This window comes from Wolffia australiana, chromosome 13, assembly GCF_029677425.1.
Source record: "Wolffia australiana isolate 7733 chromosome 13, ASM2967742v1".
NCBI classification, from domain to species: Eukaryota; Viridiplantae; Streptophyta; class Magnoliopsida; order Alismatales; family Araceae; genus Wolffia; species Wolffia australiana.
In genome coordinates, this window is record NC_135847.1 from 11,443,573 (window position 1) to 11,515,661 (window position 72,089).

Genomic DNA, 72,089 nt, shown 5'->3' on the forward strand with positions numbered 1-72,089 from the left:
AGGTGGAGCCCACGGTGGAAAATGACATAATAGTTTATGCTATCACTGCATAAATAGTGAACCTCAAGCATCCCTTTCGATATTTTGACTCTTTAGAGGACTGGTATTATGTTCCTAACATTATAATAACATCATTTATGCTTCATTTTTCAATAGTCTCTGGTATACTGTGAGCGTCATGAATACAGCTTATTCTGTTTATTTTCATGATAAGTTGGTTGCTTAGGCATCATTTTCAAAAGATTATATATGATGGATGTTTCTTGATCTAATTTCTAAGTAGATGTTGATCTTTACAACATTAAACAATGCGTGAACATGACTCACTTATGACATTGTCATCTCATGCATGTTGGGAATGGAGGGTTACTAAAGTTGCATAAAGATACATACTTGTCCGTATTTGATTTTGAATCATATGTACCTTCTTAATCTCATATTATGGGTTAAATGACTAAATCACCATTCTCAAAGAATCTAAAACATACCAAGGGAAGTCAGAAAATGATATGTTCTAATGTAGAGGTCCAATGCTTATTCAAGAAAGAGATATTTTATTACTTCATTACCTTGACCGATGGTTTCTCTAGAAAGGGGTGGTAAAATTGATGAAGGATATGTGTCAAGAATTTGAGAAATTCAGGAAGTTGAATGAAGTATAGAAAAAACATAGAAAATATTATAAAGACACTTTGATCAGATCGAGGAGCAAAATACTTGAGTATGAAGTTCATATAGTTGATGAAATATATTGGTACCTTAACTTAACTAACTCCTCCCTATACACCAGAAATGAATGATGTGCTAGAGAGGAAAAATCACATAGTGTTTCACATGGTGAAATCAATGATGAGATTCTCAAAGTTATTTCTTCCATTGAAGACATGTACTTGAAACGATGCCGCAGATGCTAAACATGTTACCTATAAAGTCTGTGACTTCCATTTTGTATGAGATACAAAATGTGATAAAACCAAAATTTATGTACATTAAAGTATGGGGTACCTATGTGAAGAGCCATGACTCAGATAATCTAAAACCAAGGACATGGTTTTATAGATGTGTAGGGAATCTAAACGAATTACATATATACTACTTTCATTGCTCTCAAGAACAAACAGTACAAATACTGCACTATCAGATGAAAGGCTTGATTCCATAATATGTTCAAGTACATATAGAACCCATGTAAGTCAAGAAGAGTAGTGAGATAATCTGATCGATATGTTGGGCATAGTTCTATAGGTGCAGTCAAGACACTAGACTTGAAGGATGATCTGCTGACATATAATGTGGCAAGAAACGGTGAATTCTCAAAATTTAGTCCAAGCACCGAAACCAAGCTTGGTACGTGGTTGACCCTCCCAAAGGCATTGTACCTATTTGGGTTAAGTGGATCTTTAAGATAAAGATCTATGCACATAGACAAGTTGGCACGTGAAAAGCAAGATTAGTTATGAAAGGTAATTGCCAAAGAGAAGGATTTGATTATAATGAAACTTTCTGACTAGTTTTCATGATTAAGTCAATCAGAATCCTTATTTGTATAACTGCAATGTATGATTATGAGACCCATCATATGGATGGATGTCAATGTTACTTTTCTCAATAAAAACTTTGAATATTAGGTGTGTGATGTGACCCAAGGGTATGCAAAGACCAGTGGGAGCCCAATCACTTCCATTATTATATTTGTTGATGACATTCTACTCACTGGGAGTTATGTAGGAATGTTGTCATAGCAAAGGCTAAACTGTGGAAGAACTTCTCCATCATGGATTTAAGAGAAAAGAACCTACATATTGAGAATACATATCTATGTAGGTATAAATGAGAAGGTTTTTAGGATTTTTATGATTCATGTACATAAATAACATTATCAAAATGTTTGTGATGAACCCTAGATAAGCCATGAAATTATACATATTTTAAGGCCATTTTGGAATCATTTTATGTGTGTGACCTTCATCTTTATAAGAATTTTCATCTCATGCATTAAATTGAGCATTTTGTAAAACAATGCATTTTAATGTAACTTTTACATATTATACATGTCCAATTATTTCTTAGTAAAAATGTGTTTAAAATATTGTTAATTTTGATGAGATTAATGCTCCCTCTAGTATGTCAGTTTATGCTTTTGCAGGAGGAAGTCAAAGTTGAAGAAAGAAATAAAATGAGAGAGATAGTATATATATATTAAAATTTTGTGTTTTAAGTTGGTAGCAAGGGCTGAGCCAGGGCATAGCATCCACATGCAGACAATCACAGGGCACTCAAGCCTACCTGCAGCCAGCAAGCAATGGCGTCTGGCACAAGCCCTAGCAAGCTGAGAAGGAGCCCACCAAGGAACCTATAGGGAGCCCAACGAGGCCCACAAATGTGAAGCCAGGGCACGCATGCAGAAGATGTAAGTAGTTATTTCATTCATCATTCTAAAGTGGAATTGATAAAGCTATTGCTTTTCTAATAATTTCTGGTATGGGGTTGGATTTGCCTATTTCTTTCAGCTCCGCACCGAGCCAGGCCGCGAAGCAACAAGGGAGCACGATATTTAGGAAACTAAAAGGAATTATTACTGGGCTTCAGACCAAGCTGGTCCGAAGCCCGTATCAAAGGGTCGACTTAAGTATACGGATATAATCTCAATTGTATGATTATCTTACGGAAGATAATATGGCGAGATATTCTTATTAATTATGATGAGATTGATGAGGGTGGCGGGGCCCTTGAAGGGGGAATCAGAATTGCAAAAAGGGCTAGAGGGGGACTACCAGGGCAATCTCACTGCCAAGGAGGACCCCCAAGGCGGTCCCATTACATCAACGGCCATGAGATGTCCTTCCCAAGACATTAACAGGGTTTGATGACCCCTAATTTGCTATCTTCCGATCAGGATCAATTCTGGTGGTGGGAGACCCTTCCAACGGTGAGACCAGCCAGGGGAGAGGAGTGACTTCCCCCACTACTTGGAATGCATAGGACGAGACCTTAGGAGTGTAAGAGAGCCCTGGATTTGCGCCAACACAGAGGAAGGCGGGAGGAGATGTACACCAATGCTAGGGGGTGACGACCGACACCTCTTTCTACATGGGTAGATTGCTACTTGATTAACTGATTTGGACACTAGAGTATGATTGAAGTCAAGGTTGGAGGTGTTTTCATCAAGTTTCATAGAGCTGTTTTGGTCGGAGTTTTTGTCGAGCACCTGATGTGCATTCAAAATAGATCTATTATCTCTACATATTTTAATCTATCAAATCGATTAAGCTATTAAGATATCTGTAAATATATATGTATATATATGCTAAGCTATATCTATATCTAATTCAATAACATTTTCTTCTCCTTATCTATCATAATACTTCCTTCTTCTTCATTCTTTTTCTTACCTCTTACTAAATTAACATAAAATCTTATTCACTATCTAATTAAATCTTAATATCCATCATTATGATATCCGTATCCTATTTACATGTAACTTACTATTAATTAAATAAATAAACCTCCTATCTCCTATTAATAGTATTTTATTATTCTATATATCTCACTAAACTTCTATCCTTCTCCCACTACCTACATTAACATCATCCTTAGTCATAATACCATTATTTCATTTTAATATCCTACTTTATTATCAATAATATCTATAAAAAAGATATAAATAATATAGTATCTTATCCCTCTATTTTACTAGTTTTCTCTTTCACATCATTTACTATTCATTACTATCATATATTCTCTTAATTCTCTTAATTCTCTCATTCATTAAATACTTTCTCCCACCTACTACTTACTTACCTTCTACTATATTTACTACAGTTACTATTATTATTACTTCTCCTTAAATATACCTCAACCATTAAATTAACTTCGAAATGTCAGTCCTTGTAGAGATGTCAGCGCTCATACTATACATTTGAGTGAGTTTTCTATTTTAACAAATTTATTTGATTGAGGAAAATTAATCTAGAGCGACATTACAATTAACATATGTAATTGGCCTTCATCAATTTGACACAAAATTTCCAAGCTAGGTCTCATAAAAATAAGACATGGATTTCAAGTGTAATAGGGCCATTGAATAAACACTCCGAAAAATTGATTAATGATGGAGAAAGTGGCATATGCTTCATAAGAAAATCCACCATGTACACGATTGTATGTGTTGATCTTCAGGTGTTGAGCTTCAGACGCTTCTCTTTTGCCCTACCTGTATAACTCTAAATGCCAGAAGGAAAACAAGAAAATACCTCGAGGACCCAGTACAAGGGATCCGATAAGACTATGTTTCATGAGGGCATTATTACAATATAAGGAGTAAAAGGGGATTAACCTTAATAACAGAAATATATATAAACATTGACATCCCCCCTCAAGCTGGTAGACGAACGTTACGAATTCTCAACTTACCAACAAATCCTAAATACCCGATAATCCTTTTATCAGAATATCACTCACTTGAAGGATGATGGAAAACACTACATCTTCACAATGCCCTTATAAATCTTCTCTCGGATAAAGTGTTTTGTGTGTCTTAACTTGTTTGGTATGATTATGTTGAACATAATTGTGGGAAAGGTCAATGGAAGACTTGATGTTACAATAAAGTATAAAAGGTTTAATTTGGGGTAATTTTAAATCTAGAATGATCCCCCTGATCTACAAAGTTTCACAAATTCCTTTTTGTCAACAACCTCAAATTATGCTTCGAAGCTCGACCTACTAACCACATCTTGATTTTTACTTCTCTAAGTTACCAGGCTCCCTCCAATGAATGAGAAATATCTTGGTGTTGCTTTCGAGTCCACAATAGACCCTCCATGGTGATGGAGAGCATCAAGACGATGCCAACGAGTCATCAGCGGAGCCGTCATCGCCATCATCAACATCGTCACCAGTCCGAGTCCAGCCCGACCGCACGCCAAAGCGTCTGTGAAGACGCACGGGTTTAAATACCCCATGTAGCGCACGTCCGTAGGCACATCGTTATGTTTTTCGCTGTTATGTTTTTGTCTTCGTCCGTATCGATTTCTTTTCGTCATCATTTTTGTCCATCTCGTCATTTCATTTCCTATGTCATTTAATTATGTTGTAAAAGGGGGTCCCTTATTGGACTCCCCTTGTTGGACCCTCTGTATGGCAGTTACTCCCCTTGTCTTTCAGATCTGGAATTTCTTGTTGGCAGTTACTCCATGTCCAGACTTCACCAAGAAGAACAGGAGAGGGAGAAGAAGAGGAAGAGGAAGAGAAAGAGAAGAAGAGAAGGAGGAAGAAGGGCAGGGTGGGGAAGATCGGCGTTCTATATCCGCGCCACCACGCCCATTCAAAGAACCCTTCCGCGTGGAAGACTTCAACAGAACGATCGGCATCTAACCGCGGCATCGCGCAGTCATCGTCACTGATTTGATCACCGTGCATTGTCGATAGTTGCACCATCAGGTCTCCATCGCGCGTTGATCTACACCAGATTCTAGCGTCGTGGTTTGCCCAATGTACTGTGACTCCACATGCATGCCATTCCCGCCTACCAGGACGACCTTTCACACTGCCTCCTATGGCCAAGAGATTGCTGCTACGAGTGTGCAGACGCTAGGCACGGTCATTTACCTACTAGAGGACCATTCATACCGTTGGCCACATACACGTGACGTCCACCGAGCCTCTAGTCAAACACGAACCGTGGGTGTTCACGTCCTGCCACCATCGTTACAAAGTGCCCCTCCTCTCGTGTTGTTGCATACGACGTGAGCGGGATGATTGCAGAGGGGGTTTGACCGAGTGCACCTGTCAGACGAGTAACCCAACAGAACGGTGCCCGCCCTTGGGTTGAACCTGTCGCCGACGAGACTTTGTCGTTGCTCAAATCATTGGTTGTTTGCCTGGGCCTTGGTGATCCTGCTCGAGTTGTAGTGCCGTTCACCCTCCAACGAACCACCGGTCGATTGGCTGTCTGTTTGTGACTGTGTTGTCGCGTTCGACCGTAACAAGTGGTCCAGTTTGGTCATGCTCGCATGGCCTGTGATCAAGTTGCCACCCACTGTTCACTCGGACTAACACAAGTGCGCACTCGGTCACGTGGGATTACATGCCCAACCCTACGAGACAAGGTGTAATGCCAAGATGCTCTTGCAATCTTGTCCCGTCGTGGTCGCAAGTGCCATTTGAACGAAGTACGTCCATCGACACACTTGCGTGTGCACCAATCCTTCGCCCGCGAGCTACCTGTTATCGTCTCGTCTCTGCCACCTCCATCGTACTCCTCCCTCGACTCAGCTCCGGCTACAGCTCCTGCACCGCTACATCACTATTGTTCAATCCTCGTTGTGCCTTCCGGCAACGGTACACATCCACCGGCCTGCCCGCATCAGCCGTTGCACCGACGAAGATGCCGACGACGGACGCTTCCCCCGACGAGGTACGCCGTTCCCTTGCTCATCAGTTACATTACGTCTTTCAGTAAATTTTCAATTGCACTCCACCGCGCTCGAGTTAGATTTGGTGAGAGAATTATTTTCAAGAAAACTACTTGCGAGCGACTTCCAAGGTATGGGCCGAGTTCGTCCGTTACGTGCGAGCCCCTACGGAAATATTCCGTTCGGAGCCGTAGTCGCCGTCGTCGCTTCGACGAGGATCAGAAGGTCACCGTCATTGTCACCGGTCGACCATTTTGGAGCTCGGAGTTTAGCGAATCCTACAAGTTGGATCCTGCATGTACATCCGCCTAGGTTCATTCGCAGCACGTAGTTACATTCACTTAGCGATTTAACCAGTCGGATGACGCCATCGACAACGTCTTGCATCACATAGTCTGCATCGATGTACACTACAATAGAAAAGTCAACTCTGATGCGAAACAAAAAGGTCAAGATCGAACGATCATTCCAGCGTCAATTGGGTGAGTTAAATGCGAGTGGATGCCGATGCTAATGCGATAATAAAATTAAGGAGGCGTACGGAACCGGTGTTGATGAACACTATCTGCTAGTAAATCACGATATTAGGGACCCAGGAATGCCACTAGGCTCCTGATGACCTAGTCGTGAGGTGGAAGGCCGATGGTGCAAGCACGATAATTGCCGCTAGTGTGTAGACCTTTGACACGTCCAACCAGGGACATACCAATAGAAATCCTAGCTCTTAAAGTGATTCCCCTATCTTCGGAAGTCTAACCCCAGCAATGAGGACGAGTTCGTAAGGCACTGAAAGAAATAACGAACACTTAAACAGGGAGATGTGCAAGCATACCAGAATAAATTTGACCCATCAATGGCGTAGATATCGAAGGAGATGGTGGTGCGACAATGGTGACGACAGCGAGGTCCATTGGCAAATGATGGCAGAAGCCCATGAGCGCTCATGGCGGTGGCATTCTCCCACTAGTGGGAAATGGTGTGCAGAGCACGCACTGCGAGAGGCAATGGCGCATGGAGCGCATTAGCAGCAAGTGAAGGCGCGTGGTCATGGCAACGATGGTGCGTGGGTGGGCAGGCGAGGGTGGTGCACGGGCATGTGGTGGCGTGCGTGAACACAAGCGGGCACAAGGTGGCGTGCGAGTGCGTGGGTGGGTGTGCAAGGTGACAAGGAGGCCCTGGGTAGTGACATGCAATGGTGCATGGAGTGTGGTGACAATGGGCAGTGGTGCACCGAATGCAGGTTACAATGACAACAGCTTGAAGAGAGAGGACGACATGTGGCATAGGCAGGAGTGGTCAGACAATGCACGGCACTATGGCGGCAGTGGCACTCGGTGCAAGCCTTTGTGAGCGGCAGAGGCAATGGGTGTGACAACAACTGATGGGTCGGGTCTGCATCGTCGGGTATGCACAAGGGTGGCATAGTGAGTCCCCCTGTGTTTGGGCGGTGATGGAAGTCCCAACAACGACAACAAGGTCGATCGGGTCGGAAGCATCGATGAGCTCGATGGTGAGCTTAGCAATGAGCACGACAAAGAACTCAACGACATGTTGGTGGCACGTGGTGAGATTGCTCGACAATGACCTAGAAGGCTGACACTCGGCGATGGCTTCATCTTTGTAGCGAGTGGTGGCAGGCGGTGAGCTCGATCAGCAAGGGTGGGCTTCCCTTGGCGGTGAGCACGATGTATTGATGTCAAGGGTGCAACGGCACATACGGCAAAGGCACAACGGCGTGCTGGGGTGTTTGCTGCAACCCAGATGGCAGAACACTAGAGCACGGCACATGGCGGCATTGTGCGGTGGAGCACAGCTAGGAACGAGCAGCTGAGATGGGCTGGAGCGACAACGTGCGGAGAGGTGGTGGCATGTAGCAGCAGTAGTCAATGTGCTGGTGGGGCATTTGGGAATATCATGGCAACGACACTACGGCACGGCCGTGTCCGAAGGTGACACAGCAACACCAGTGGCGGTGGCAGCGCAGTGGCACAATAGTGCTTGTGATCTGGAGGTGACGGCTGAAGTGGTGGCGAGGCAGGTGATAGTGGCAACAGCAAATGACAATGGCCGGTTAGGGTTTCACAAGGAGTGTCCAAATTTGTAGTGGCAATATGGTAATTACAATGAATAATAAAATAAATTAAAATAAACTTGTTATGTTTCTCTTTTTTCTCAAGCTAATGAGGAATCCCCCCCCCCCCCCCTTTTTACATAGGGGATAAATATGCCCCCCCCAGATGGGAAGACCCACACTTGGGCTCAAACACGTCGGCCCGAATACGTAAACACGTGTGCCCTATTACATAGGCCCAACACATAGACAAATACTTTGGCCAGCATACAAGGCCTACAAATGAAAAGAAGCCATAAAAGCATGAACAAAGATAACTTCAACATCTAGGGGCCCGTTGACTAGGCTGAATACTTGAGGCCAGGTATTTACTTTATCCGATGCACCTCGAGCCAGCTGAGACTGGTCTTTGGTGCTAGATGGTCCCCATCAAACTCATTTATTTACTAGTACATATTTTCTGATTGTACCTTTCAAAGTGGCTAGCACTCGATGAGCGTTATTCATATGTACTTCTTTGGGGCTTTCATGAATTGGTTTTAGGTTCCCACCACAAAGGAGATATACAACCTTTTATGACTTACATATATGAATTTTCCTACCAACCTTTGATATTGATATCCGTTTATAGGAATGACATCATCACTACTTCCACGCCTTATGTTTGGGTCAATTGGAATAGTGGATGGTTTGTAGCCTAGCATATTGGTCTCTGTTATAAGATCAAGTGTATACTCTCTAAGAGATAAAGAACCCTTCATCAGAGGAAGCAACTGTGATACCGAGAAAATATCTAAGAAAGTCAAGGGACTTGATATCAAACATCTTAGATAATATAGTGCTCCATTGATGGATCTCCACTTCATCATTGTGTGTGATGATTATATCGTCAACATACACTATCAGTGCAACCAGCCCTTCCCCTGAAGTGGCAGCCTAATTAGTTTGTCTATATATGAGATCTTTCAAAGAAAGACAGAATCTGTCGAACCATGCACATAGAGACTACTTTAGAACATGTAGTGCTCTTCAACTGGCATACCATATTCTCCTTTGTTTGAGGAGAATACCCATTAGGTTAAGGATTTTCTCAGTAGAGCAATGTACTTATGTTGTTTTCTTTGAAGGCATATCTTAACATGATGATTTTTGGCTGAAGATCAAGCTGCCTCTTCATAGGTCCATAGTTATTTTAGCACGAAGCATAATACATCTCTTCTTCATTATATTTCACATCAGAAGAGATAAAGAGATTACAGAGACCCAGTTGATAACACTTGGACCTTTTCTGGGTTGGAGAATAATCGAGAAAGATACACTTAAGAGATTTCGGAGAAAATTAGCTTAATGAGCTATGAACATGTACATTATGTGAATACCCAAACACCTTGAGAGGAAGGGAAGAGTGCACATTGAGTTTTGGAAAATGTTTAGCCATCAGCTCCATTGGGTTTTGGAATCCCAATATCTTTTAAGGTAGCTGATTGATCAAATATATACAAGTGAGTAAAGATTATAAACAGAAATGAGTAGGAACATGTCCATGAAATAATGAAGTCCTTGTAAAAGCCACTATATGAATGATATTTCTATCTACAACTCCATTTTTCTGGGAGATATTTTAACAATATGACCCATGTATAATTCCATGGTCTATGAAAATTCTAGCCAATACATCGTTGAAATAGTCCTAGAAGTTATCAAAGTGAACTTTCTTGATAGAAACTCCATATCGGCGCAAGATCATGAGGACAAATTCCTGAATTAACTAGGCACTTCTGACTTATTTTTAAACAAATTAACCCAGGTGGTATTTGTAGAGTCATCAACCAAAGTTAATGACCATCCTTTTTTGGTGATAGCTACAAGGCCCCCATACATCATTATGGACAAGAATAAAGGGTGAGTTTCTACAATTGTTGAACTCAGAAAAGGAATCTCTTCTATACTTTTTAATTGGCCTGCATTAGAAAATATCTTAGTAACATCATATTGCTGAACAATAGATACAAATATTATTCCCAAAATTTCAAAGGATGCATATCAAAAACCAAAATGCAGCAACTTGTCCAGTTCCAACTTTGGAAAGACTTTTTAATCTAGTTTTATGTTTCTCGCCAACATGGTTCCCTCAAGGTCATCTTCAATTTGGAGAAGCCCATTATTCAGCTAAAGTGATTCAATAATTTTGTTGGTGACCTTTTAAAATATAAAACACCGATCAGTAGAGTATAAATGAGCATTTAATACTTTTATCAATCGTTGATGATATAAGTTGTGATTTAAGATTTTGCCCATGTTGAACATCATGTAGAAATCCCACAGATCTGAAGAAGACAGACAATTCCAGAAAGGAGTATGTTTACCCGTATAGTAATCAACTTTCATATGGAATCACATAGTGAATAATGGGAGAAGATTGAACATTATGAATCATATGGTCAATTGCCCCAATGTCAGCTATCCAGTCCATCCTCAAATGAGACAATGATAATAAGATAGAAAAGGTAAAAATGTTCACTTGATTTAACGTTTGATGTAGAGCCAAGCATATTCATGATCCTTTCAACTTCCTCCCTCAGACTTCCTATTTCATATTGAAGGTTCATCACACATGGTTTCTTCTTGTAAGAGCAATTAGCGTCAAAGTCATCTTTTATTGCATCTTGGGAAGTTGTTGCTTTTGTTTGGATTGGACGAGAGGGCCTACCATGGAACTTCCATCACTGGTTAATATTGTGGTTCCTCTCATTTAAAATTTTCAGCGATGTAAATTTCTTTAGACCATTATCCCTTGTGGCTGATTCAAACACCACTCCTAATTTGTCTTCTTCTTCATGCAAATGTTTGATAGCCTCATCTATATTTAGTACCTTCTCCCTATTCAGTAGTTGGGTTTCACTGCCTCATATTCCATATTGAGAACCATCATAAATTCGTAGAGCCTGTCTTTCATGACATGTTCTCTCTAATCTAAATTTGGATTTCTAATTGGACAGTAGCGATTAATCTCTCCAAATGGCTTGTGGTTGGTTGACATATGCAAGAACAGTCCTCTCTCCCTGCACCTAGTTGGACTCTTCATTTGGAACTCCCTTTATGACAGTGATCCCAGATGTCTTTACCGCCAAACCTTTATGAGAAGGTCATATACTCCTCTCCAGCCATGCATCCTAAGAGCTAAACTTGAGTTAGGGCATATTACTTCTTCCAAACTTTGTGGCCATCTTCCATTAGATAAAACACAATATAAACATGGTCTAAATTTTATTTTCCTTCCACAATAACTCTGATATATTGGCCCCAATGTATAACATTAAGGCCACTATACCTCAATAGGTCTGTAATACCTGCAAAAATGATCTGGATTGTTTTTTCGTACACCTGGTGGACCTCTTGACTTCTATGACTACTTTGAGTTTTTCCTGATCCGGTTCCTTCTTCTCTGTCATCCATTGTAGGCCTTGATGCTCCACATGCAATACAATTCTTGATGTTGAGCTTTCTAGAGATGATAATAAGCATTCTAGAGATGTTGTGCTGGGCTGGCTAGGGACAATAGGTGAACATCACTCTAAGAACTGCTTTGATACCATGTTGATCATTAGATATTGAGCTTCAGACGCTCACCCCTTGGTCCATTTGTGTAATTCTGACCACCAGAAAGAAAACAATAAAATAACTGAGCTATCTATTCCAATTCGAATCCTCAATACATAAATGTATTGGGTAACAAGATAATTGGGTCTTGAAGAACCAATAAGATGGATCCAATAAGACTATGTCTCAGGAGGGAAATATCAAAATATAAGGACTTACAAGGGTTTAACAGAAATATATAGATAGAAACAAAGTATCACAAGGATCTCATAAGGGAATTCTTCTGAAACTATGTACTAAACCTGATGTCGTGGTTGCTATAAGCATTACAAGAAGATTTTACGCACACCTAGAAGACAAACATTAGATAAGTAAAAAATGCATACTTGAGTACTTGAGAAGGACTAAAGTTGAATTTTCAATTTATCAAGGAGAGGACGTAAAGCTTCAATTTACACTAACTTGAATTTTCAATCAGACTTAGATGATAACAAATCTACATCTTGATTCATGTTCACACTAAATGGATGCACATTATCTTAGCAGATTTCCAAATAGAGAACTACTACAGACTTGGCGATAGAAGCTTAATCTGTTGCAAAAGCCCATGCCACAAAGGAAGTAGAATGGTTGAAGAAACTCATAAGCAAACATGTCATTCTTCCTTCAATATCATACCATATTGATTCATCATGTGCCAACAATGGTGTGATAGCACAAGGGAAAGATCCACAATCTCATCAGAAGTCAAAACATGTTCTGTGGTGTTTTCATTTGACTAGGAAGATCATTGCTAGAGAAGAGATATTATGAAAGAAAGGGTTAATTGTTTGAAAACAATCACACTTCAATATCATGTTTAAGTTTATTGAAACAAATTTTCATTCATTATTCTTGTGTGGTGTTTATAAACAAGTGCTTGAATAAATGCAATGACTTAGTGAATTATGATGGGATTGTAATACGTAGATTCACATCTAAAGTATGCTCAAGATGGACATCAAATTGTAGGAAAATAATAACATTACCCATTCCCACTAATATGATGCATAAGGAAGATCTTCAAAGCTATTGGTGTGGAGATATAATATATAGAAATTGGGTGCTCTTTAGGAAAATATTTCCCTGAACTGATCCGTATGAATTTCTGAATGATGTTATGCCTAAATGTCATGGTAGTATAGATAGTACATTTAACTGAGATTGCAAGGGCATATTATGGATGGATGAATATGCTTTGACTAAGATGTGTGAGTCTCTAATCATGGAATTCAATCAAGTCTTAGTTCAGATATTGTACGGAGTATGATATCTGCCCTTGGTATAGGAGGAGATTGAGTTGAGAAAAAAAGATGTTGTTGCAATAGTGGACATATTGGAGAAGATGTTCTCCAATAGTCTGTGATACACATCAGTATTACCTTATTAGGGCTTGACAACTAACGATATCCTTAGTCATTCAAGAGTCTCAAACGGATCAAGTATTATACATACGTTGTAACCAATGCCAAAAAAAGGTTCCACGAGGCAGTTCAGTTACTACGATTTATCTTCAAGATCACCAAGCATAGCTTGGCACCACTTGGTCTGCAAATTGAACCTTCCAATTTGGTTAAAGTTATCATTGATTAGTTGATTTATTTTTTTATACTGTTTAATAAGGTTGGCCAATAAATTTTCTTGGTCCATTAAAGTTATTAATTAAAATGATTTAAGGCTTAGAGAGGCCGCACACACAAAATTATGTAATATCTCTAAAATAGAGAAAAATCATAATAGCTCAGGGAAAATAGATGCATTGTTTCATTAATCAGATGCATAATTAAAGGTTGAGAGTGCTACATAAATATATAATAAATATGATTATTATTAGTACCATCCTTGAGCTTGTGGGTTAGTGTTAGATTAAGTACTATCAAATGATGACAATGATCATCAAAATTTTACATCACGGTATGTGGGATATCAAGCATAGTATTAAATATGGCAGTATCACCACCAGAAAAATATGTCATGCAATGTCGCTCCAATTTTACTTCACGAATTCTCAAAATTTTGTGTCACAAACTGAAAATCATATTAATGAGATGATATTTTTTACAATACAATATATGAATATCAGATAATTTTGTCACGATATTAATGAGGTGAGATTAGTCTGAGAAATCCAAAAAAATTAAATATGAACTCAAAATTGATTTTTGACATGAATTCTTTTGTTATACCTGTTGTATCTCCTTCCATCTCATAAATCTGCATCTTTCTCTCTTTTTTACTTCCTCACCCTTCTCTCTAATACATTGGTTTATCAGCCTTGTCTCCAACTTCATGATCTAAGATTTTTTGCAAGAAGAATAATCCTTGGAGAGTCTTACCAAGCTTCTTTAGCATTTTTCTTGCCAAAAAAAGATTAACAAATATTATGAAAAAATATGACATAATTAAGGACATGATACATGTTTATCAGTTCCCTTTCAAGCATCATATTGATGACTGATCTTTATTTTTTCTGACTCATCGATACCTCAAAGGATATAATCGGTCAATCCATGGGGATTGAACATCAAAGGAAATTGTCTTATGTAAAGTAAAAATATAGCTTTAGTTTTCAGGAGGCAAACAAGCCCGATGTTGTGATAGTTGATGGTAATGATGCTCTTGACTATAATAAACTTTGCAGAAGACAATCTCTGGCAAGATCCATCATTAACTAGGATACCATGTGTAAGAAAAAACAAAGAAGATAGATATAAAGAACATTAAAATTATCTTTACTTTTAATGTGGGAAACATACCAGATGTTGTGCTAGTAGACGGGGATGATGCTCTTGAGTATACTAAACTTTTAGAGAGAACAACCACCATCAATATCCATTATTAACAAGGATATGATGTGTAAGAAAAAAAAAGAATATAGATATAAAGAGACCCAGTAAAAATATATTTTCAAACTTTAATTTGGGAAACATACCAGATGTTGTGATAGTAGATGGGGATGATGCTCTTGAGTATACTAAACTTTTAGAGAGGACAACCACCGGCAAAATCCATCATTAACTAGGATATCATGTGTAAGAAAAAATGAAGAAGACAGATATAAAGAGACCCAGTAAAAATGTATTTACAAATTTAATTTGGGAAACATACCAGATGTTGTGATAGTAGACGGGGATGATGCTCTTGACTATAATAAACTTAGGAGAGGACAGTCACCGGCCAGATCCATCATTAACCAGGATATCATGTGTAAGAAAAAATGAAGAAGACAGATATAAAGAGACCCAGTAAAAATGTATTTACAAATTTAATTTGGGAAACATACCAGATGTTGTGATAGTAGATGGGGATGATGCTCTTGAGTATACTAAACTTTTAGAGAGGACAACCACCGGCAAAATCCATCATTAACCAGGATATCATGTGTAAGAAAAGACATAGACGGCAGATATGAAGAGACTTATTATAATAAACCACCCTCCCATTGGCCACTCTATTGGTTGTTGGCCCGATGTTCTCCCTCGCTCTCTGTCTCTATCTATCACAACATATATATGTTTGTGTGTGTATAAATATATATATACCTGGATATGCCTCGTGTGCCATCTCTCTCAGTCATTTTTCTTTCTATATATATATATATTACTATATTTATTTCTCTATTCTTCTGTGTGTTTTGTCTTGTCTGGGCATTCATGGCATGGTCTCAAAGAGCAGTCCCTAGATGTTGAAAACTCAAAGACCCAATTCAATAAGTGGGGCCGGCCCATTAAGGACTGGGCCCATCTTCTCTTGATTGACTTAAAACGGTCAAGCCCTGCTAAAAAGATCGATTGGGTAGATCAATTTCCCAAATCGACGATAGCGAGAGGAATCTCGGGTCATCCTTCTTCTTCTTCATCTTCTTCCTTGGATCAGGAACTCAAATCAGGTTCTGCATTCATCAGCTGGGTCTGTATCCAAGGTAGAAGTTGTTTTTTTGATGATTTTAACCGTTGAAACGTCGTTTTTGATTGTTTTTTTGTTGTTGTTTAATGGTGGATTCAAAGCAGGGGGGAAGAACTTCCCGGGTTTCATCGATCGAGAGTTGGTGGGTGAATGCTCGATTTGGTGGAAACTCTTTTTTTTATCGTTGAGTTTATAGTTTAGTCGTAAAAATTTTATTTTGGGTATTTGGGCAGGTCGAACACACTTCATTCCCTGTTGGGTTTGAAGCAATGGAGGATCCGACGGTGAGGCTGCCGTATCTGGCGGCCCTGACTACTCTCCTCAGCTATGGCTTGCTGTTTGTGTTTGGTCAAATGAGAGATCTCTTCCGGAAGCTCGTCGATTGGTTTAATTCCGATTCTAAGAATCTGCAGGTTATATTTTGAGGAATAGAATGGCTATTCTTTTTATTCCTGAGAGTTGAAAAAGCTGTTCTTATCCATTCTAATAATCACGGAGTTGGATTTTCTTGGACCAGGGGTACGCTCCGATCTGCCTGGGACTCGAGGATTTCTACACTAGGCGTCTCTATCTTCGCATTCAGGTATTCCTGCTTCCTCTTCTCAACGAATCGATTATTATTGAATTTCGGGGTTGAATTTATTCATGCATTACTTAAGAAATCTACTGATTTTGTCTATCGTTGAAGGTTTTAAAGAGTTAACTGTAATTTTATCTTTTTCATATGATTCTGACTTGACCCTCGTCTTCAGGACTGTTTTAACCGGCCAATTTCTAGTTCTCCTGATGCGTGGTTTGATGTAGTTGAGCGCCACTCCAACGACAACAACAAGACATTGCAGTAATTAGAGTGTTTTTTAAAAAATATTTTGCTTGTGATTCATAAAAGGTCTCTGTATATGAAGTGTTTGCGGAATAATATTCGTCCATGCAGTCGGACAGGGAACACCAGCAAATGTCTCAATCTAGGATCATATAACTATCTTGGCTTTGCGGCATCGGATGAGTTCTGCACGCCTCGTGCAATTGAATCATTAAAGAGATACTCAGCAAGTACATGCAGCGTGCGTGCTGATGGAGGTAGTTATACTTTTCATTTAGAAGGAAGTAGGGCTCAGGATCAGATTAAAAATATCAATCTGATTTTGTCAGATTTGACAGATGATCAGATCGCAACTTAGGGGTGAACAATTGATGAAAGTTTCATTCAGATCATGATCTAGGATCATTGATTGTTCAAAATTTCCAGTCAGTCATCGGACAGATAAAAAAGTAATAAAAAGCCTGTCATCAATTGGCCCTCTTGATTGGATACGATTGATGAACAAATTGCGATCAAGAACGTTATGATTTTCAGTTTGGACTAAACATTCATGATCTGTTATCTCCAATCAATATAATTTTGTATTAGGACTAATCTGATCCTTGATCCCTCGATGGAGGATCATCAAGCAGACAAAAGATTCAATCCGAATAACTTTTTTCTTTATTATTCATTTGTGACTGCCCTTCACAGGCACTACTAATTTGCACGTTGAGCTGGAGGAATTAGTCGCAAGATTTGTTGGCAAACCGGCATCTCTAGTCTTTGGCATGGGTTATGTGACTAATTCCGCTGTTATTCCTGTTCTCCTTGGCAAGGTTTGGCCCAAATTCCAGGGACATGAGGCCTGTGGTAACAAATGTCTCCTATTAAACATAGGTTTCATCAATTCAATGTTCTTCTCCATGGTGTTCTACAGGGAGGATTGATAATAAGTGATTCATTAAATCACAATTCAATTGTCAATGGTGCTCGCGGGTCGGGGGCAACTGTTCGAGTCTTCCAACACAACAGTTAGATTCTCTTTCTTGTTTACCTTTCTCTCATAGAGTGGTATATAGTTTCGCTGATTTTTATCATTTCTGTTCTTAGCTCCATCTCACTTGGAGGAGGTGCTGAGGGAACAGATTGCCAATGGGCAGCCGCGAACTCACAGGCCATGGAAGAAGATTATTGTCATCATTGAAGGAATATACAGCATGGAGGGGGAGCTTTGCAAACTTCCTGAAATCATTACGGTTTGCAAAAAATATAAGGTTAAAAAGCAACCTGTCGACTTGTCTTGAGTCTCCCTATTTTAAGTCAAAGTCTTCATATGCACGCAATCTTCTTTCTCAGAAAAAAACGCTTGCATATTCTTTCATTCTCCTGCTTTTCTTCATGATTGGTTTGCAGTTTTGACTTAGTTTTTCTTTGAGAATTGTTATTTTTGTACCTGCGGTTAGGCCTATACATACTTGGATGAAGCGCACAGCATAGGCGCAGTCGGAAAATCAGGTAGAGGAGTTTGCGAGCTCCTTGGTGTGGACACTTCTGATGTAGATATAATGATGGGGACCTTCACAAAGTCTTTTGGTTCGTGTGGTGGATATATTGCAGCTTCGAAGGTTTAATTCTGACCTCATGTAGCATTTTTTTATTTTCCCCTCCACAAAATGAGACTTCTGGTTTCAGGAAATCATTCAATACCTCAAGCACAATTGCCCAGCTCATCTCTATGCCACATCCATGTCAGCACCTACAGTCCAACAGGTCATTTCTGCCATGAAGGTCATCCTTGGGGAGGATGGATCAAATAGAGGTAAGCAATACGCTCTTTTCCAAAGCTTCATGAGAACAAATAATTATTTCTCAGGGAGCTTCTATTAATAATGTTCTGCATTCAGTGTTGTCTAACTTTATCTCTTCGAGGCTTCATCTAAGAGTACCATGTTTAAGATATTTGACAAGTACTAGAGGTGCGGCTCTCTGTTATAATCCATACGGAGATCTAACAAAAATCTAGAAAAGGAAGAAGCTAAGAGGAAGAGGTAAAAAGTTAAAACAGCCTAGGCCTCAAGAACTTCCGAATGGAGAGTTTTTCCCCTAACAACAGCTGGATACAACTACCGATGCCCAGAAAATCTCACATGATCAATCATCAAAAGTATCTCAAATGACTGGAGAAAGGGGTATTATATCCCTAAGATTGTTAAAGAATCACTTATTTCTTCCACCTAGAGCTCAGTTGTTGACTGAGCCTCGTTGTCTGTGTCTTCTGTAATGAATCCTTATCAGGATTCTATTATCGCACTCAGCCAGACTCTTGCCAAGCGCTGCTGGTGTAGCGTTCCTGTAGCCTCCATCAGCCGCATGAGGATTTAGAAATGAAAAACCTTTAGTTTAATTTTGTGAGAGATACGTTCAAATATGAGTTGCACAAAGCTGGCCCCACTATGAGTCATAAGTATGGATAATTAAGAAATAAGAAGAAAGGACTGGACTTACGATTTCTGATATGGGCTTGATCACTTCTGACCTAAAATTGGTTACAAAGGAAAACACCCGTAAAACAAACTAAGGATAGTGACTGTCTAACAATGTCTTGAGGGTGAGTCTTTGTTCTTTCTTGTTAGGTAAAAAGGGAGCTTAAGTTTCCAAATCTTTCAAACCGTTCTGTAATTTTAAACCTTTCAAACCTTAGGGCATTAGATAATTTCTTGTCAGGATGGGTATTTGATGATATCCATAATAGTTCTTTGCCCATTTCCTTTTAATTAAACTAAGGATTGGTATTGCGTAGAAATCCTATTCTATATATTTGTCTCTTGAAGCATATTCTACAAAATACACTAGTATCAGCACACTAGTGTAACGGATCCCATTAGAACTCTGAAGTTAAGCGTGCTTGGGCGAGAGCAGTACTAGGATGGGTGACCGTCTGGGAAGTCCTCGTTGGTGACCACAACATGGGCTTGTGATCACAGTTCAATATTTCAAAAAAAAAAAAGCATATTCTACAAAATGAGAATTATCACATATCCTTTTACTGCCCTGTTCTCTCGTCTTTTTCCACACGTTATCAGAGCAGCACACCAGATCTTGACTTGTGACGAGTCCTCCCGAATAGAATGTTCCCGGATGCCTCAGCAGCATGCACTATGTATGCCAGGGGTGAGGAAGACTACTCTCTCCTTTTCTTTGCATGTCAGTTCTCACAGGAGACATGGGCCTCGCAGAAGCTCCCTTGGGTGGATGTCTCCTAAGATGAGGACTTTCAGGGCTCTCTCAGGGGAGGCAGGCCCAGGAAGAAGAGGGAGCAGTGACGGATCCTCGTGATCACAGATCTAGGGTGATCTTCCATATTTTCTTCAAAAGAAGAAAGAAATGATAAATCTTGCTTCTACATCTAGAATTTCTCTCTTATGTGGCCGCACCATTTTCTCTCTCCTTCCAGTTTTTCTTCTTCTTCATTGTTCTATACCTTTCTCAAGTTCAGAAAGCTTATTTTTCTGACAAGAAGGTGATTCCTCATAAATTTCAGAAGCCGCTTATGATGATCTGCCTGTATTTGATTATAGCTGTTAAATTTATTTCTGCTATTAGTCCAGTAAATGGACCACATATTAAAAGTGGTCCATATTGTTTGTTTCTTTATAATAATAAAATGCAGTATGTGGACCATGGTAAAACTGGCCCATCTGAATTTTCCTACGTGACTTATTCCCAGAACATGTCATGCTAGTAAACAGGGTCCAACTGTTCTGTAAGTGGCTGGTATTTGATCCAGCGTAGAAGAATAGAATAGTGTGCTTTTTTGGGTTAATTCAAACCCTTGCTGCAAAGGGGGTCTCTGTGTCTACCACAGGGAGGAGCATCAACAGGAATGGAAGAAGGAATCCCGCCATGAATTTAATCAACTCGATTAAATCAACCCGAATGACTAAACATTGCAGCATCAACTAGTGCTCTCATTCTTTGCCAGTTTAGACATTATGTGAAGTTAATCTGAGATCTGCCTGACATTTTCTCACCTAAATATCCATTGCTCTCACTATCCTTCTATCAATCCCTGATGCATCTCCCTTTAAATTCGTAGAGAAAATTCAGACAAAGCTTGAATAGGGTTTGAAGAAATACATCACTTTCATTGAGTGACTCAAGGGCTCTGTGTGCCTCCTTTGACCTGTAGAAAGGATTACGTTTGGCCATTTAAGTGATGGGACGTGCAGTAGCTGTGCAAGTCGCAAAAAAAGCAGTAATAAACTCACACAATTCCCAACCCGTTTATAGGTATTTCTATCATTTCACCCTATTAGGGTGTTTTTATTTTCATGTTTCGATTTAAATAGCGTGAGGGCTTGTCACCTGTTAAATATTGTTCAACTTCAAAGTCATGTCTCGTTGAAATTGACAATAAGATTTACATTCTTTAGGGTGTCTGTTGTTGATGTCGATTGGGTTCCGTGGATAGTTGACGTTGGAGTGACCAACCTCAAAAGTATTATCTTGTACAATGATCGATTTGTCAACCAGCATAGTTGATGTCAACTTTGATGATGACAGAAGTTATGAACCTGTGGACGGTTGGCATTGATTTTGATGTTGTAATTGACTTGTCATCAGCCATCAACCAATATTGACTGGGCATGCAGAACCCCAAATAGGATAGTCATCCTGTTAGAGTCCTGATAAGGGACGCATCGCAGAAGACCTGGTCAAGAAGGCTCTGTCAACAACTGATCTTTAGGTGAGAAAATAACTGATTCTTGAAAATAGGATTATAAATACCCCTATGTATGGTCATTAGAGACAGCTTTTGATGAATGATCTTTTTGTGGTTTCTTGGCACAAGTAGCTTTATCTGGCTGTTGTGAGGCAAGAACTCCCAATTTTGGATGTTCTTGGGGGTTTGTTCACTTATGACTCTCTCATCTCTCTTACCTCTTTCATCTCTCCCATTCTCCTCTCTCCCTCATCCCATTTCTTGATTTCGTTAGATCTACATGGGGATTGTAACACATCTATAAGGGAATGCTGCCAAGAAGCAACGTTGTAGTACTCCCGTTAAACTACCTCTTATCAGCGAAGTCATCCCCCTTTTATCCTCTGTAACAGCCATTCCACCATGTTCTTTCTCTGTCACCTCAGCCAATATCTTACCAAAAACTTATGTTGTAAAACTTCCTTAATTATTTGAAGTTTGTGTAAGAGTTCTCTTAATCCTTTAGGTTAATAAACTTTTCCTTGCTTGGGTTTTCTCAGGGGCGCAGAAGCTCACCCAGATTCGTGAGAACAGTAACTTCTTCCGATCAGAGCTTAAAAAGATGGGGTTTGAAGTACTGGGAGATAACGACTCACCTGTCATGCCAATAATGTTGTACAATCCTGCAAAAATCCCTGCTTTCTCAAGGGAATGCCTTCGGCAGAACGTAAGTTTATCGTTGTACCCACCAAGTTGATTTTCATTCTCTTTACTAAATCCCTAACCTGAGTAGATCCAATTTTGAATCCCCATCTTTGATTTTGATTTTTCCAGAAAAATCTTTGATTGCCTTCTCTTAATTCACGGAGAAAGTTGAATATAAATTATAAAATAAGCATAAACTTTGGGGCTTGATCTATTTTCCTTATTATAGTTACTTGGCTTTACAAAAAAAAACATGGTCTTGTTATTTAAATGACCAGGTTGCAGTTGTGACCGTGGCATTCCCTGCCACGCCGCTGCTCCTTGCTAGAGCCAGAATCTGTATATCTGCTGCCCACACCAGGGAAGACCTCGTCAAAGCCCTGAAGGTGATTGAAATTCAATTGTTTTTAACGCTTTTCTCGACTTAATTATCCCCTTATTTCTCTTGACAGCCTCATTTTTTTTCATCATGTTTTGGGTTTTTTTCTAGGTCATTAGCAAGGTCGGAGATCTGGTGGGCATCAAGTATTTCCCCGCCGAACCAGAGAAGGACCAATCTGACCCATTCAGAAAGAAGCTCCAATGAAGCGATCCACCGTATTTCTCTCTACCCATCTATCTATCATCTCTCTTTCTTTCCCTGTGCTGGAACTGTATCCATGGCCTCAGTGGCAGAAGACTGGTCCAGAACTGGGAGAGTATGTAATTCTGGTTATGGCCTGTACAGCTGCATTTACAACTGAATTAATTTCTTTCTTTTGATAAACCAAGGGGCAAGTTTGTAAATAGGTGGAAGGGTTCGCTGAGATTGGGATTATATTGGAAGATGACTCAAGAGAATTGATTAGTGCCAAGAGAATATCTGAAGTTAGGTGATGGTCTTTTATGTCATCCTGTGATGTGATCATGGTGTGATGTGTTCCATAAGGATGATACAATGACAAAATTTGCAAACTTTAAGGATCCTGATGTCACATCAGACATGGCGATTGATGACAATGATGTTAGGTTGATTTTGCCAACTGACTGTCATTGTCTTGTCACCATCCTGTCATGTCCAGATGTGCTAGTCCCTGATTTAGAGTTGTGTTTGCTTCCATCTTGGTATATGAAAGTGGTCAAACATATACAAAATATCTGGGAAAAGGGGACAGATTCAGATGCCAATATCAAATATTAGATACCAGGATGGATAGTGCAACCCTGTAAATACAGAAATCAGATGCCACATATCAGACACTCGATATCCAGATATCGTTAAAGTCATTAATTAAAATCAAGAACTCATTCACATTTTAGATTCAATGCATACCCACAATACCCTTCTTAAAAGGTATAAATCTTTTAAGTTGATCTAGGAGTGTGATTAAAAGATCTACTTTTTAAACTTATAGGTGAAAAATGGTTATTGTGAGATAAGCTTAAAAGATCAAAATGAAAATTGTATCTTAGATCATTAAGATCAAAATAATGAATCAAGACTCTTGCGTCATTTAATCCCTACTTTTTCAGGGCTAATCATGGCATTTATGGTGAACCTCAGCAACAAGTCTTTGCATCCCATATCAACAACATTAGAAATTACATTGTGTATATAAGGTATGGTTCTCAAACCATGCACAAACAAACCATACCTGATGTCTTACACTCCTCATTGGCACACATGGCCACCACTTGGGAGCCAAATGGAAGTCAGCAACCGGGCCCAGGTACCTCTCCCATCAGACTTGGATAAGTCATGTCCTGTTGACCGAGATACAGACTGGCCAGTTTCAATTAAACTGTCTATATAATAGACTGGTTATATTCAAGTTGTTGAAAGTACTGAGTCATGTTTTAATTAAATACTAATTTATTAACGTTTGAACAATGGCGTTACATGTTAGAAAATTTAACATTGTACACTCATTAAATTTATTTATATTCATTCTGTGCCATTTCTTTTATTCCATGATGTTTAATAATAATTTTAAAAACCCTTTAGTTGTTTAATATTATTCACCAATTTCTAACAGGAGACTTTGAATTTTGAATTTAGGAATTAGGGATTATTCTGGTTTAGTTATCAGGTTATAGATGATAATTTATCGGGTTCATACATTAAAATCTCAAAAGCAGGCACTAAAGAGACACTAGCGCCTGATCCAATCAAAAAGGCCCACAACTTTCCAAAGTCTATGGTTTAGATCCATGAGGGGTTTTCAGGAAGTTGATCATCTTGTGTGTAGTGAATATAAAAACAGTTGTAGAAATTAGTTATAATGGTGATACTTAGCTCTGATCAGAATCTGACTCTGGTCATAAGTCAATCATCAATCAGATTCTGATTATGATAAAAGGTATAGAGATAGTTCCATCAGCCATCTTCTGAGCCGCATCAACTAGAGGATATTAGCAATCAATTAAAGAGAGATTTTTTGAAATATAGAGACTTGATTGGATAGAGATTAGTTGATAGGTAGATATAGGATGCTAAAACATGATCAATAACGTTAAATCATGTGTATGTCCTAGCGTGATTTCCATATCATCTTGTTTCACTGTTCATGTTGTCATCATCACCCTACCCTCATTGTTGCCCACATGTCAGTTGTCTTTTACACGCCATTGCAATGTCTGGAATTTTCTGGGATGCCCTAATTTTTTAGGATATGATTGGGTATAGTGTATTTATTATCGACTATGCATTTATTTTTAATTTTATACCTTAATACCAAATGGCAAGAAAGTTATAAATGTATGTTTTATGTGTTTCATTACGTTCATATTTATTTTTATTTGAATTTACACCTAAATTATCATAATCATGTATGAGAGATCGGGTAATCTGTTATTCACATACAATAACTATTATTGGCGTCCAAAATCTGAAACATCATTAGATGCTTCTTTTAGTCCAGATGCAGTAATTTTCGGTCAGGCCTATTAATCTTATTTTGGTGTTAGTCCTGATATCAAGTATGCGACAATATTATATTTTACAGTATTATATTTGATATCGGGTAAAATGAGGATGGTATGTGTTATCAGTAATATGGAGGATTTGGACATCATATGGATAAAAATAATGTGGGAAATATCAGATATTGAGAAAGATATCAATGGGGTGTAGACAATGGCAAATGAAAGTATCAAATATAAGAATATGTTATCTATACCAAGATTCAAGGTATGGCTCTCAATTGTCGATATCTAGATATCAGAATGTTTTTTTGTAAAGAAAATTATTCTATATATTGTTAGATGCCACCTTGATATTGAATTTTTAATATTATCCTCTATGAGAACTCTCAATATGCATAAAGTGAGGAATTGGTCCACATGAACTTTGAGAGGTTGCCAACTACATGGTTGAGTCCCCTCCTGGATTGTGTCTCAAATAAACAAGAAATTAGGGTTAAACAATTTTTTATGAATTTTATTTCTTCAAAGATATTTAAATGTATCCTTACAAGAATGTATCAAGGTTTAAAAAAATATTGAAAGAATGCATTTTTAGTTTATTTATATTTTTAGTATTTATCTTTAATTTATATGAATTAAATCTTCATAAATGAAAGAAATGAGCAGCAAAAGTCAAAATAACTCTTAAATGTAGAAAACATATTTATTCTATTTATTATAATAATTTGGGAATCTTTTAGTATTAATAGTAGTAAATACTGCATAACTTCAATTAGAATACCTTAGCTAGTGCTTTGGTAGGCTAGATAATGGTGGATTTCTGTGAGCATGTATGTTGTGCATGAGGGGAGTGGGGCAGAGTTGGTTTTACCATCACTGATTGCAGTGGAAATGGTGGTGGATACACACCAGCAAGTGAAAATCGTGTGGTGGAATGAGAGATGCAAACTTAATTCAACAAGTAGACAGAAAATGGAAACATAAGGGGTCTATGAGGAGGAGCTTTGATGGTGGCACATAGGAAGGTGAAAACCTAGAGAATATCAGACTAAGCTTACCGTCACATTCCCAACCCCCCAAGTGGTGCTTTTTCTTTGTGACTCTTGGTCAGATCAATCCTCCTTCAATCCTTGATTTTTAAAGTCGAAGAATGAGTCCTAACAAGATTTTGAATGAGAAAGTCACTCCAATAAACTTAGTTAAGAAAAGAATCCAGGGTGTATTTTTCTTTATTATTTCTCTACTCTTGTATCCATGTCACAGATCTTCGTGTACATTAAAATCTAACTCTAAAAACTGAGCTCCAACGCGCTGCTGACTAGTGTCCTTGAATTCTCCAAAAAGTGCTAATCATTGGCACTAAAATCTATGCATTTTATCAAATGTTAGTCTCATATCTGAAGTATCACAAAAATTACCCAAATCATTGGCACAAAAATCTGAATTTAAACCTTTATTCAAATCTGAATTAGACATGATTGGCAGAAAAATTCTTCATGAAAAATTATTAACACAAAATTTCCAAAAATTAGCCAATTATTTGGACACATGGACCTGAAAAAAGAATATAATAAATGTAATTTATTTGATTTTAATGTGTGTTTTCTCAGGTCGAAGTGCATCTCGCCATGCTCCCTTGGCACATTTCAGGGTCAGGCTTAGGTCCATTTATTACAAATTACATATGTAATGCATGTAAGTTACAATTTATCTCTATTTAAATACACCTTTTCTTATATTGAATAGGTATTTTTTAGTTACGAATCATGCTAAGTGGCCAATTCAATTGCCTCAATTACTCATTGACCACAGCTAATTATTCACCCCAATCCAAACAAATCAGATTTTGATACCTCAAAGAACATATAAAAACCTCCTAAATGTATTTATATAAATTAAAATTCATCTTTAATGGAAAATATTCTTTCTAAAGTACCATTAATTTGAGTCGAATCATAATATCATTATAAAAAATAAATAATTAATTAAGATTAAATAACAGTAATTTATCCTCATTTTAATGAGAATAAAATTTTAAAAGATGTGATATTATTGATAAAATTAGCATGTGATTTCTGATCATTAGTCACATGTTTGTTCTGACATGGAAAGTCTAGTCTTGATTCTTGGTGGGCTATTTTTCAACATTTTACAAGTCAATGCATAATTTAATTATGTAAAAAACCCTCAATAATAAAAAAAACAGAAAAAAATAAAGAAAATAAGATCCATCTGCTTCTCTCATTTTTTTAGGTTTCTTCCTTAATTTCATTTTTAACTCTTATTATACGTTTTAATGGTATCCACTTCATTGATATTCGGATTACTCTTTCCTTTTCTCTTATTTTTAATTATTATTTGATATTATATTTTATATGCTGATTAGAAAATATTTAATTAAGGTAAAAAGATAAATGGATACCAACTGATTGTATAAGGTCATGTGTATGAAAGAAGAGCACATTAACATTATCAAAGTTGATTCAAGGATTACTGCAATTAGTTTTAAAAAAATTATTCATATTGAGAATATGTTGCCCATAAAATACTACAAAATGCCGTACATTGCTTTATTTTTTTCCAGTCAGATCCAATACATCGTGAAACTAAATTATTCACATGATTATAGCGCATCTCGAGAACTAGTTATTTGAAAACTTATATGTTTGACTTCGATATTGAATATTAGCTTCTTTGGCCATTTTTCCTCAGATTTGTGTTGGAATTAAAATCATCTCATACTATATAAAAAGCACTTAAATATGTAACATTATTGGAGTACCTAAAAGATGAAAAAAATAAATGCATCCATGTGAAACTTTTATCCTCAAATCCAATTAAAATTTGAGGCATACCCTGATAGTCTTTTGGTGCAAAAAGTAGAAATTAAAGTATAACCTTTTTAATATTCATGAATTTTGACATATTATCATGGAATAAATATTAAACAAGGGGACCTGTATCGAAAGTTGGAGGTGGAGACCCTAAAGTTCCATATTACAACTACTACATTTTCTGTTGCCAATCAAGTTTTCACAACGTTAGTAAAGACTAGCCCATCAGGGGTTTGCGTTGACTTTTTTATCATCTGCTTATTTAAAATAAATAAATATGAATAAAATTATGGTTATTAAAACAAATTGCACTACAAGCATTGGAACATTATAAATACAAACATCAGGTTGATTCAAAAACCCCTTCTTCACTTTGTAAATACATAATAATGAGATTTTACCAATGACTGTTGTTTGAATGGATCCAGCACTCCACTATGATGAGAGGTTCAATTATCATGGCTGATAGGCGAGTGCTTTTGTACACAATGATATGAATCCCTGAAAAAAGTAACCATTCCACCTGAACACCTGCCGCAGTAATTCTCTTGTAACACCTGAAACTGAGGGGAACTGGTATCCCCATGCTGGACTACCAGAGTGAGCATGTAAAGGCTTCCTCATCAGGTATAACTTCTTCTAGACATGCACCAAACTCTTACATACATGACCTGGCAGTAGTCAAAGAAATGGGGCCTTCTACATGGTGCTCCAACTCATTTGACTTTGTAGTTGTTTCCCTGAGATGTACAAACCCTTTGAGCAAATGAGTCAGAAGGAAAGAGACCTCAAACATATCAAGTTGTTGCCTCTTTGACTCTATCACCAAGCATTGAACTGTTATGACAGGAGTCCATTAGTGCTGCTGTCATGATGGCTTTGATAATATGATAACTGTTGCATTACTATCATTATTTTTTAAAAAATTATTGGTATTAAAAATTATAAGTTCACATAAATGTTAAATTGATTAAACCTATTATTAGAATGAAATTATTATTTTTCGGTACTTTTATGATTTTTTCTAAGATCTGATTCATATTGATATTAGTTTTTAATGCTATATATTTTTATAAATTATTTTGAGGTTTGTTTCATTTTAAGTGTTTTTTCCTACTATTAGTCATGTCTGACATGCAAATTATTTTAATGGTGTCCAATAGCTGTTTCTCTACAATTATTTCCTGTGGTGATCATTCAGATAAGGTGATGTTATGGCTGCAAATCACGATGCCACACTGCACCAATCACAAGCTGGCATTTCTCTTTTGTTTGCATGCAGGGACTCATGGGGTGAAGAGAACAAAGGTGAGATTAAACTCAACGATAATGCAATTAAAAAGTAGAACCAAGTGGAAGCACAAAATAATTATGATTTAAATCATCACAATGCTTTATGAAGCCCAAAAAGTGTGTGGATATGTGGTCTCATTTCATTACCCGAGATAAGAAAATGGATCGAAGTGTTGTTTGCAAGAAACTTTGCCAAGTCATACATCAAATATCAGATGAATGATGAGTTATCTTATTACTTCTTTGAAAGGACATGGGTTAGATCACAAAATGAACCAAGGAAGACCCAAAAACCAGTCCAACCACAGGAGAGAATTTTGGAGAAAACAGGATAAAGACCTTAAAAGATGCGGCACTGGTGCTAATGAGGAGAAAGAAAATAATGAAAGCAATATCCCAGACTATGCCAATTTCAAACGTTCATATATGACAATGGAGATGGCAGATTGAGCTAAAAAATTGGGTGCAGCTACTTATTTTATCCCTCTAACCATGTGTGATCTCACTTGTAAGGGACATACTGAAAATTATAAAAATCATGTTTCAAGATGTGCCTACCTTAGTAAGCCAAGTGAAAAATAGTGAGTTGGAGATCCATCAAGGAGTTCTTTATGATATTGGCTTGTTGAAGAGGAGCAACATAGAAGATGAGGACCTCACATAGCTTCAGGAATCAATCTTTAATTCTCTGTAAAAATAATAACAATCCCTTTCTCACCTCAAAAAAAGTGAGAACAATAAATGAAATTACTTCTACACCAATGGTTGTGAATGTTTTGTCTCAAAAGCAATGTTATACAACTTTGTTCACGAATAAAAGAAATGCGAGCATAGAAATCTGAGAAATTAGAACCCCTTTTTTGAGATGTGAATATTTCTTGGAAAGAACCTAATGGAAGGTTGATAACCCACTATATAAGGCCTTCTCCATAATAAAGCTGATTGTTCAGATCTGACGAATCAAAAGATATTTTCAACATTGTTAAGATGAAGTATTCTTATTTATTTACATGTTTAGGGTAGTCAAAAAATTTCTCATTGGCAGCACTTCATCTGACCATAGATGAGAACTAATTTTTCTTCTATAATAGCTCATTCTTTAATAACTATAGATTCTTTCAGTTTATTTCAGCACTTGAAAGTGTACATTTGCGTACTCCACCAAAGAAGTACATATAAACCTACATCAGTTTTAGCAACATTATTGACCAATTCCATAATTAGTACAGCTTTACCCACTCTAGCTCCCTAAAATAGTTTTTATTTTCCTCCACAATTATAATGACCATAGTACCACATTCCTGTTTCAAAGAGTGGTAAGTATCTAACTGGATAAATGCTGGTGTTGATCTATTAGTAGGAGATGTTGTAATAGTAGATACAGGACCTAAATTATGAAAAAAAAGTCTCCAAAATATATAAATTCCTCCAAGAGTGACTCCATTTAATGTAGCACATAGAGGAGCTCCCATGTCAATTCCTCACGTTTGATCATCTGTAGGATTCATAGCTACACCTCTACTAATATTTCAGATAACCTTGCAAGGTAGGCACAATTTTATGAGCGGTGGATGATCTTGGAACAGTGTTAAGTCTAATACTTAATAATTTGGCAGGAATCTTTTTAAGGGCATGTTTACAATACAGATGCGGGGATCAGCTGGATCATTGATTGATTACATAACAGCTCCCTCATCCTTAAACACACCTAAATTTGGTCACTCCTAAATGCTCATAAGCTTATTCCTCTCCATAGAAATTTGAGTTTTAATTCATCTTTTTTTAGAAAACTGTGTTTGCTAATCACTATATCAAAGAACAGATTCACACCATGTAGGATTTGAACCCTGGACATTGGGTTTCAGAGACCCACATTCTATCAAACTGAACTAAGAGCACTTCTTATGATGGAAGATATAATTATATAAACAAGAACTTTTTCTTAATGGCAAAGAGTCACACTGTTTTATTACTAATAAAAACAACAACCAAAGTTAGTTCAGCACTTGTGAAGCAATTAGCTGCAAGACTGACCAATGGTTTGGATTGAGAGAGGCACAAGATTTATTTAAAGCGTCGGTCAAAAGCAAGGGAGAAGGTTGAGGGATTGGCTTGGAAGAGACAGGAACAAGCTTGAAGAGTCGAGGATTATAGGCTGCACACACAAGACATGGGCTAGACCAGCCGCAAGGATGAAGCTGGATGGGATCTAGATGGCTGAAAATCATAGTGGATTTGGGGCATGGGCGCTCAATGTCGTCCCACCTTCCATGGGCTTAGTTCAAATTCTGAGATAGGAGAGGACTTAATTGATGGATAAGGATGGCCTAAGCATTAGTTTATTTTAGTTGAATTCTGAGATTAGGCCACTTTTGTAGTAAACATACCCAATGGTTGCTTTAATTTGATCGAGAGGCAATTCAACAATTCAATTCAAAAGATGCCAAGCCATTTCCTCCAGTCTACCTCTTATGCGTACCATAATTTAACTCATAGACAGCTGCTAAACGTGAATAATGCTCTTTAGTTTATCATGTCAGATAGGATGTTGATCCGTGACCTGTCTCAAAAATAAATTAGCCATCATGTCTGCCCGTTGCTTGATCAAGATATTTTAGTTTTGGTTTTTGTTCGCAACGGAGGCATGTGTAGATACCCATCACCAATCATTGTAAATAATCTATAATGATGGAGATATTTTTCTGCTAGTAGCTTTGGTCCCCAAAAACTATTTTTTGGCTCACTTTGACGTGTTATCCAAGCTCCACCCACATTTATGTTGAGACTGGACTGTACTCCTGGATGCAATCACACTTCTCAGCATTAGAGTTTGATCTCATTTGTGGGCATAATTATTATGGAGAAAATTCAACTAAAATAAAATAAATTGTAACTATAATAAACGAAAACAAGACATAAATATCATTTGCAAAAATTTAAAACAAAATTTGAAAGTAAATACATTAGAAGAAGAAATTTAAGTTTGAATAAAAGTTTTTAAATAAGTAATTTTAAATTAAATAGCAATCTGAAATAAAATTTTTATTAGAAGAATAATGTAAATTCCAATCAGAAGTCAACTCTAATAAGAATAGACTATGGAGAATATGACCAAAGTCGACTCTGGTTAGAAGTCAATTTCTTACTAGAGTTGATTCCATATTAGAGTTGATTTTGATTAGAGTGTACATTATTAATCAGATCCTAGCATCTACCAGCTTGCATGCTCGATGCGCGCCAATACACCACTCGATGGTTGCTCACCCACACAATGCTTACTAATCGCATTCTTGCCAACCTGTCTTCCACTTGCATGTTGCCCTTCAATTGTCGCCTTGCCAGACCATCATCTTGCGCATGTTTCCCATCACTCACCACTTATGGCCTGCCATGTTATATATTGAGAAAGGGAAATTACAGAATTAGATAATTAACTAGTATCATATTCAAAATTAACTAGATTAATAATAATTAACTATACACATATACATACTCATAAGATAGCTAATTTTATGTCCAACTAGATTGTTTCCCAATTTACTAAATATAACAAAAATTAGTGACTCATAATTTTTTGGTTTCGAATGCCTTAACCTAGATAAGAAACTAAAAACAATTCACATCAAAAGACTTTAATGGAATCTCAACATCAAAAAAAAAATGAAACATCACCTCGGCATAGATCGCATCTGTGATTCCTTTCAACTTTGAACAAGTCTTGGGGAGCTGCTCACATGTGCAACCTCTAGAAGTATCCACGAGATCCTGGGCACATCTAATCTCCTCCTTCACATTCACAAGATCTGTTCTCCCTCCATTGGCCTCGTTATGTCTTCCCAATCACAACCGGAATGGGAAGGAGCTATGAGAAGAAGAGAGAATAATAGGAAGGCCCTGAAGAATTCTGGCTTGGGTGAATTCCTTTCAAGGCCTTCACCTATATATAACAAGTAGGGATATTTCATAGAAACCCTATACTTTTATTGGCCTTCTAAATTAATTAATTATATCACCAAATATATTAATTAGTGTCAGATAAATTTAACTCAATCAATAGGTTCGGTCTCCAATACGTGGGGTGCCAAGCTACACCTCGTGCTCTAGAAGATATAAAGGAGTGTGTATCGACTCACTCATGGAACATGCTCATCATCGGTTACCATGTATGTATAATCCCTCATCCACTCGGTGCTCCTAGGATGCCTTAGGGTATGGTCAACTACCAAACCCTAATCGATCATCCAAGTTAGTACTAATACATTTTTAAATCTTTGAAGAACTCTTCTCTAATATTTCACTATCTTGGCCAAGGACTTCATCGCACCATCTTCCTTGAGCTGTCATATCTTATACTGAGAGTGGACGATCCCATCTTGACTACTCAATCGCCATCATGAACTTCTAGATCCACCCAAACTAAGATTGTTAATATTCCCATGATTATAAACTCGTAGGGCATAGTAAAAGTACAATTGTTTGTCCACAAGACATCTTTGGTGTCTTAGGTCTAAGGACTACTTACACAATGATGATGTGAATCTACTTGATTGGCAGTTTGGTATAATACCATTCAGGGATAATATGGATCAAGTCAGTGAACTATTTTTGCTAAAGAGCAACTACTATCTTCCTTTGTGTCTTCGCATTAATCGCTATGGGACCGGCCATACTCATCATATGAGTGAAAATAGATAGTTTTATTATATTTGGATACTTCAATGTCCTTCTCCAGTATCCTTCAAACAGGGATATTTGTAACACACGATTGAAGACTAGTGATCTCCGTATTACGATCGCATCATAATTCACTAAGTCTGATCATGTATTCATGGTCTTCATAATAAGCATCACGTGTGCACTCTAATGAATATGCTTTATTAATGAACATGGAATGAGATATGAAATGCGTGATTGGTTTGTCAGCCACATCTATTTCCATCACACCATATACCTTGATAGGATATCAGGATGGATATCAATGTAGGAACTCAGTTTTGTAGCAAGCCATATTATTTATCGTCATCTGACATCCAGGTAACAGTAAAGGTTGATACCCTTTCCACTGTTCATTCCATCGAGAAGAAAAAAACTAGCGATATTGTGACAAATGGTTTACCTAAATGACATGTCATGTCAACCCGTCAGTCCCATTTTCTCATCAGTCCCCAATGCTTATTATGTGAGAGGATGAACAAGACAATGACTCTGATGATGATGATAACAATGATGATCAAGACCATGGCTATGATGATGACGATAACCATGACCATGACAATGACAATGAGAATGACCATGGCTATGATGATGACCATGACCATGACAATGACAATGAGGATGATCATGGCCATAACAATGACCATGACCATGACCATGACAGTGACAATGACCATAGGACTATGACGATGATGATGACCATCACTCTGACCATGACCATAGGATCATGTGATAAACCCATAATGCGGCATGTATTTATACCCGTTCTAAAGTCATTTTGGGATCATTTTGTGTATTATCTTTAACTTTACAAGAATTTTCATCTCATGCATTAAATGTAGCAAGTTATAAAACAGTGCATTTTAACGTAATGTTTACAAATTTTACAAGTCCAAGTATTTCTTAGTAAAAATGTGCTTAAAACATTGTTAATTTCAATGAGATTAATGCTCCCTCTAGTATGTCAATCTATGCTTTTTGCAGGGAGGAAGTCAAAATTAAAGACAAAATTAAAAGAGAGAGAGATAGAGGAAGAAAGAATATACTTATATATAAAAATAAAAAATGGTTTTAGGTGGGAAGTTAGAGATGAGCGAGGGCACAACAGTGCCCAAGCGAGCCATAAGCAAGCGAATGCAGGGCGCTCAAGCCGGCAAGTGGTGGCACAACAATAAACCGAGGAGCCCACATAAAAAGAGCCCATAGGGGCCCATGCATGCTTGCAAGAGGGAGGTCTTTATTTATTTCAATCTATAATATTATACGGGATTTATAAAGCTTTACGTGTTTTAAAATTTTCCGATATGGGGTTAGATTTGCATGGGTCAAGCCGAGAAGCAACAAAGGGATCGGGACCCAACAGGCCATGATATTTAGAAAACTGAAAGGAATTATGACTGGGCTTCAGACCAATCTGGGCCGAAGCCCGTGTCATAACGGGTCACTTCATAAGTAGCATTTTTATCTCGACCGTTTGATCTCCATAATGAAGATCGGATGGTCCACACTATATTTAGCCCTTTTTTTTCTTTTATTCTTTTTTTAGGGCTTTGATTGGCCATGATGGCTGATGAGGACGAATGGGCCTTGCCAACGATGAATCAAGAGCAATAAAATGGCTGACGAGGCTGATGATGGGGTGCTGAGATGGGTCATGGGTGCATCAAACTTAACGGGGCCCACGACTGTAATTTAATCGCAACTATCGGACCCCATACGAAGGAGATCAGACGGTTAGAAGCAGTTCAGTCCATCTCTGCCCTTGGTCGTTGACACCGTCTTCGGAATACGATTTCTTGCTTGGGGGGTTGGGGGGGGACTGCTGGGGCAATATGATGGCCAGGGAGGACACCCAAGGTCAACCCAGTAAAGCGATGGGAGATCCTTCCCAAGACTTTAAAGGGACTCGATGGCCCCCAATTTGTCTATCTTATGATCTGTTGCTCAATTGGCGACAAGAGACCCTTCTTGCGATGGGATGAAACAGCTCCAATGCTCCATACGACGCCAAAGGAGGTGAAGAATATCTCAGGAGCGTGCCAGAACAAAGGAGGTTAGCTGAGACGCACGTGGAAGTTAAGGGACGGCGAACATCATCCCCATCCTCAGCCACCAAATCAGGGCATTCCCGTTGATCCTCTAAATCGTCTTTGGTAGATATCTACGTTATATTTGTGATTATATGCTGATTTTTTGTGGAAATACATGTTGCAATCCGGTTTTCACTATTGTTCTATAGTTTAGCTACATTGAGACATTTTCACAAACATTTGTCAAGCATCAAAGAGTTTTTCTTGATTTATCTTATTTTCTCCATATTTTAACTCATAAAAAAACTAAAATTACTTATTATATTTACAAACATTTATGAATTGCATCTTATCATTATTAACTAATCTAACCCATATGATATTTTTATAACAATCTTTCTCTCTTATTAACCCGATTTAAATTCTCTTAGCCTCCTCCTCTAGATCTAATTAGATTACATCTTAAAAATAGGGATCGCCCGTCCCGATACTGACATCGGATTACGGTATTGGGACGGATGCTGTACTGGATTCTCGAAAATTAAATTTTTGGTATCCATTTTTTTTCGATATGTGGATATCATATAACGATATCGGATACCGGTTGCTACAGTATCGATATCCAATATTGGTATCCGTCTCGATGTTGTCATTCTCCTCTTCTCGGGGAGGATGACGATATCTGATATCGAAGTTGGATATCGGATTTAGATATCATACATAGAAGGGTTGTTAAAAATATAATTTAATCACCATAGTCGTCATCATGAAACAATTTGGAGAGGAATTACGTGGGCCAACAGGTAAGCAGAGAGCTTTTCAAGTTATGAAGTACCTAGTTTAATATATCTTTGTTTTCTTCCATATGGGGTAATAGGGTTCGGAGCTTATTGTTAAACTCCGAATCCTGTTATCCCATATGGAAGAAAACTAAAATATTGAGTTATATATATTAAACGAGGTACCAATATATTAAATATATTTATTAAATATGTATTCAACGAGGTAATAATATAGTCATTATTTATTAATTATCAAATCATTTTATATATATCCTACCTCGTTAAATATATACAGCTCAAACTTTCTGTTTTCTTCCATATGGGACAATAGGATTCGAAGTTTAATGTTAAACTCCAAATCTTGTTATCCCATATGGAAGAAAACAGAAAGTTTGAGCTGTTTATATTAAACGAGGTAGGATATATATCAAAAACACATGGTGTTGTAAACATAAATCATCTAAAGTGATCATCAATATTTATTTTTCGGTTGATACTGGATATCGATATCTGGATACGAGTTCCGATATCCGGATTTCAAAATCCAATATCCATCCGATAGCCATCTCGTCCTTACCCATTCGATATCCGTCTCCGATATCTGTTTTCACCTATTGGACAGATATCATCTAATATCCAATATCAGACACCGTCCCATTTTTTTTCTGGACATCAAATATTGAATGTCCAATACCAGATATCAGACCGATATCGGATGGACAAATACCTACTTAAAAAGTACATGACATCTATATTCTCATCTATCTCTATTAAGCTATTAGCATATATGACTCTTTCTTACCTCATTAATATCTATCTAGCTTCTTAATTATATTATAAATTAGATAATCCCTGCTCTCGTACCTATCTCTATTAATCTTAATCTTAACCTCTTAATATATATAAATATTTGGGTTAATATCACGGTTCAGCCCAAACTTTTCCAAAAATTGAGTTATAGCCCTAACCTTTTTTTCGCCGCGGCACAGCCCGAACTCCCTATTTGGTCCGCCGTCGTAGCCCGGCTGTGACGTGGAATCGACCTGGCAGCCACGTGGATTCCGCGTCATAACGGGATTTGAAGAAAGTCAGAAATATAGGATCGATTAGTCCGTCCAATGTGAATCACCCGGGAGAGAGCTCAGAAAGGTGGTGAAGGAGAAGGAGACGGTGGAGAAGGAGAAAGAAAGTGCGTGAGAGAGAAGGGGCTTCCGCGCTGATCAACGCCTTCTGCAGTGATATCGTTGTGAGTTTCTTCTTGGCTACGGGAGTTCCACGAGGTAGGGTTCATTGCGGTCGTCGGGGGCTGCCTTATTATCTCCCCCATTGGTCTTGTTCATCCAAGGAAGGTGCTCTGTGTCCCTCCTAATCTTCTTATTAGGCAGCTCGTTCTTTTTTGCTGCGTCACTTTGGCGATCTATAGGGCATTTAGTCTTACCGTTTTATGCACATTCCACCTTATATCTTCACCGACAATGTCCATCCAACTGCATATTCCTCTTCCCAAATCCATTGAGCCATTTTTCTCTTCTTCCTCTCTCTCTCCCGAATAGAACACCTAGGTTCATATCAGAGTCCACTTCAACTAAAACACTTTCCGTAGCCCTTCAGGCCCACTGATCTGCTAGTTAGGGGACCAAGATATACCTATATAACATTAATTTTTTTTAACACAAACTCTATAATGTTAACTTCCTCAAGCTGATATTGATCTGAGGAAACTAGTATAAAACCAGAGCGAACATCCATTGAACAGAATTTGAAATATTGCAGTAAAAATCGATCAACATTGATAACAGGTTCCTCCACAAATCAGAGAAGAGAATGTAGCCAATAAAGAGAGATCAGACAAAGATGAACGTTGATATAGTTTATGGAGATTTCTTGTGAGCTCTCTCTTTCTGGTTTGCAGGCCTGATCTTGCTCACCAGCCCTCAGTCTGCTCTTAGCAACTGAATAATTGAAAGAATGTAGGGTTCTTCACATAGTAGGGTTCTTTTCTTTATGTTATTTACTACATGATAATAACTCTGTGCTCTATGACATTGTAGAGGTTGGCATTGGCCTTCTAGGCTGTGGCGCCATCTTTGCATTTTTAGGCGTTGTTCTCTTCTTTGACAGGGGACTTTTGGCTTTAAATAATGTAAGATTATATTATCTTTATTTCTCCATTTGCTCTTAAAAATTGTAATTTTTATTATTTCCAATGTTATTTCAGATATTTTTCTTTGCTGGAGTGGTTATTCTACTTGGTTGGCAGTCCACAAGGTAGTTGTTTTTTAACAAAGCGAACTATAAGGTACAGTACATCGTGAGAAGTTATTTTCGCGTTGATGATTCAAATTTTTCTAAAATTTATGAACAATATATCAATAGAACTCACTCTTCTAAATAACCCAGTAAATTTTTTTATGTTTATTTTTTGCGTTGAATGTTCTGCAGAGTTATAAATATGTCTTGCACCCTTTTGTATCATGACCTAAAAAATTTTGAAAAATATTGCGGGTAGCAGGCTTGGCATGTTGGCCTAGAGAGAGATGAGTTCGATGGAAACTTGATTCAAAAGAAAAAGAGAATTTCAATTCATTCTGATGAGCGGATAGCCTTCAGACACAGGAATAAACAGATCTTTAAAAAAAGGGTTTATTGATCGGGTAATGCAGATCTCAAAGTGTTCTTATGTTTATTGATCTGGTAATGAACACAAATAAAGACGAGTATAGTACATAAAATATTGTTGTGAGCCGCCAATAGTAAGAGGTATTAAGGTCCCATTGGATTTGATAATGGTAGTATTTTTTGCTCAAATTATCTTTTGTCAAGTCAGAGGAAAATTGGTGTTGATTTCTTGGTTGTCGACTAGCTTTAGAGAATGATCATTCTGATTCAGGGTTGATTCCTCGGTTATCGATTTACGGGTCATTCATCATGATTACATTTATGTTTGTTAAATTTACTTATTTTTTACGGTGTCTTATATTTTTTTGAAACTTGCATTCCAAAATTTATGGTCTGAACGAAGCAGAACGAGGTGGACCACGACCCAACCTACTTACATTTAAGGTTCTGCACGTAAGAAGTATCTTAAATCGGACTGAATTTAAGGTCCGATTCTTCATCGTGCGGAGGTGATCTCTCCCAGCGCGCTCCTATTAGTGTAGAAGAATGTAAGTTCTCCTTGGTAATTTAAGTATATTGCACGCATGATCAATTACTATTTTCCATCTGTCCCTTAAACAGGGCTGATGACGAGAGTAATGTGTTTGGTTCTGCTTATGATAGCGATGATGATTCTGAATATGATACATGTGGGGAAGATGAGGAAAGTGACGTGTATGTAAGTGTTCCCGACGAATATTCGAGTGACGAATGGAATGAGGAATTGGTTGACGGCCACAGAATTAGAAACAAACATGTCCAACAACAAACATTTGTTGCTGGATATCATAGCGAGTATGATGATTTAGAGGACGATATGTTAACCCCCAATGATACCGATGATGAGGATGAAAATGGAAGGAACATATACAGGGGCAGGTTGTATGATCCGAGATGCCCTGCTAAGAGTTTTATATTTCAATTGGGCATGAAATTTGAATCGGCTTCTCAGTTAAGGGCAGCTGTGAAGGACCATGCTATATGGAACGGATTCAACATCAGTTTTGTAAGGTCCGGGGACCGGAAAGTTGAAGTCGTTTGCAAGGGAGATTGCCCATGGAGGATATACGCTAGTTGGGATGGTACAAAAGAGGCGTTTGTTGTGAAAACACTTAATGATACTCATACGTGCAGTAGGGCTCTGAGGAATAGCCAAGCCGATTATCATTGGGTTGCGAAACACTTCTTGGAGAAAATTCGAATGAATATGGAATTGAAGGTGGCAGATATGATGCGGGAAATAAATACTCTATTTGGAATCACTGTTTCAAAGCAAACCTGTTATAAAGCTAGATCCGAGGTGCGCATGAAGCTTCTAGGAACTTTGGACGACCATTATCACATGCTTCCTGCATATATTCCCGAGTTAAAGAAGGTCAATAGGAATGGTACTTTTGAGCTGGTTCTTGATAGAGCCACTCCAGATTCTTTGGTTAGGTTTAAGAGGCTCTACATATGTTTTGATTCGATAGCAAGAGGTTTTCTTGAAGGTTGTAGAAGAGTCATTGGCTTGGACAGATGTTTTTTGAAGACCGAACTTAAAGGCCAACTGTTGAGTGATGTCGGCAAGGACGGGAATAATCAAATGTTCCCCATTGCCTGGGCGGTAGTCGAAGGGGAAAATCAAGCTTCATGGACTTGGTTTATTCAGCTACTGATGAATGATTTAGGAATGGTGGACGGAAATGGTTGGACTATTATTAGCGATCAGCAGAAGGTACTTAATTAACTCGCTCATAAAAATTTATTTCTTTGAACTCTTAATGCTCATTGTCGAACAATTGTAGTACATTAATAGATTGGTACTATCTAACATTGTGCAGGGGCTGGAAAATGCAGTGTCCTATTTATTACCCCATGCGGAGCATAGGAATTGTGCTAGGCATATTTATGCAAATTGGAAGAAGAAAGGACATTCCACAGAAATTTTGAAGAACTTATTTTGGAAAGCTGTGAAGTGCACAACTCATGAAGATTTCCAACGGATTATGAGAGAGATGAGCACATTGAACCCACAAGCTGCGCAAGACTTCCAAGATATAGCTATAAAGAAGTTTTGCATGGCGTACATTAGTAAGGATACAAAGTGTGAGGTGATTGAGAACAATATTTGCGAGTGCTTCAACAATTACATCATACAGTCTAGATCTAAGCCTATCATAGACATGTTGGAGGAAATTAGAGGTGCAGTCATGCAGAGGGTAGCTAAAAAAAGGGAGTTATTTTCTGAAAAAACTGATCCATTATGCCCCCGGATAAGGGAGTTGGTCGAAGAGAACAAGAAGAAGTCTAGGACATGCACTCTTAGGCATGCAGGCAAGTATCAATTCGAGGTTACAGACTTGGGAAGTAGATTTGTGGTTGATCTACTTCGTAGAACATATAGTTGCGGATATTGGGAGATAAGGGGCATTCCATGCCCCCATGCTATATCTTGCATTCATTGGATCAAGGAGGACCCCGTCATTTTTGTCAGTGAGTGGATGAAGAAAGATGTTTACCAGCTAGCTTATAGTTACGGTATCCCGCCAATGAATGGAAAAAACTTATGGAGTGAAGCTGATGGGAGCTATGTATTCCCTCCTCTTGTGAGGAGACAACCTGGAAGGCCCAAGCTGAAGAGGAAAATTGACGTCAGTGAGAAAGAACCCATGGTACAAAGACTATCGAAGAAAGGCGTGCATATGAAGTGCTCCCTCTGCCACCAAGTTGGCCATAATCGGAAGACATGTACCCAACCAAGAATAGAAGCTGGAGGCCAAGTACAGTTTGAATTTTATGTCCAACTTTGTTTATATGCTTCTTTGAGTTTTTTCAACGTAAACTAATAAACTTGTTTGATCAATCATGCAGGGATATCAGGGAGCTACATATCCGCCAATTATCAAAGACCATCACCGTTGAAGTTGCAATGGAGCTACGAAACCTCCACGCGCTCAAGCTTATCATTCACTTGTACTGTCAGAACATTTGCATAACAGGATTTAGTTGTCATTTAATGATACAAACTTTGTTGTCCAATTTCCCAGAATTTTCGTTCATGTTTGCCATTTTAGGCCCTCTAGCAGTCCATGGCTATGAGGAAATTATGATTAAATGCCCACAATTTTCGTTCATGTTTCCCCTCTTTAAGGACGCCAACACGCTTGGACGAAGGCATTTTGAATCGCCGTTGATTAATCCATGAATTTCGGCGCTTGTTCGTCCTTCTTGTTCGTCATGGACCATGAATTTACAGTAAACCAAAAGATTCTTACGAATTAAATCAGCCGGAGTCATGACTAATTATATTACGTATTTCCAATAAACCAAAATATTGTTTTCTAATAAAACAGATTTTATTATGTTCCTCGCTTCTTTAAAATAGAGGCACACAACAAAATATAATACGCACGTCTGGGAAAGATGATACATCCTCATTTACGAGATGTCGATAAAAATGATACGTCCTCATTGAACACACAGGTCACATCAAAGGGGGCGGGCAGGGTCGAGCCAAGCAGCTTATCCCATGTCATACTTCTGGGTCCAGCTCTTGGCCGTGCTGTCGTACATGTTGTGGTCGGCCTTGTACATGTCGACCTCCGGCACCAGCGGGTCGTCTGGGTTCGGGTCCATCAGCAGCTAGCAGATCCACATCAGTACATGCGACACACCAAATTTGACCCACGGTCAACAAGATTATTGGAGATGGTCATCGGCGTGCTCCACTATTCCTTGAGGATGTCCAAACATCCGCAAGTAAAAGACTGTCAATTTTGACGAATTAATGGGTAATCAAAAATAACACTCACACTACTACAACCGCATCCAGCTGAGGAAGATCATCTCCCACGCCAAGTTTGTCCTGAATCTCATTTACCCACATTGAAAGAGCAATCAAAGCACCACCAACAGACAACCTAGTAAACAATAGCAACTCAGTTATGCTGACTGAAGTCCAATTTAGAGGGACAGAGAGACATGGCCGGGGAGAGAAAGAAAAGATGGAAACAGAGAGAGGTAGAGAGTAGAATACTGGGAGATAGAGACCTTGATAGAGAAAGATAATGGCAACTAGTTGAGGCATCTAGAGAGAGATGAAGAATACTGGGAGATAAATAGACAAAGAGTTTAGGATATTCCCATTCTAGTGGAGGAAGAAACAACACTGAATGGAAGGAAAATATAGAGATCCAGAAGAAGGAGATAATGACCCGGTCTCTGCAATCTATCTATCTATCGAAGGGAAATATAGAGATAATGACCTGATTAAAAAAAAAATCAGAAACTTACCTATCATTTTTAGCTTAAACTGACAACAGCAAGCAATAAGCTACCACACTGGGCATGCTATCAGAACCAAGGTTGCAAGTTGAAATCCTGCAAAATTCAACACAACCTGCATCGGAGAGCGTCGGAGGACATCGGGATAAGCTAAATTCATGAACAAAGAGGCAGAAAAAACCGAGAATTGAAACGGGAAAAAGGATATGATGGTCTTGACGGGGTTGAATTTGTAGTGGACGGGGGAGGCAGGGCAGGCGAGATGGTAGATCTGGTCGACCTCGAGCAGCACCGGCTCAACCACATCATGCCGGTTGAGGATTACCAAAGTGGTGCATCACGTTCTCCTTCCTCCCCGTGAAGAAATTATCCACAACGATCACACTATCGCCTCTCGCCATCAACCTGTCCACCAAGTGCGATCCAACGAACCCCGCGCCCCCGGTACTTGAATCTTAACATGGTTTCAGAGACAAGGTTGCAGGTTCAAATCCCGCCAAAAACAACTCCCTCTGCATCTGGGAGTGCTAGAAGTAGCACCCTTGCTGTAATCCATTGCTTATACCTTAGACTTAGGCATTCAAATCAAGGCACAAACTACTAATTTAATGAATAAAGAGGTGCTAGGATCTTAACATGCTATCAGAGCCAAAATTGCAGGTTTAGATCCCAAATTCAACACAGTCAGCATTCAGGAGATTTGGAGAAATAGCGCCCTCGCAATGAGTTATTGCTTAAACCACAGAGATAAGCACCTGAATCATAACACAAAGTAATAATTTCATGAATAAACAGGCATTAGACATGCTACCAGAACCAAGATTGCATTTTGAAATCCAGCAAAATTCAAAACAATCTGCATCGGAGAGTATTGGGGGATCTCGGTAGAAGCTAAATTCATGAAAAAAGAGGCAGAAAAAACAAACAAACCTAAGAAACATGTTATCAGAGCCAAAATAGCACGTTTAAATTCCAAATTCACGAGAGTCAGCATTCAGGAGATTTGGAGAAATAGCGCCCTCACAACGAGTTATTGCGTCAACCACAGAGATGAGCACTTGAATCATAACACAAAGTAACAATTTCATGAATAAACAGGCGTTAGACATGCTATCAGAACCAAGATTGCATGTTGAAATCCCGCAAAATTCAACACAATCTGCATCGGAGAGTATTGAGGGATCTCGGTAGAAGCTAAATTCATGAAAAAAGAGGCAGAAAAAACCAAAGAAACCCAGAAATTGAACCGGAAAAAAGGATATGATGGTCTTCACGGGGTTGAATTTGTAGTGGACGGGGGAGGCAGAGCAGGCGAGATGGTAGATCTGGTCAACCTCGACCAGCAGCGGCTCGACCACATCGTGCCGGATGAGCTCGAATCGAGGATTACCAAAGTGGTGCATCACGTTCTCCTTCCTCCCCGTGAAGAAATTGTCCTCATGGAAGCCCGGCGCGGGCGTGGGCTTCTATGAGGACGTTGTAGCAGGTGGGCTCGGGGGCATTGCCTTCCTCCTCCATCTCTCTGAGCAGGTCACTCACTCTGAAGAGACGGCGGAGCTTGCCAAAGGTCTCGACGAGGTAGGCGTGGGTGACAACGTCGGGGAGGACCCCAGCGGCGTTCATGGTGCGGAAGACCATCTCGGCCTCGTCGTCGAGGCCCTGGCTGCCGCAGGCCACCAGCAGAGTGTTGTGGGTGAAGAGATCATGCCACATCTGCCCAAAGAGCCCAATTAGAGTGTCCCAGGGCACCTCCGTGGCCGGGGCACAGGCGTTGATGACGGTGTTGTAGGTGAGGACCGTCGGCGCGACGGAGTCGGGCCGCCGCATCATCCGATCAAGCAGGGCGAGGGCGGCGGCGAGGTCGCCGTTGTGGCTGAAGGCGTTGATCAGTGCGGAAGCCCCTTCTCTCTCACGCCCTTTCTTTCTCCTTCTCCCCCGTCTCCTTTTCCTTCACCACCTTTCTGAGCTCTCTCCTGGGTGATTCACATTGGACGGACTAATCGATCCTATATTTCTGACTTTCTTCAAATCCAGTTATGACATGGAATCCACGTGGCTGCCAGGTGGATTCCGCCTAGGTGGACTCCGCCGGAAACCCACTTGGCAGCCACGTCAATTCCACGTCACAGCCGGGCTACGACGGCAGACCAAATAGGGAGTTCGGGCTATGGCGCGGCGAAAAGAAAGTTAGGGCTATAACTCAAATTTTCGAAAAGTTTGGGCTGAACCGTGATATTAACCCTAAATATTTCTCTAGCTCACTAATCTATACAGAAGTAAATAATCTCTCACTATCTATCAACATTCTTGATGGGGGACCATCGCGTCGACACCGACACGGGAGATGTTCGACCACTCCGAGCCACTCATGCCGACGTCCGTGCCCCGGAGTTCAAGTACCCCAAGTAAGTGTTGTTATTTTTTTTCTAAAGTATTGCTTTCGGACCGCGTCGTGCTTTGGACCAGTCTTGCATTTGATGTTTGTTCGTTCTCGTGTAAAGAGGAGGACCACGTCACTTGACGGAACCCTCCCCTTAGTCTAGTCTCTTGGCATCCTCCCTTCCCCCACCTATATAAAGGGGAGGCCTGCCCAAGGACTGCTCAGTCTGTCATTTTGAGAAAAACAATTGGTCTTCTTTAGTAAATTTTCGTCATGTTTTCTTCGTCAAATTTAGAAGGGAGTCGTCCTCTACCTCTCGCCACCCCAAAGAGTCAGTTGGTCTTCCACAGGCGCCCGCTGGTCTTCCCCCTTGAGCAAGCTCCATCAACAATCAAGATCGTCTCCAAACAGTCCAGCTACGCCGGCGGATAACGCTGGGTTCTTTTTGTTCTTCTTGAACCGCCGGCGCTCTCGGCCGCGAGCGTTCACGATCGCCCGAACAGTTCCCGGCAGCCTGCACGTCTTCAGCTGAGTTGCCCCGAGAGCCCTCTCCCTGCTCGGTGAAATTCGCGAGGTTCTTCGCCTTGCTGGTTGGCGCACTCCGGTGTCTGATCCTTAAGCTCCGTGTCGGTGTCTTTGGACGTTCCCTGCCGGTATTTCTCGACCGACCGCCCCTGCCGGGAGTCGTAGCCATCCGCCCGAGCGCCGTCGACTCCCGCCGTCGCCTATCGGCCTGCAGCCATCCAAGTGATCGTTTACAAATTCCCGCGCCCTCCCCGTCGCACACGGGTTGCTTGTTGTCGCCGGCCGCCGACCAAGCTCCTTTTCACGATCAGTCGCCCTCGCCGCCTCCGCGGCCGCAAATTCAGACGCGACTGATTTCTCCGTCGTTCCTCGCCTCGTTTCGGTGCCACTCTCGCCCTCCTCATCTCTCGTGCGCACGGCCCCGAATCCAATCGCACTACGTGCTACAGCAGCAGGCCCCCTCGGCCATGAGTTTTCTCTAGCGACCGGGATCGCGCCTTCCGGACCTCACACTTCTCGGTGGTCGGATCTATCCGAACTGTGCCTGTCCCTCTCGCCAGTCAACGGATGTTAACCTGTCCTGGGATAGCTGCTTCCGGACTACTCGGCGACAACTTCTGCGATTGAGCATTAGGAGCGTTGCTGCTTGGCGTGGCGTGGCTGGATCTCTCAGTTTCGGGAATTTTGTCGATCGCCTGCCAGGATCCCTGCTACCAGGCGTTTACTGCCCCAGGTTCTTCTCGATTTCCCTTTCTTCTTAACAGTATTATTACTACCTACAGTGCTGTATTTCTATCGATTGCCCTGCCGCCTGATCTTATTACGAATCCAGTTAGGATAACCACTGTTGTCGAGTGTTAGGCATTTTCTTGAGGATTGACGATCTAATTACCGTCGTTGAGGGAGAACTCCTGCGGGCTGTCAAAGGCCTTCACGACAAGCTCGATCGGGAGAACCCGCGGGTCACTTGGAGTCGACCCGGATCTCGTCGTCCCTCTTTGAATTTACTGAACCGTCGCCCCTCCGTCAGCCCGCCCTCATCACTCCAAGAGGGAATTTGAACGTGCATTTCATCTTCATAATCCACACGCATCGAACATCGTTGTGACGTAGCACGAGCCGTCGGTCCCAGCGTTACCGTGTTACATCAATTCTACTCCGGTTCTTCTTCTTCCTCTTACCACTTATTACGAGAACTATTCCTACATCTTACTAAAGGTAAAATTACTCTTCACTACTAATTAAGTCCTCTTTAAGATATAAATACTATTAATTAATTAAATAACCTCCTATCTTCAATCAATAGTATTTTACTATTCTATATATCTTTTTAATATTCTCTACTCCTTCCACTACCTACATTAACGCTACCTATAACTAAGATGTGACGATGACAATGATGATGACCATGACCGTGACCATGAGAATAATGATGACCATGTTGGTCACGACGACCATGACCATGAGGATAACCATGACAAAGATGAAGACGATGATTACGAGGACCATGACCATAACCATGAGGAATACCATGACGAGGATGAAGATGATGACGATGAGGACCATGACCATGATGATGACTAGGGTTTGATGGTCCAGGTCTAGTCTGGGTTTTTAGCAAAGACCAAAACATTACCTAAACTTTGGTGTGATTCTGGTCCTTTCTTGTTTGGTCCCAGTGCGGTCTGGACCGGTCTCGATCTGGTCATGTTGACTAGTCAATGTCAAAGTCAAATTAGAAAATTTATATTCATATTAATGTTAAATATCTTCTACATCAAGTGGTTGCGCATATATGGGGTCTATGAGCTCAATAGAAACATCTCCCTCAAGTTGGATTTGATGTTTTTAGTATTTTTATATCAAATATTAAATAAATATCAAATAATATAATTCTGGATCTGGTCCAGTTTGACCCTTGGACCTAAAGCCGTTTGAACGCTCAAACGGAAGACCTCGGGTTGTGGTTCGGTCTGGTCTGACCAGCCCTAAATGTCCAACCCTAATGATGAACATGACCAATATGATGATGATGATGACCATGATAATGCCAATGAGGATGACAACAACGATGATAACCATGATCATGCCAATGAGGATGCAAACAATGATGATGACCATGATCATGCCAATCAGGATGACAAAGACGATGATGACCATGACCATGAACATGATGATGACGATGATGATGATGACGACAACGATGACAATGATAATGACCACAACACTGATGATGATGATGATGATGATGACCATGACGTTGACGACAATGATGACAATGATCATGACCATGACCATGAACATGATGCTGACAACGACAATGATGATGACAATGATGATTGTGATGACAATGATGACAATGATTATGATGATGATAATGACCATGAAGCTGAAGATGATGATGACCATGACCATGACCATGAACATGATGCTGACAATGACAATGATGATGACGATGACGATGACCATGACGCTGATGATGATGATGATGACAATGATGATGACCATGAGCATGAGCATGAACATGATGCTGACAATGACAATGATGATGACGGCAACGATGACCATGACGCTCAGGATGATGATGACAACAACAATGACCATGAGCATGACCACTAATATAATGCTGACAACGACGACGATGATGATGACAATGACGATCATGACGACAACAATGATAATGACCAAGACGTTGATGATGATGATGATAACAATGATGATCATGATGACATCGATGACAATTATTATAACGATGATAATGACCGTGACGCCGATGATGATGATGACAATGATGATGACCACGACATGACCATGACTATGAACATGATGCTGACAACGACGATGATGATGATGGCATTGATGATCATGACGACAACAATGACAATGACTATGACGATGATAATGACCATGACGCTGACGATCATGATGACAATGATGATGACCATGACGCTGACGATGATGACCATGACCATGAACATGATGCTGATGATGACAAAGATGATGACAAAGATGATGACAAAGATGATGACGATGATGATGATGGAAATGATGATCATGACGACAACGATGACAACGATAATGACCATGATGCTGACGGTGATGATAACAATGATGATGACGACGCTGACGATGATGATGACCATGACCATGAACATAATGCTGATGATGACAAAGATGATAAAGATGGTGATAACAATGATGATGACGATGACGCTGACGATGATGATGACCATGACCATGAACACGATGCTGATGATGACAAAGATGATGACGATGATGATGACAACAATGATGATCATGACGACAATGATGACCGTATAATGACCATGACGCGGGCGATGATAATGACAATAACTATGAGCATGACCATGACGCTGACGATGATGATGACAATAACAATGACCACGACCGAGACCATAATCACGATGATGATGATGACCATGATCATGACGACAATGACGATGACGACGACGACGACGACAAAGAAGCCCTATTCCCCATCGTCCTGATGAAAACAACTCTTACAGTTGAAGTAAAGAGTTGAGAGGGGGGGGATCTGTTATTTCAAGGGCAGAAGCTATGGAGGTTCCTCCGCCGGCCAACGGCGGCGCCAAGCGGCGGCGCCGCCCGAGCGTCCGCCTCGGCGAAATCGGCAGCCATCATCGCCCCACCGCCATGCCAGGCAAGCTCCCCAACCTCGAAGATCCGTCAATGGCGACCCGCCTGCCCCACCGCAGCGAAGACGAGGGTTACAGGGACTACGGCGAGCCCGGCGAGTCTTCCAGCCCGATCGAGGCCCCAGATCGAGATCGCTCGATCGAGGACGGCAGCGTCAGAGCCTGGCTCAACCGGCTAGGGCTCGGCCGATACGTTCCCGTTTTCCAGATCCACGAAGTGGATGAAGAGGTTCTGCCGTTCTTGACCCTTGACGATCTCAAGGAGATGGGGATCAGCGCTGTTGGATCCAGGAGAAAGATCTTCTTCGCGATTCAGCAGCTGGGGAAGAGCGTCCCGTGAATCGGTGAGCCTGGGAACCGAGAAAATTTCGATTTTTTTACTTTTATTTTTTGGTTGGTTTCATCGGACCATTATCGGTGATTTTGATTCTTGCTCTTCTTTCCGCTGAGATTGAGTGTTGCTGAATGATTACCGATGGTTCTAGTTCTTGCGTTTAATCTGATTTTTTGTTCATTGTCGATGGTTCTGAGTCAATCTTTTTTCACTGATTTCTTGTTCATTATCGGCGATGATTGTTGTTCAATCGTTTCACTGAATTGTGTTCTTTCTCGACGATTCTGATTCGTTCTCTTCGATGATTCTTATTCTTTTTTTCACTGGATTTTACTCATGCTCTATGATTGAGATTCTTTCTTCTCGGCATTTTTTATTGCATTTCCGATGACTCAAATTATTTCTGTTCACTGATTTGACATTAATTTCTCAGGAAAAACTTCGATTTGATCGGTCTCATAGGATTTTCTCTCGCAATTAAATACCTTAAATGGAAAGAACACTATTTGTATCGGTTCACTAATCAAGAACGATCAATGGATTGGTTCTTTTCAAGTCTTTTCTAATTTTAATCTCCAGGGAATAAACTGTGGCTTTATTTTTTGCTCAAGGAGCTGCATTATTTACCTTAAATCTTATGAAACTTATTTTCTCTAATTTGTAGTTTCTTCCTCTGTAGAAATATTGATGACTGCTCTTCGGCGCAGAGGATTTGGTCTGTGGTGGGATGAACTGAGATGACGAGGTCAGTGCCTTTTATTTAAGTGTAATAGATTTTGGGACATAGCCATTTTTATAGGCTAATTGTTCATTCTTTCAGAATAAAAATGTGCCAGAGACAGCACAAAAATTCAAACTCTGTATGTTACTTTGAAAGCTACCCAGTCATTATGAGATGATGAAAAAAAATGAAGATTAGCAAACAATGCAAGAAAAACAGCAAATGTCTAAATTTATCTGGATTTTCTCTGATTACAAGCAAAAGAATGGGTATGGGTTAAATAGAAAAGAACAATAAAAAAAAGTACATCAAATATTACAAAAATGAAACAAAATTACTAAAGAAGTCCATCAGATATGATTAAGGATATTTTACTATTTTAAAAATAACTGTGTAAAAGACAGCACAAAAATCTTTTTTTTATCCACATCAAGCTCTAGATTTGCTTTGTAAGGATATCCAGTAATCATGAGATTATCTGGAATTTTTAAAAATAGCAAAAGATGCAAGGAAAACTACAAAATGTCTAATTTCATATGGACTTAGTCTACATCTGTAAAAATCTATTCGGCAACCCCTTCGTCAGTTGATTAAAAGTAAATTAGGGAGTCTGGGAGGAATAAAAAATAAATAAAGAGAAGATAATTCCTACCATCTGATTTTTTCAGGGGAGTTTATTACATGGAAAATAAAAGAATTATAAACAAAGCAAGATCATGAAAATATGATTTGAAACTTACCCACTAAGCGCCAGGTCAAATCTTGAGAAAAATAATTTAAAATTTACTTAATCGTTTTCCCCCGGCATTGCAAGAAAGAAAAGGCCTCAATCGTTTTTAAGGGAATAAAAAGATAGAGTCCCTATTGATCTAGTCTAAGTTACCCATTATATATGTATTGGTTTATTGTTGAATCTCAGAAGAGCAACTTTCATTAACAACATGCAAACTAAAAACAAAATAAATCTTAATATAAATCGCATGCTGATGCCCCATCAATCTTCAAGCTGGTTGGTAGATTATAAGCATGCCTAACAATATAGCATGTGAAACATGTTGCCATGCAGTCGTTTGGTAAGTCTTAAACTTGTTGAGATCACTATATATACTGAACAAACTTATGATAATCAGGTGAATTTTTTCTTCGATATCATTCTGCATAGGATAATTTGCAATGTCAATTACAAAGTTTATGCTACGATGAAGAAGAATCTCAGTCTTATGGAATAACTGAAGATCATCCATAAGCCTTTGATCGATATTGTCATGCACATACTTGGTTGAGAAAAAACTTGATCTAAGGCTGGATCCTTGCCAAATACATTTTTTCTTGCTTCTAAGTATAGACATATATCTCTATCAAAGTTTAAGCATTATTTGGAATAATAATCCTTGGCAAGATGTGTATTTCCAATGTCATATTTTGATATGGTGCTTGCAGCTGTCTATCCCTCACTTTTCATGAATCATAGAGTGTGTGATGGAGAACTGCAGCATGGACATTGCATATGAAAGCACTAGTGTTCGTCCGTCCGATATCCAATGTTGGACAAACCAATAGCTGATGTACAATAAATTACATATTGAACTAATATCCAATATACATCCAATATTGGATATTGGTACACATGCCATAGGGATCAGGATGTGGTGGACGCTGTACTGAATCTTGGAATCTAATAGCCAACTTAATATCGATATCCAGATATTGGAATCCATTATTCGGAAGTCGGATTATTCTTTAAGGTATCATTGTCCAGGAAGAAAAAGCAAAAAAATGATATTTATAAAATCTTTGACTGTATACTCAACTGACAAATTCCTTGAGTATCTGCTGAGCATTAAGCCAACTTTGACCTGTATTGCAATGAAAACTTTTGGTCTAAGTCCGGGTTGGGCTACCAAGTCCCTTGTTGACTCTGATTATTGTCTACTTGACTAGGTCTTACTGACTGTTATCTACTCTCCGGCCAGATTTGTGTTTTGCACATATTTTTATGTATGTAAATAATATATTATTATCTTTCGTCATAGTAGCAATATACCATGTACATTATTATCTACAAGTACGACATTGAAAAAACTGATAACCGACACCGATATCCGGCATTGTCATCCATTCCCACAGATGAAGACCTATGTTTCAAGATGGGTGACAAAAGAAAACACAGGTCAGGTGAAATTTTCAACAGTAGTCTGCGTCATTACCCTTCCAAGAAGAATCCATTATTATACATTTCAAAGCTTTGGCACACCCGTTTTCCTATCTTTAGAGTTTGCCATTTTATCATAATCTCTTTCCTTGTAAAACATGTATATCTTCCTCATAATTGGTTCTCTTTATTTAGGATCTAGCTTTCCAACATGAATTATTATACTGTTTGTTTCATCATTCACTATCATTTTTTTAGTTTGTCTTACATTCTATAGAGATGAATTATCAATTAGATGATAATGATCTTCACCTAAATGGCAAAATACGTGATAATCTCCCCACACACTATGACATCGTTATGCCTTTTAATGTACCTTCAATGAGCACAACCACAGATTTGTCTTGCCTCTTAATGTACATTTTTTTATGTTGCCCTTCCATGTCGCTTTGGAGTCATGCATGAACAAGTGGGTTGTCTATCTACTAAATCTTATGGACATAAACTTGAGCAAAATGTAAAACAAAAGCAAATTTTGGCACAAAAAACCAGGCAAGAAACAGCATATAGTCTAATTTACGTCCTGGTTCTCTATTCCCTCCACTAAGGTATGAGTCAAAAGTCAACAAACTTGTTCTACTCAGCTGCCATCAGGTCACAAGCATGTTGAGAAGTAGAGAGATGGTGAATTTTCTAATTTTTCACCCTCCTTTGTTTATTATGCATAGGGAGGGATTTAGACAGAAAGAAAGAAAATTATTAAAAAGGAGCAAGAGCACAAAGATTACGTAGCTTCAAACTGATTGGTCATGAAAAAGAAGCTTATTTCATGGCACAATTCGCCATCTCAATCTCCTCCCCAGAGGTCGCAAAACTAAGCTAAACCAAAAACGCTCTCTCCCCAATTATGCATAATATTTCTAGCGCCAATGTAACGTTAAAAAATCTCGTGAACCACCTCACCTAGCCGAAGATCAGGCAGCCGGAACGGTGCCAGCACCCTCCGCCACCACCGCCGGAGCGGGAGTGACCCCTCCCGTCGTCGGCCTGCAAACAATCAACCCACCAAGTATGAGATTAGACGCAATAACATAAAAAGGCAGTGTCCATCAAAAAAACCTCTCATAATCTTTCCAAGTCTTTTTAGAGTTTATCCAGAGAAATAAGAAATCCATAGAACAAATAAAATAAAAATATGAAATAAAAGGCTTCCTCTTTCTCTCTATGTGTATGTTGATTGAAAAGATGAAAATGAATAAAATGGTTGAAAATCAAGAAATATCCACCCCATCTTCCTCTGTTTACAAACCTAATTCCATAACAAACAAGTTAAATGAAAAAAAATTGAAGTTAGCTTTGAGATCTCTCCATCATTCAACAAGTTAAGAGAAAAAAAAGGAAGGAATGAAGCTGAAGAAAAGGCAACTCACAGGCCGACGAAGACTTTGAAGGCATCATAGATGCCCCATTGAGCTCCGGTCAACGTTCCAATCATAACGATACGCAGAGGCAGCCCACGGGTGAACAGACCCCACACCCCGAGCTTACTCACCGCCTGCAACCAACCCGTATTCTCATCTCAAACCATAATTAAACCATGTCTTAGAGTATTTCATAAGTAGGAAATCTTTCAGGGTTATCAATCTTCACATTTCTCATTATTTTAATCTGAAATATAATCATACCCGGAAAGAAATTTGTGGGTATTTCAAAATCTTAAGCACAGCTAGCAAGGAAAAATCATTCAACAGATATTTACAGGGATCAACAGAGAAACCTGCGAAGATGCAGTTTCTTGATTGCGTCCGCAGACAGTCAAATTCATTCCTAAGTTTTGTTCTATTTCTGCCTTCCTGTGTTCTTTTTTTCAATTCATCAAATCATTTGTAACCGGTGTCGGGCCATTAATGAAGAGGCTCAATACCACTCTTTATTTGAGTATTGAACTCTCTTAAGTCTGTAATGGGCCTATGACAGATTCCTATTATGTATCTGTCATATGACCCATCAAGGTAACTGGTGTTTGAACCCATATCGATTCTGTAATTAATGAGGTTCTTCCTCTTTTCAGCCCCATGACAGCCAAGGAAGAACACTGCTCTCGCAATGTTTAATAATAACAGAGTGGTTAGATTGACACAAACACTGCAATAAACGAATGGGATGAACACTTACATCGCTGACAGTGGCTCCTTTGGCATTGTTGAGGAAGGAGACAAGGTTGTCGGCAGGATGGGAGACAATGGCGCAAAGAACACCGGCAATGTAACCACCGCCGAAGCTAACACCAAGCTGAAGTGACTTAGTGCACTCATCCTTGGGAATCGGGATGGCATACTTGTAGAGCATCTCCACCACAGTCTCAAATGAGGCGAATTTCATCATGGTATCTGAAAAAAAACCTCAGATCAACCAAAATACAATTCACACGGCATAAACACTAGTTAAAAAATATTGAGTAGATTTGTATGGGTTTATGAAGAATTTCAATATTCAAGACGGTGCAATTCATGCCGCTGTAAAATTGAATCGTTCAATCTGGCCAGTCTCTCCAAAGAACGAGATACATCTATTTAAAAGAAATCGATCTACATGTGAAATGACCAAAATACCACTCGTGTTCTGAAACGACAAAGATAAAAATGTTCTTGCCTTGTAACGGAATCGCATCATAGAAACAATGGAATTTTCTTCAGGAAAACATTGTTGGAATGCACAATAACTCCATGTTACGTAAAGAATAATCAAGAACTTTTTGCAATGAGCTGGTTGAATGCTATCCTATTCAATCCTTCTCTTAATGTCGGTTTGACTCAAGTACTCAGATAGCATTTCAAGAAATGAATGAACATGATAGACGCGATAATTCATTTTTTAAGGGAACATTAAAAGATTGAGATTGAATGAACAAGCAAGCAAAAACAAAGATCTTACAAGGAATCTGACGACCCCAGAGCGGAACAATTCCCTTGTACAGCCTAAAATTCATCACAAAAAAGAAACCATTAGGTAATAAAGACTGATAAACGCCCAAAATATTTTCGTTATTCAGAAGAGTTATCATACCCGAGAACGCCTTCGGATTTAACAAACTTAGGGAGCCCATCAGACAACCCCCTAGCAAAGCCCGGCTGCGTCTGCACTCGCACCTTCACAGCTTCCATTGGGCAGAGAGCAACGTCTGCAATAACTTCAGCAGAGGCAGAACCAGCAAGGTAGATCAGTGTCTTATACTTGGCAGCGTTTTCGGCCCCGGCGAGATCGGAATAGTATTTCTTGAAGAACTCATAGAAACCAAACTTGCAAGCACCCTGGGCACTGTACCCAAGCAGAGTTGGGACCCATCCCCTGAAGAAACCTCTGACTCCCTGCTCCTGGAGCAGGACCCCAAATCCTGATGAAATACTCTTGTATTTTGCAGGATTGATCTGAAAAATGAAAATTTCAAAGATAAATATGATTTTAGGACAAAGAACTAATGATTGAAACCTCCAAGAAAACGATTTTCTGCATCTTCAAATTAATTCAAAAATAATAGAGATTAGATTTGAAACAAATCAATATTACGCAAAATTGGGTTCCCAGAATACTTAGATGCAGAAATCTTTAAAAAAAATGAAAAATTTTCAGCTAATTGAGTCCAAAAAGTTCAAGATACATTCGAGCGTATATTCGGGTCAAATCAAAATAATGCTGAATATGAAAGACTGATATATTGGAAAAATTTCAAGCGGAATTGCATCAAAGAATTCAATATGAGAACCCCGTCATGGAAACTATTCGTGCATTTAGAACTTTAAATTCAAGACACACTCGAGAGTCGAGATTAGATGTTGCTCCGACAAAAATTACGGAGAATATGCAACAACAAGCCCCCTAGAAACCCTAAATACAGAAATTTGAAAAGCATCGGACCCACAAAGATCTGACCTAAAACCAGGCATTCGATGAACGCAAAGAGACAAACAGCAAACACGGACCAAAATTCAGAGAAACAAAAACCAGGGGATCCAGGGGAAACAAAAACCAGAGAAACACCGACCTGCATATTACATTTCACGAGATCCAGGGGGGTGACGGCCATGTGGGTAAGACCGCAGCTAGCGATTCCACCGAAGGTACACGCCGCGTAAAACCGGGGCGAGTAGAGCTCGATCTTCTCCATGGGCGCAGGGATGAGGAACTTGGCGCTGTCGGGGCCATTGGGGGAAGTGGGTAGGCAGGTAGGCGCTCCAAGACCGCTTCTGGCGAGGACGAGACGATCCAGGCCGTTGGATCTTGGGCATCCGACGGCGGAGGACGGGGAATAGAGGAATCCGGGGATGACGGACTGGCCAGAGGGCTTCTTCTCGGAGAAGATCATCTTGCCCGCCGAGCTCTGGATCGCCCCTAGGGTTTCGCGAGATGGGTGGAAGGCGAAATCGAGAACGGCCAAGGAAAGATCGCTTCTTTCTCTCTTCTGGGAGGGGCGAAGAACTCGGGAGAGGTCTCTCCTTCGAATATCAAGGGACCCTAGAATGGCATTTTCGTAATTTTGGGTTATTTCAGAGGTGAATGTTATGGTCTGGCCAGTTTTGTGCCTTTTGGAAGTGGCCCATGAATGGCAGTTTTGTGATTATAGTGTTTTTGGGGGGGTTATTTTTTTCCATTTTTGGTCAGTTAGTGCATCTCCGAGACTTCTCGGCTGATGTTGATGAGGAAACACGGTACCGGGTAAGACCGACCCAACCAGGGTTGCAAGCGCTCGCGGCGATGGGAGGGGCGAAGAACTTCGGAGAGGTCTCCTCTGGAATGGCATTTTTGTAATTTTCAGGTATTTCGGGGGTGAATTTTTATGGTGTGGCCAGTTTTATGCTTTTTGGAGGTGGCCCATGAATTGCAGTTTTGTGATTATAGTCTTTTTGGGGGGTGATTTTTTTCCATTTGTGGTCAGTTCGTGCGTCTCCCGAGATTTCTTGGCTGATGTTGATGAGGAAACACAGTGCCGAGTAAGACCGACCCAACCACGGTTGGGAGGTTGCTTCTTTCTCTCCTCTGCAACCACTCGGCGGCGATGGGAGGGGCGAAGAACTTGGGAGAGGTCTCTCCGGAGAATATCAAGGGGCCCTGGAATGGCATTTTCGTGATTTGGGAGTCTTTCAGGGGTGAATTTTATGGTGCGGCCAGTTTTTGTGCCTTTTGGAGGTGGCCCGTGAATGGCAGTTTTGTGATTATAGTCTTTCTGGGGGGTGAGATTTTTTTTCATTTGTGGTCAGTTCGTGCCTCCCCGAGATTGCGGGTAATTTTGATGAGGAAACACGGTGCCGAGTAAGACCAACCCAGCCAGGGTTGCGAGGTGCGTTTATGGTCAGTTTGTCAATTTTTTAATTAGTCTTTTTGGGGGTGAGTTTTTTTCGTTTGTGGTCAGTTCGTGCCTCCCCGAGATTGAGGGTAATTTTGATGAGGAAACACGGTGCCGAGTAAGACCAACCAAGACAGGATCACAAGGCGCCAAGTAAGACTGAACTAGTCAGAGTCGCGCACTGCTGAGTAAGACCAACCCAGCCAGGATCGCATGGAGCAGAGTTATTCTGACCCGACCAGAGTTGCGGTCGTAGACTGCCAAGAAGATTTTATGTATGTTAAGGTTTAGTGTTTGACAGAGCAAGCTTAAGTATATGATTTCTGGAAATTTGTCTCTAAATACAATGTAATAGGCTTGTGAATTGCACCTTTTGTAATTATGACCATTTTCATGGGCTATATTTTCTGTGGTGGGTAGGGCTGAAGAACACGTGTTGGATTTGGATTGGCTAAAACTAGGGGCAGAAATTCTTGGCCTTTAGCTTGTAGCTGGATATCAGTCTTGATGCGTTTTTTTATTGGAGGGTCGCTTTAAGAGTATAAAATATTCATGGGCTGGGATTTTCTCTTAAAAAATATATTAAAAACTATTCACCACTATCAATGAAATATTTGCTGCAATATTAGTGTTAATTCTTTTAGAAATGGAGGGATTTGGACTTGTGGGGTCGGGGAGGGTGGAAATAGACATATTTAAGTGACTTGGAATGTCTCTTAGAGTGAAAAATTAACCAAATGCACATACATGGAGGAATAACAAAATGGTCACGAGTATTTTACAACCATTAGTTATTATAATTGTATATGAAGCTAAAATGTTTGGCCTGATTTGTAAACTCAAGAAGATAATATGAATAAAATTTTCATTGTTATCCTGGGTCAAATGTGATTAACAATACCTTCTTGATAGCATTGTCCCTTCAAAGGTGGGCAATTGACGACCAACAAATATTTAAAATGTTTTTATCTTTAGAGCTTCTGGTGCACCATGTCATCATGTTCTACGAGCAACTGGGAATTAAAAACTTTTCGATGTCCAGAAAAAATGCTATAGATTGGTGCGCAGAACTAATATAGTAAAAAATTACAAAATTGTGGTTATGGCAATCATATTACAGAATGTGAGGAAATTACATTTTTTCCCTTGATTCTAATGATTTCGTACTTCTGAAGATTTTGATGATTGATCATAAGCCAAAACTTTGATGATATAGGATAGGAAAATTTCACATCTCCATAGTTCAACTCTAATTTTGCTTTCAATTATTTGGCAATGCGCCTCTGATGTTTATGAACTTTGAAAAAATTATAAAATAGAGTAAAAGCTCTATATTATATTCAATTATTTGCTTTCTAACTTGAAATTCTTTCATCTCTATCCAGTAGGCTGATGATTTCCCCATGCATGCATGAACATACATATTCCCTAACTAACTAATTCCCTGAAAATTTATGATCTTAAATAAAATAAGAAATATACATTATATCCGTGAGTACTAATCCTTTGCTTATATTTTAGGTAGAGCAGTCGAGTTTTAAAAAGATATTAATTCTGTTTTAATTCTAGGTTAAAACAAAGACTGAAATATGCATAACTTTAGACTCATCAAAGTGCTCATGTATTAAGGTCAAGTCTATAGATCTCCTTCTAATCGATATCATTATTAGGTTCCTTCACATATATGTATGATGTATATATTCAAACATTTATCTTAATTATCATCATATTTATTATTACCTCAACTTTCCAATTATAAGTACTACTTAATAATTAAATTTTCATATTAATGTTATAACTGTTAATTTTTAAATATTGTACTTCTTATCTCAATCCCCGAAAAATCATAATGATCACTGTGCCATCGCCTTGAGTATTTGACTTTTATATCTCAATATTATGATACAAACCAATAAATTTATTAGATGAACCTCATACCCATGATGACCCTAAAAAACCCCTAAAACGAGTTCCTCAACGAGTTGCATGGATCTTGAGGACTTCAAATTTTATAGTCTTTTGATTCCAACAATTTTTATTTCAATGCTTACCATCCACTTTTATCGCCCCTAAAAAATTCTCAATATAATTCAGAATCAATTTATTTAAATTATGTAAATTATCAATTGATTCCTTTTATCACTTAGCTCTGTCACCTGTTACTGAGGCTTAAAATTCATTTATCTAATGCTTTATTCTGTTAATTTCATTTATATAATTTTATTATTTTTGACACAAATACTTGTGTACATAATCACTCACTAAACATCATATAAGAGAAACAGCTAGTTTTGTCGCATTATGGCAAAATCTTATATTTATTTTTGTCAAAAATCAATCATTGAGCTTGAGACATTTTTCAATAGGTTATATCAACCATAGTTTTTTAAATTATTAATAATTCTATTGACGAAGAAGTATCATGATTGATTTAAATATGTGACTAACATTTTCATCACATGGTGCACTGCTGAATGATGAAGATACTTAGAGTTTATTCTATTAGATTCACATTAAAAGAAGTGTACTGGAGTGATCAATATTGTCTGTGATAAGGGGTGAATTAAGGTATTTAAATAATTCTCTAAATAAATTTTATCTTACATAAAATACCAAATTTTTAAGAAATAAAAAAATTAAATGCAACCACATGAATTCGAATATTTGTTCATCCTATTTCTAATATTCCAGCCCAAATGGTGGTATCGTCTTCTTATCATTGATGTTCTACAGTAATTTAACAATTGATATCAACGGCTTATACATATCAAAATATGCTCTCTTAAATAAACCATAGAGATATGTTCTAGCATAGAGATATGTTCTCTTAAATAAACCACAAATACTGAAATAAAGAGGTCAAGTATTGGCCATGAAGATGATAAATTCTATTTCCATGCTTTTCCGGATGTTCACCTACACATCTCTTGGGGTGTGACCCTGAACTTATCAAAAAGGGTATTTTTTCAATCTTAGTTTTATGTATGAATCTAATATTCTACAAGTTCTCTCAATAGTTCAACAACCGCTAGTTTGGAAGAGTGATGAGCCTGGGTCATTTTGAAGAATATGAGACAGAAATTGGGATGGGGAATCTGAGAAAGAGAGACAACAGGCTGGGAAGGGAAAGAAGAAGCTCAATGAAGGTTAAGGGAGGATGTAAGGAGTGTTAGTTTAATTCCTTAATCTGTGGAAAATAATTTATGTACGTGACGCATGTAATTAAACTATCATTTACAAATCCCAGTTAATGCTATCCACTTATATTAATGATGGGATTAACAAAATTGCAAAGACATGGTTAGAAAAAATTAATGCCAGGAGGCCAAGTCTATCTTATTTATTATTATGACATATGGTTTCTCCTCTCTCTACAAATAAGGGCCAGGTCCTTAGGTCATAAGGTTGTTGACTACTATCATGGACATCCCACTACCCAGAGAGACTTCAGATAGTCATTCGGTGTTCCAATTCAAATGAACCTCAGTCAATATTGTTTGGTTTTTTCTCTCAAGATGCGATGGGCTGAGGTATATTTTACATCCATGTGCAATGTGTTCAGCATAAAGAATCAGAGCAAGCTTCTCTTTATGGAGAGAGGGTATCTCTATGAGAGGAATGATATGTCAAAGTTGATACTTTAACATGTCAAAAAGACCCAAGGTCATTATATCCGTTCTCCATAAGCACCCCTGGTTATTTGTATTTTGTTGGACCCAGTTCATATAGTTTCCTATCAATATGCTCCAAAGTCATTTTTCTTCAGTATTAAAGATGATTCATGATATTTAGGTTTTATATCTGTAGAGTAACTTCATGATTTCTCAACCTTGAAAATTTACAGAAAACTAGTAACAAATTAAAAGAGAAGTTGAGAGAAAGAGAGAAAGAGAGAGAGAGCTTGATTTTCAGAGAGGAATGTATATGTATATTTTTTTGTTGAAGAAAGGAATGTATATGTATATAGTCAAGAGAGAGATAGAGATAGAGAGGAAGTACATAAATCTGTTCAGGAAAGAGAGGGTTCAAATTGTGTACAAATTTAAAAGCGTACATTTTACAAACTCGCAAAAATGAAAATAAAAAACATATTATGCCTAACTACATAAATCTACAACAATTTCTCTACCTAGTCCTTATTCTATATAACTAGTCAATAAACACACCACTTAGTATAATAAAAAATACCCAACAATACCTTCCTCACAAACTGTTCCTGGCCAGAGTCTGAGAAGGATAATGGCTAAAGCAAAACAACACTCACTGCAACATAAAACATAAAGCCCCAATCTAGGAGAAGAAATACACCCACCCATCATCCACAACCAGAGGAGCCTCAGATTGCAAGTGAATGAAGATGAACAACAAAGCCCAACATAGTATAATACAAAAAAAAAAATCAATATTTGTTAAAAACAGCCATCCCCCAACTCTCCCAAGTCAGAGCAGCCTCAAATGGGCGGTGTCGTTGACTCTCTTAACCTGCCATCCAGTCCTCAGGGAATGCCACATCACTGATACGGACGAATCGTCAACGCAGATTCGATTAGAAATCAACGGCCCAGATCCAAGGATCCCAGTCAGCAGGCACTTGATCGGCACTGCATGAGAGAACACGGCGATGGCCGAGTGCGCCCGGTTGCTTCTTACCCCTCCACTGGTTTCACTGGCCTGTTCTCCAGTAGGCAGCTCCTCGTCGGCATCGTTCTCGCCCATGGCCACTACCTGAAGGCGACTCTTCCCTGACCTCTTTCTCCCCAAACTCTGCCTGCCGTGCTTCGGTAGGAGATCCCATTGGGCCGAGCCGGAGGCCCGAGACGAGTCTCTGCTCTCTGCTTGATGGTGGACGAAGAAATCGCCGGTGAGGAGCTTCTGGGGAACGCCTAGGACCGTCCGATTGACGAACTCCATCATCCGGAACTCCACCTGCCTCAGGGACTCGCCGGACGGGGCGCAGAAGTCGGGCTGCGTCTGTTCGATGAGATTGATCATGTGGGGAGTGTAGACCTCTGACTTGTGACAGCCCTCCCACTGGCCCTGGCTCATTTCGGTGAGCGAATCTGACGTCTGTATCTCATCCTTTGAGAAACCCAGTTCCTGCCATGCTATTCCAGTAAGTATTTTATCAAGAGTGTTATCATTAAAGGTAGTTCTCTGACTTCAATCGACTATTGAGAGCCTCCACTTTATAAAATAGGTCATTGGGATACGGTATAAAGTGAGAGGAAAGAGGAGAAGGGATGGGAAGGATCTTATCTATCATGAGTTATTACATAAATGATGATTTTTTCTTTAGTTTACGTTTCATCAGTAAAGATAGAAAAATTAACTTATTCATTCTTCGAAAATCCCATTTCTTGCTCATTGAGAGATACAAGAGAGACGATCTACGAGCACTGTAGTTATAACTTGAAAAAACTTTCTAAAAGATTTTCTAATTCTCATAATTCATAAGCAAATGTACGTTAAATTTTAAACCTTATACTTTCTCTAAGAAGTTGGTCTACTTTTGAAGTTTTTCTGGGTTCAGAGGAAATCGGGAAAAACAGAAAAACGAGATGAAGCTGAACGACACTCATTCATGCAATTGATCAAATGAACTCAGGCGAAGAGGAAAAAATGGCAAAATAATGAGTTTACTCTTTAACTTGATACGATAAATCTACAGTTAAGCTCACCCGAAATCACAAGTTTTTCTAGAAGAAATCAAGGAAGATCACCCAAAATCAGTGATCCTTCTAGAGCACATGTTATAATTAATTCAAATCTAGAAGCCTTGAATTCTAACATTCAGCATGTAGCAATCAAATCTACAGAATCGTCGTCACCACGATGAATAAACCTCAAGATCAAATAATCCGGTTTCGATCTCTGGGTTTTTTTCTGGGTACAGAGAAAACGAAGAAAACAAAAACAGAAAAACAAATCAGAGTTCAGAAACAAGAACAAGATCAAACGCAAACATTCATACAATCGACAGAAAGAATCAAATTTCTTGATGATAATCACCTGGCAAACGGCAGCAGCGGTGGCGAGAGATCGATCCAACGGCGAGCTGTAAACCGCATTGAATCTAACATTCTGAGAATTCAAGAACACGGCAAGCGCCCTGGCCTGGCGCTCGCCGTTCCCCGTCAACGCCGCCGCCGGCCACCGCCCTCCAATCAGATCTTGGCGGCGGGCGACGCCGCACTCTCCATGATTGATCAAGTAGATCTCGACCGTCCGATCACCACCGTCCCCGAACGGATCCGACGGCCCGAAACCCCTCGAGAAGGCCAGCACGTTGCAAGGGTCCCAAACCTTGATCGAAGGCCCGCCGGCGAGCCTGGGCGTTCCGGCCAGCGAGAGCTGCGGCGACAGCGGAGACGCCGACGCTTGACAAGGGAGGATCTCTGGTTCTTGCTCGAGCACCTTCTTGTTGATCTGATCTGGGATTCTTCTCTCGTCGTCCTCTTCATCGTCTTCTTCATCTTCTTCTTCTTCTTCTTCTTCTTCCCCCCTTTCTCGGGATGATTGAGCAGAACCCATGATGGGTTTGATCGATCGATCGCTCCTGCGCTCTGGATTTTGCAGATTTCTGCAGCTTTTGCAGGATGGGTCGTCGATCTTCTGATGTAGGGGCAAGATCTGAAGAGGGTTTCTTCTGAGCTGGTTACTGTGCGTCTTGTTCCGTTCAGAGGACGGAATTTGGAAGAGGGTATTGCTGGGTGGCGTGGGTGGGCTTTTAGGTAGTCATCCGTCATCTGCAGTTTTGTTCTGTTGCAGGTATAGTGCAGGGACGCGGGTGGGACGGTTTTTTCGTTCCAGGATGAAAAAATCGTGTTGTCTACGAGGTTGGATGAAAACCGGGATGGAAATTTGTTCCAAGACGAACTCGGACGAAAAAACCATCCAGTCCACGTCCCTACACTGATTCCAGATGTCGGATGGGATGATCTTCGTCCCATCCGTCCATTGTCCACGTCCCGGACGATCCGGAACTATACTAGTGCAAGGACGCAGACGGGACGGTTTTTTTGTCCAGGACGAAAAAATCATCCTGTCTGCGAGGTTGGACGAACGGACGGGATGGGAAATCATCCACGTCCCATCCACTCCATCGTCCACGTCCTGGATGATTTGGAACTATACTAGCGCAGGACGCAGACGGGACGTTTTTTTTTGTCCCAGGACGAAAAAATCGTCTCGTCCGCGAGGTTGGATGAAAACCGGGATGGAAATTCTTCCCAAGACGAACGGACGGGACAGTATTCGTCCACTCAGACGAAAAAACCATCCCGTCCACGTATCTACACTGATTCCGGATGTCGGATGGGATGATCTTTGTTCCGTCCCGTCCATTGTCCATGTCCCGGATGGATCCGGAACTATACTTGCCGGTCCGTGCGGGTCGAAGGAAGGGATGCATGAATGGGCCGAAAGGTGGGGGGGGGGGGTCTTATTCATTTCCGTTTCGACGTCTTAACGATTGATTGATGTTGACTCCTAAATTCACGCCTTCCAGAACATTGATTCATCTTCATAGCTCATAATTGCCTAATGGTGGCAATGTCCACTTTCTAATCGAAGGCATGATCTCCATTCTGGGCGTCGGCCTGGGATCCCTGGTTTACTGCTGCTGGTCCCACTGCTCTTCGAGTTGATGTCAGCGTTAGTTTTAAGCAAAAACCTAAAGTTATACCTAACGTTGGTACGATCTTGCTTGGTAAAAAATTGGATTTGGTTTGGTAAAAGCTAAGTTTGCTCACAGGCATGGACACAGTCAAGTTCAAAGTCTAAAATCAGAGTCAAATTCAGGTCAAAAAATTCATGAGAAGATCAACTTCTATAGGTAAAGATAACAATTTTTGTAGATTCACTACAGAATCAAAGACAAAGCTGTAAAAAAATTTTATTCATCTTTATATATTTGTATATGTACATCTATGTTTATATTGATATATGCATTTATATTTTATAATAAAAGGTTAAACAATGTCTAGTGTTGTAGTTGGCAGATGGGACTAGACTTTTTGGGTTCAAACTGAGCCCTCACAAAGTATTTATTTTCCCGCTCGTTGGTTTTTGGTCCAGTTTGCTCTCAATACCAAACTTTTGATAAACCCATGAATCCTGAACCAACTCTATGGTTTGCTCCATTTTTAATAATGTTTGGTTAAAATGGCAAACCCTAATGGTAAAAGACATGGCAAATGACAGATCATCATTCGTCCACTTGGCATTCAGATGAAGGATGGAATGACGATCGTGATTTGGGGGATGGATGAGGACTCATCACCCATTCCAACCCTTTAAATGTAGGGGGAAAAGAGTACCTTCTGTTATGCTATCTTTCCGATTATGTTAAACTTATGAACATATACAGAATGAAACTACAGACTTTGTGACACACCATTGACCAAATTTTCATTCCGTCTCATCGCATCCTGTCATACTCCTGTTGTTTGTGGTTCAACCCTCACCATTAGACACAATATGTCAGATTCCATCCCATCTTGTTTATATGATATTGTATTAAATAATATTGGCCTACATGTATGATATTATATTAAATAATATTTTTAGAAAATATTTAAATACAATTTTTTAGGGGGCCACACAAGATGCACCCTATGTTCTATTCACCCTTATGAGATGTGTGACAAGATGTGACACATGCTGAGACGTACCTCACCCCACATTCGCGTCATAACAAATATATTCAAACTTCCTCTTCATTTCGACCATTGGGATTTACTTCCCAGCTTGAAGGGCCACAAGAGCCTTTCCTCTTCTCCAAATGGTTACTAGGGGTGTCTGACCCACCTGGATACAAATATTGCCTCACTGGATGAGGACTCAGCGCTTAAACATGCTTAGGAACACACACAAAATCCATGCAGTTTGTTAGAATAAAAAAATATGATTGGTATGTTGGATATATCGTTATTGATGAAGTTGAGACACTCCACCGAAATGATGGTGGATCTTTTGGCTTATGACAATAAGGCTAGTGGGAGCATAATCACTTTTATTATCCTCTATGTAAATGACATCCTACTCATTGGGAATGATGTTGGGATGTTTTCATTAGTAAAATGCTTGGTATTTAAATAACTTATAAGTGAATGATTTTGAAGAAGCAGCCAACCTGTCGGGGATATGTATCCATATAGGTAGATAAAGGAAGTTGATAATGTTGTCTCAATCATGTGCATATATATCGTCATAAAAAGACTTGGAATGGGGAAAGCCAGCAGAAGTCTCGTACTGTTGAAACATAGAATTCAAAACTTTTATATCTAAATAGAATTCAAGAGTTTTTAAGACTCTTGAAAGTCCAGAGACGATAGAAAAAATTCCAATCTGCCTCAGAAATTGGATCCATCATGTATGTACTTTTATATGTCATTTTCTCGAAGTGTTATGGGCATATTTCATGCTAATGAATGACAATATTGCTTGATGGCAATTAACTGCATCTTGAAGTACTTGAGAAGGACTAAGGTTTTATTCTAATTTATGGGGGAGAAGAGCTCAGCTTCATGGTTATACTGATAAACATTTTCAATAAAAACCCTAGTTGATGTTAAATCTACATCTGAATTTTTATTCATATTTAAAAGATGAATAATGTCTTAGAAGAGTTCCAACTAGACTACCATTGTGTACTCGACAACAGAAGCTGAGTACATTTCTTCAAGTGATGCTACAAAGGATGCAGTATGGTTCAAGACATTTATCAACTAAACTTAACTTTGTTCCTCGATATCAGAACCTGGTCCAGAATTGTGTATGAGAAATGTTATGGTAACACAAGGAAAATAGTTATAGTCTCATCATAAGTCAAAAAACATTCCAAGGTGTTTCTTTGATTATGAAGATCATTTCCAAAACAGATATTATGATGAAAATGGTTCTATCAACCAATACCATTGGAGATCAAGTAATGAGTTTCTGAGCTCATGATATTTTTTGTGTCATTAGAGAGAAAAAATACTTTTGCAAAGGGTGATTGGCATTAGTTCAAGTGGGATATTTATGGGTAATTTGTATCCTGCAATCCAATCACACTTCCATGTCTCATTTATGTTCAACAAATCAAACATTTATTCATTATTATTTGATGTATATGATGTGGTCATCAAGCCAATCATTCTTCCATGATTTATGCAAGTAAATTGAAGTAAGTATTTATTCATTATTACTCTCATGTGATTTTTATAATCAAGTCCCTAAACACATGCAATGACTTAGTGAATTATGATGATATTGTAATACAATGATCACTAGTCTTCAAGTGTGTATTCCAAATATTACTGTCCGTTAAATTCTTGAGATAGACATTCAGTGATTTGGATTAATTGTACTATTTTCTCCAACTTGTACGATTAGTATGGGTGATCTTGTGGTCATTAATGTAGAGGCACTAAGGACATAGGGGTGCTCTTTACAGAGATAATTTACTAAAGTGATGCATATTAATCACTTAAAAATGGTATTATACTTAAGCACGAATGAGGTTGATTCATGTCACTGTTGTGTAAGTTATTCATTGACCATATACATCAAGAAGATACTCTACACAGCTAGCCATGTTTTCACTTATACATATGATTTCCTTATCATGGTATGCAAACATGTCTTAGCTTGGAAATAACAAAAAAATCATGAAGGTGACTGAGTGGTCAAGATAGAATCATCCTCCTTTAGTATAAGAGTATATTAATTTTAGGAATAAGATACATCAAATCCTTGGCCCCCATTGGAGGACCCCATTACCCATAAATAATAATTGAATGACCGATTATGGTTAGACAAAGTCTCATGTAGACAAAGAGTTATACATATGTGGTAACCGATGATGGTTAATGTTCCATGAGAGAGTCAAAACACTACTCTAGATATTATAGAGGATAAGGTGTAGCTTGACACCCAACGGAGCTGGAAATTTAAAATGATTGGGTTAAATTTATCCTTGATTAATAAGTGTTATTGGTTTATATAGTGAATTAATAAGGTAGATGAAAATGTTATTGGGTCAAAAGGGTTATATATAAGATTAAAAGATGTTGAAAGATATACTTTATTAATAAGGACATTTAAGAAAAGTTCCAAATAAAGATAAAGAAGGGGTCACCCATTTTAAATGCCCATGACAGCCAGATCCGGCCACTCTCTTTTTCTTCTCTATGCTACAATCCACTCCTTCCACCAGAGAATCTTGATGGTGAGAAGATCAAGAAAACATTAAAAAATATTTGGAGAATAGGAAGAGGAGATCCAACAACCCCTAGCATTTGAAAATAATTGAATTCAATGTCAAAGTCTACTCACATGTATAAAAAAGAATCAAATTAAAATATTAAAATCACAGTAAAATTTAGGCAAAAAACTAGATGTAGGTAAAAATATGCCAAGTTTCATATTCTTTCATTAATCTTGATCGCATTATCAACAAATGATTTATCTTTTTTAAACTTAATACACACACTATTTTGAAAGATGGATATTTAAAGTGAGGATTTTTAAGCCTGAATTGTGAATAATTTCTTCAAAGAATTTGATAATGGGTTTCCTCAAATATTCTAAAAGGGTTAAGAAACATTTTTTGATCCTCATAAAAATATAAGATTATGACAATTCTTATAGTTTTTAAATATCTTGAATCCCTAATTATGATTTAATGCTTCTTTTGTAGTCTTAAATCATAGATATAGACTTATGTTAACATTTAGCCTTTAAATTAATGAACACATGATTCATATTAAGTTGATTTTATAACATCTCTACAACAGTCAATAAAATTTAAGATTTAATATATATGAAGTTTTATTCCATTGTAAACTTAACATCTCAGTAAATTGCCTATAGTAGAATATTACGATATTTAAGATTTAAGACGTTTATTTGCAAAATTTTACTGCATTAGCAAATTGAATCTCTCTCTGTAATTTTTTCTACTATACTAGATGAAGAATTTATCTGAAAAAATGTGTGACATTAATTATTTGATTCTCCTCTATACAATTATTTCTATAGAAAAAAGTATATCTACAAATTTTTACAACATGAATGAGTTGAATCTCTCTGTCTCTCTTTTGCAAAATTTTCTATATTACTAAATCAGAATTTATGGCTGGCAAGCCGATCATACATTCCATATCTTGTTCTATGTTCACTAATACGATACATTCATTACACTGCTTATCTGTTGCTTATGACGAAGTCCATAATTACATGATTTGACTCAGTGAATTTTAATGAGATCATGATACATAAATCACACACCTTTATGCATGTGGTCTAAACATTCTGGTTTGAAGAATAATCGAGAAGGACATCAAAATATCCTGGTACAATAGCATTATCTAGTCACATCCAGGTAACAAGTATGGTAAATCTTTTGGTCGTTAATGTAGAAACACTAAGAATAGATACTTGGTGCTCTTTACTAGAAAGTGTTAACTAGTGGTGCATATGAATACGTGAATGATATTATACCAAACTATTAATTAGGCTTATACATGTCCAATATGTGTAAATGGTTGTTAGATTTGAGACACAAAAGATGCCTTGTGGACCTATGAATGTATTTTGACTTTGAACTATAATTTCATAATCATATAATTTTAAACAGTGTTAGATCATGTGTAGAGATATCATTAAATCAAGTCAATAAAACATGCTTTTACTTGATTTTTCCCACTAAATTTTAAGGGTGTACTTACATTTTTTGCCATTTCTGGTAGTATCTAGAAAATACAATTATTTATTCATTTGATTTTTCTTGTATTTTATTGATTTATGAGACTAATCCCACTTGAGCTCTTAGAGTCAACTAGAATTTTCACATCTTCGTCTTAGATTTATATAAATATAGGACTCATGTAAATGAAATGAAGAATTTTGGATAAAAACAGGAGGAAAATAGGAGCCCATGCCATGTCTTTGTGCAGAGTAAGATATTCAAGCCATGGACCACGTTAAAAAAGAGTCCCAATACTCATGTTCATTGTTCCATCCCTCTTATGCCATTTTAAGAACATGACAAATACAAGAATGGTAGAATTAAGCCTTAGTTTGAATTTGAATTTTTTATTTGAAAATATGGATGAAAGTAACATGGATCACAGATAAAAATAAAATTATATAAATGAAAAAAAGACAAAAAAAACTTTGCACTCCATTTTGGATGATTTTCATGCCATTCTTTATCCAATAACTTGTGCATGGATTGCATCTGTGATTTC

The 72,089-nt window shown here is 38.9% G+C and overlaps 4 protein-coding genes, 1 long non-coding RNA gene and 1 pseudogene across 10 annotated transcripts; 4 read left to right on the forward strand and 2 right to left on the reverse strand.

The window, feature by feature from the left end:
* The first annotated feature begins 15,847 nt into the window (after positions 1–15,847).
* Positions 15,848–23,010, forward strand: LOC144711090 (long chain base biosynthesis protein 2d). Of its 4 annotated transcripts, none has more exons than XM_078585014.1 (14): positions 15,848–16,048; positions 16,134–16,174; positions 16,266–16,445; positions 16,550–16,615; positions 16,785–16,873; positions 16,967–17,112; positions 17,549–17,673; positions 17,775–17,868; positions 17,948–18,111; positions 18,301–18,462; positions 18,530–18,656; positions 22,100–22,266; positions 22,523–22,630; positions 22,735–23,010. In XM_078585014.1, exons 3-14 carry the CDS (start codon positions 16,302–16,304, stop codon positions 22,828–22,830), a joined length of 1,488 nt encoding a protein of 495 aa, XP_078441140.1. In that variant the 5' UTR covers positions 15,848–16,048; positions 16,134–16,174; positions 16,266–16,301; the 3' UTR covers positions 22,831–23,010. The 4 variants fall into 4 exon arrangements, with proteins under 4 accessions (XP_078441140.1, XP_078441138.1, XP_078441142.1 ...); XM_078585012.1 differs by having other exon boundaries at positions 16,137–16,174; XM_078585016.1 differs by having other exon boundaries at positions 15,926–16,035.
* On the forward strand, positions 19,685–19,796 carry LOC144711519 (5S ribosomal RNA; annotated as a pseudogene).
* A 27,147-nt stretch (positions 23,011–50,157) lies between the features above and the next one.
* LOC144711064 (uncharacterized) lies at positions 50,158–51,499 on the forward strand. 3 transcript variants are annotated; one of them, XM_078584987.1, is made up of 2 exons: positions 50,158–50,650; positions 51,305–51,499. In XM_078584987.1, the coding sequence occupies exon 1, from the start codon at positions 50,209–50,211 to the stop codon at positions 50,644–50,646; it is 438 nt and encodes a 145-aa protein (XP_078441113.1). In that variant the 5' UTR covers positions 50,158–50,208; the 3' UTR covers positions 50,647–50,650; positions 51,305–51,499. The 3 variants fall into 3 exon arrangements, with proteins under 3 accessions (XP_078441113.1, XP_078441114.1, XP_078441112.1); XM_078584988.1 differs by having other exon boundaries at positions 51,348–51,499; XM_078584986.1 differs by having other exon boundaries at positions 50,160–50,650; positions 51,320–51,499.
* Positions 51,500–54,248: 2,749 nt separating this feature from the next.
* On the reverse strand, positions 54,249–57,995 carry LOC144711007 (mitochondrial phosphate carrier protein 3, mitochondrial-like). The gene is made up of 6 exons (XM_078584899.1): positions 57,556–57,995; positions 56,580–56,941; positions 56,448–56,491; positions 55,689–55,903; positions 54,944–55,068; positions 54,249–54,560 (listed from the first exon to the last, which is right to left on the reverse strand). Exons 1-6 carry the CDS (start codon positions 57,874–57,876, stop codon positions 54,488–54,490), a joined length of 1,140 nt encoding a protein of 379 aa, XP_078441025.1. The 5' UTR covers positions 57,877–57,995; the 3' UTR covers positions 54,249–54,487.
* Positions 57,996–58,219: 224 nt separating this feature from the next.
* LOC144711154 (uncharacterized) lies at positions 58,220–59,255 on the forward strand. Its single transcript, XR_013583482.1, has 2 exons — positions 58,220–58,326; positions 58,447–59,255. It is a non-coding gene; the product is annotated as an uncharacterized LOC144711154 (long non-coding RNA).
* Positions 59,256–63,098: 3,843 nt separating this feature from the next.
* Positions 63,099–65,562, reverse strand: LOC144711038 (uncharacterized). Its single transcript, XM_078584950.1, has 2 exons — positions 64,864–65,562; positions 63,099–63,951 (listed from the first exon to the last, which is right to left on the reverse strand). Exons 1-2 carry the CDS (start codon positions 65,383–65,385, stop codon positions 63,295–63,297), a joined length of 1,179 nt encoding a protein of 392 aa, XP_078441076.1. The 5' UTR covers positions 65,386–65,562; the 3' UTR covers positions 63,099–63,294.
* Between the last annotated feature and the right edge of the window lie 6,527 nt (positions 65,563–72,089).

Excerpts from the sequence above, each read along its gene's own strand:
- LOC144711090 (XM_078585014.1), top strand. The coding sequence starts at position 16,302 with ATGGAGGATCCGACGGTGAGGCTGCCGTATCTGGCGGCCCTGACTACT. Across the intron at positions 17,113-17,548 it reads CAGCGTGCGTGCTGATGGAG|GCACTACTAATTTGCACGTT; the intron begins GTAGTTATACTT and ends TGCCCTTCACAG. Across the intron at positions 22,631-22,734 it reads ACCTCGTCAAAGCCCTGAAG|GTCATTAGCAAGGTCGGAGA; the intron begins GTGATTGAAATT and ends GTTTTTTTCTAG.
- LOC144711064 (XM_078584987.1), top strand. The coding sequence starts at position 50,209 with ATGGAGGTTCCTCCGCCGGCCAACGGCGGCGCCAAGCGGCGGCGCCGC.
- LOC144711007 (XM_078584899.1), bottom strand. The coding sequence starts at position 57,876 with ATGATCTTCTCCGAGAAGAAGCCCTCTGGCCAGTCCGTCATCCCCGGA. Across the intron at positions 55,904-56,447 it reads CTGGGGTCGTCAGATTCCTT|ATACCATGATGAAATTCGCC; the intron begins GTAAGATCTTTG and ends GTTTTTTTTCAG. Across the intron at positions 55,069-55,688 it reads AAGGAGCCACTGTCAGCGAT|GCGGTGAGTAAGCTCGGGGT; the intron begins GTAAGTGTTCAT and ends GGTTGGTTGCAG.
- LOC144711038 (XM_078584950.1), bottom strand. The coding sequence starts at position 65,385 with ATGGGTTCTGCTCAATCATCCCGAGAAAGGGGGGAAGAAGAAGAAGAA. Across the intron at positions 63,952-64,863 it reads CCGCTGCTGCCGTTTGCCAG|GAACTGGGTTTCTCAAAGGA; the intron begins GTGATTATCATC and ends ATAGCATGGCAG.